Here is a 71,598-nt window from a genome sequence, read left to right as displayed (position 1 = left end):
TCCAGGATACTGATAATACTGTGAACCATATGGCCTTGAAGGAGAAAGAATAATATTTCAGGGAAAATCTAACCTGAACAGCCTCCAGGAAGCAATCCATTTATGCATGATGCATGAAAACATACTGAAAGTTTAAAGAGCTTTCTAAAACAGGAAACAGGAAAAATGCTATGTATCTACATGTTTCAGAGATTTTATTCTTTGCCAGGATAAAGGGAAGTCTTTAATTTCATTCTCTACAAGACAAACCACAACTGATAGCCTATACAAGTAATAAAATGGATGATTCAAATTTATTATAAAATTATGACCATTTAGTATTTTCAGATGATTCAGCATTGTCTGTAGATGAATGGAGGCCTGAGGGCTGTGGGCAAAAAGTAACCAAAATACAGGTGTTTTGGGGTGGCTTTTTTGTCTTTTCATCAGAGCAGCAGCTTCTCAAGCTGAAAGAATATGTGTATCTCAGAACTGAACACTGATAACAGGTGCATTTTTCTTAAGCAGGTTAAAAATACTGTTGTAAAATCTTCAAGAGGAAAAAAATGAAACAATATGAAATCATTAGGGGAGAAGTTAGAGGCAACCTTTGCAAATCTGAAGAGATTCTGACAGCTAGCACAAGTCAAGTGTAGCACTGTTCAAGTCTGCAGACATGGGAATGCAATCTAATTGTTAGAATGGTTAAATAAGAAATCATCATATGTTGAAATAAAAAAGTATGCTCACTCACTTCAAAAGAATTCACTTCGATATCCTCAAATTTTCCTGTAACTGATGTTCCTGCACAGTTTACAAGCATGTCAACTGGCCCCAACTTCTCCTGAGCCTGGAAGAGGGGACAGAGGTTAAGACATTCTTTATGAGGAAAAAAAACCTTCCTATATCACCGTACCAAATGAACTATTTCCAACAGAAATACAACACACAGAGATAAGCTTCTCAAGACATGCATGCGAATCAGTTATTCTCTCACCTGTTTTAGAACATTCTCCACCTGTTCATAGTCTTTAGATACATCAACGGAAATACAGAGTACAACCTAGAAAAGAAAAGTGAAAGCACATTTTCACAACACACTAAGTCTAGTAATTGCTGACTTAGAGCCTTTCAAAATGAAACAAGCCCAATGCCATATCTTTTCCACAAAAAAAGTAGTCCTTTTGACAAGATATTCTGCACTTCTTACACACTGGAGAAAGCAGTTTCTGCTACCTCCAAGCTCCTCCCCCTCACACACTGGTTCTAGTATAATAAAGATTACATTAAGAACAAATAAGCACTTCATGATCTTCAAAGCAGTGACTCATGTGCAAAGTACAATTTCTAATTTACTGTACTAAGAAACATACTGACAGTTATTTACATGAAGTTTAGTAAAAGCTATTTAAACTAAGACAATCAAAATTCCCCAGTGTTTTGTTTAACTTTCATCATCTAAACATAAGTCAAACCATTCGTATGGCTTAGGCTCATCTTTATAGAAAAAATTGGTTTTTTCCACCTCCTAGCAAGGCATTGTTGCAGTGTTACCCTGAAACAGCAGCACCAGCACTGCAAAAAAAATTCTCTTCCAAAATTTAGGAAGCAAGTGTTAAAACCCCTCTAATTTTAGTACTTGCAATGCACACTACCCTCCTTATTTCATGACTTTTTTTTTTTTAAGAATAGTAGTAAACCTAGTTGCATAATATTTAATTGGGACACCTCAAGGACAAAATGAAAATAAAAATTCTATGAGAAACTGACTCATTGCACAGTGTCATAAATATCTAAAAAAGCGAAGGCATGTGTACATATTTACATCTTGTCTGAAAATCAGACATTAAAGGGTTTAGTTTGAAAGATACAGAAAAATTAAAATAACCAGGGAAGAAAGAAGCAGAAGGGAGGGGTGGGCAGGCAGGATGAAGGAAAAGAAGTGATAGTGATATGTTTTTTTTGCAGCAAGTTAGGCCCTTTTTTCCTTGAAAGTCACTGACTACTTTCAGCAAGATGGTCTCAGAACTAGCTTTTCAAACACCTTCAAATGAACTTCTGGCCAAAGAAAGCACTGCTTCTTTTGGGTTGCCACTTCCAAACTGTGACTGCTGCAAACACCATGTGCTGACAAATAAGCTACTCTCTCTGCTAAGCCATCAACAGAGCTCTGGGGCAATTCCTCATCTTGAACAGAAAAGCCATCTCCTATTGCAATAATAGGAGGGACTCCTGTATTCTTGTTCCAGCTTCTATCCTTTCTGTTGCTGTGGTCAAATCAATTTAAAAGTCAGAGATAAAATAAACCCAAGTCATCAGTAGTTTGTAAAAAGTATGCTCATGACCAATTATCATGGAGCATGTGGGCAAACACACACACACACAAAAAAAGCTCACCACAGTGTAACTAACTGCTTTGGCAGCCAGTGATTCGTCAGTCCTGCCCCTGGTCAGACTGTGACACTTCTCAGCTGCATAAACAGAATCTGCCTGCCATTCCTGTACAGCAGGTTGGCTATTCCTGCCTCCCAGCACTGTGTGTAGCTGGACAGCAGAGTAAACTTGTGGCACAAGTTATTGGCAGGAATCCCCTTAAGGCATTTATTACATTTTGGAAACATTTATCTTTTTCGTAAGTTTAAGAACAAAACAGCAGCTGAATGCAAACAACACTGAATTATCATTTGGATGTCTTTGCCAGGATCAGTGAGGGGATGAAGTAAATCACAGTTCTCTATAGAAACTGGAGCAATTTGTTAATTTAACAGATTGCATAGATTAGTTACACTGTGAACAACACACTCGGGAACTACCACAGCTTTTACTGACTACTATCACGTTGTACAATTCACCTCTTTGCTTCTCTTATCATACATTCTTTCTGCTGCCCTATACTAATTACCTTTACTCCAAAATATGGAGCATAGATCCACATCTAGGACACCAGAAGTAGTCTTATGTCCAGCCCTGCTCATCACATTTTGTTCTAAATATTGCATGATGTTGGATCATTAATAATGCCTTCCCTAATAGAAGATCAACTCAATCCCCAGTAAAGTAACTGAGAATATTCTAGATTAGAAAAAGGATTTTAAAAAATACTGGAAAAAAACTCTAAGGGTAAAGATTTTGCTGCGGTGCACACCTACATCCAGAGAGGCTGCACCATCAGCACTCTAAATCACAGGCAAACGTGAAACATTAAAGGTACATACAGGCCAGACTCTGGTTGTCAATGCAGCTTGGTTTGAAGTATGTATCCAAGAGCTCAACAGTGACAGCACATGCCCAAAAAAACAGTAGTCTTTTCTGAGGATCTCTGCCTCTTGACATGGGACCACTCAGTGTCTTCAAGGACACAGACAATGAGATCTGCAGGAAGCTTGCAGGTGACACCAAGATTGGTGGTGCAACTGACACACACAAAGGACAGAATGCTATCCAGAGGAACCTGGACAAGCTTGAGAAGTGGGTTCTTGGGAATTTCATGGAGTTGAACAAGACCAGGTACAAGGTATTGCACCTGGACTGAGGCAATCTCCCCCCCTCCACTGATGAAGGCTGGGAGAGGAACTGATTGAGAGCAGCCCTGACGAGAAGGACTTGGGGGTGCAGGTGGATGAGGGGCTGGACATGACCCAGCCATGGGCACTCACAGCCCAGAAAGCCAAACGTGTCCTGGGCTGCATCCAAAGCAGCGTGGGCAGCAGGGCCAGGGAGGGGATTCTGTCCCTCTGCTCTGGTGAGACCCCACCTGGAACCCTGCATCCAGCTCTGAGGCCGCAGGAAGCACATGGACCTGCTGGAGGCCACAGAAATGACCAGAGGGCTGGAGCACCCCTCTTATGAAGACAGGCTGAGAGAGAAGTTGTGCAGCATGGAAAAGGCTTCAGGCAAACCTTACAGCTGCCTTTCAGTATCTAAAGGGGCCTACAAGAAAGCTGAAGAGGGGCATGTATTGATACGACAAAGGGAAATGGCTTTAAACTGAAAGGCAGTAGGTTTAGATTAGATACAAGGCAGAAATCCTTTACCGGGAGGCACTGCCACAGGTTGCCTAGAGGAAGCTGTGGATGCCACATCCCTGGAAGTGTTCAAGACCAGGTTGGATGGGGATCTGAGCAATTTGGTCTAATGGAAAGTGACCCTGCCAAGAGCAGGAGAACTGGAACTAGACAATCTTCAGGGTGCCTTCCAGCCCAAACCATTCCACGATTCTGTGATCTACTAAAGGTTACAGTCAGTGTATGTTACTTATACCAGGCATCACCTTTCTCCACAGCCTTTCAGTAATCCTTTTGTACAGCTTCTCTGTTCATCTACTGTCACTTTACAGCTTTTGATCTGTTGTTCCAATGCCAGCTCTGCCCCAGACTCCCTGCCTTCTCCAGTTCTGTTCATTCAGATCAGTCAGGCTTCCCTGAGACCACGTCCACAACCCAGCAGCTACAGAGGAGCCAGCCTGCCCACCACCTCTGCTGCCAGCTGCTTAACCTGGCTGCAACCCTGAAACTGCTTCTGCAAAAAAAGTCCTAGTCAGTCCACACTGGAGCTTGCTCAGCCTTGAAGGTGCTTTTGGAGATTTTCACTGAAACTCCTAGGTACATGCACCAAATAATAGTCTTTTTAGAAGTCAGCATCTATCAAGCTAGGACAGATTTTAACAAGAACATCCTGACACAGTGTTTGACAAGGGATTAAGTGTAATGCTAAGCTTGGGAAACTGCTAGAGCAGCTAAAAGAAAATGGTTATCAGGATTTTTTTTTAATGGGCAAAATGCAGCTTCTCCTCACCTCAAATAGCTTACATTTTCAAACAAAGTTGATCTGAGTAAGGCAGCATGCACAGAAAAAAAAAACAAACCAGCTTGAGCCATTTGATAAAAAGGAAGCATCTATCTTATAAATGGAGGTATTAAAAATTTTGTATAATTTTCAGCTACTATACTAACATTTGTGCCAGCAAATATACACTTTTTTCATTGCTTCTATTCAACAGAATATCTAGTTTATCAATTCAATTCTTTAAAGTAAGTTCTCAAGTATAAGTAAATTATCAAATCAGCTGGGACTGAGGGCCCATAAAAATTATGGACAACTGAATTGCATTTATTTGTGATCATGAAAGGAACATAGTTACTAAGTTACTTTTATGATAACAAAGTTCTGGAACACAAGAAATCAAAGATGTTAATAGTTTCAGTACTATTTCCCCTCTCCCCTTCATTCTTAGTAGTAAGAAAAAATTATTTTACTATTTCACCTCAAGTTTGCATGTTTCGAACACAGCAAGCTTAGCTATTCCAAGTTAGTACTTCTGCAAGCTCTAAACTATTGCCCTCATGCACAAGTGCATTATCTATGCAGCAAAGCAGCTTCTATGTTTAGAAGTCTCTGAACTTCACAAATTTAACTTGTGTAACTGGTACAGGAATCAGTCAGGAAAAGGAACAAAAGTACGACCTAGTGAAATAAACCTGGGAACAAGCAACTAAACTTCTTTCCCAAGACACATGCTGTATTTAGGAATTGCAAAAAACATGGTGTTTGAGGAAAAAAAAATGGTTCTTCCAGTTCATTTGAAAGAATAAAATGCTTATCAAGTGGCAGTAAATTGCAGCTCTCCAAAAAAGCATCCTACACCTACAGATGAAGACATCTTTTTCTAAGAAAAGCAGGCTAATGCACTAACTAGGCAACATCAAATATAGCAAGAGCTCAAAACATCTCATGTAAACAGACTGGTATTCCTGAATTCAAATACTGAGTCCTCACTCAGTTTTGTCAAACAACCTTGTTTTAAATACAGGACCAGTGAACTGTGTTGTAGTCACTGTCTTAAACAAAACACACAACAGCCCCTCTTGGCAGTGACCTTACCTGCTTGTCATTAACAGAATACTTTTCTATTTCCTTCTTCGTCTGCAACAGCTTGTTCTGAAATGGACACAGAGACAACTGAAACATAGTTCTGAGAGCAGTCCTCAGTACTTCAATATGGCTTAAGCCCTAAAGCCCCCCAAAGTTATCCTCAAATAGTTAAGAACATTTTACTGTCATTTTGAAGACTTACAAAGACATGAAAACATAAAATTTATCAAGAACTCACTTCTCTGTTTTTCACTTTGTGTTCTAAAGCCAGTAACGACTTCCACAGATCTAACGCTTTTGTTTCATGCTACAGAGAGCACCTGAAACTGTAGGTATTGATTCTTCTCCTTTATTTTGGCTCTATTTTTATTTATGTGATATTACATAAACCTTCCTGCAGAATAATCACTGGCATGAAATCATCAAATCCCAAAAATCTGGTAAATTCAAAGTGTAATAATCCTTTCAAGAAAAATTATCTTAATTCTGACTACATTCAAGGTTATGTAAAGTAAGTTCTCAAGTGTAAGTAAATTATCAAATCAGCTAGGACTGAGGGCCCCCCAAAAATTAAATGCTTTTATTTCCAGAATAATTAGGTTTTTTGCAACAAATAAAACAACAGCCTCTTATGGAAACAGAGTATTTCCAATTAAATTCTGAATACCTCTTAGTTAAAAAACAGCAACCAAAAAAACCAACAAAGCAATGCTTTTCCTTCCAAAGCTGTCTTGATGAAGAGTTTTTCACTATGATATAATGCTGATTAGACACCAGTACATTTTGTGAATTTTAGAGAAGATTAAACTCCCACATGTCACTTACTGTAGGGAAATTCCACAGTTTTAACCAATATAGGGGTTTTCCTGATTTTGTACTCTGGCACAAATCTAGACAATGATATAACAAATACCAATAACAAAAGCAACAGCACTGGTGAAGTTTTAAATCAAGCTAATCACAAATTCCATGTTGGGCTATGCTTCTTAAAAAGGCAGCCACCTCTGCTATTCAAATGCATTAATTTGGAATGCTTAGGGTCCCTTTAAAATACACACTGAAGTAGTATGAATAATCATCTATTCCAAAATTATTCCCCACCTATACAGATTTTGTGAACAGTTTAGCCAGTAAAATTACACATGCACTTACCTCATCCCTTGCAATCAGTGTTATGAAAGCACCTTGCTTATAGCATTCAATAGCAATGCATTTTCCAATTCCACTGGAGCCTCCAGTTACCTAAAAGTTGTTTGAAAATATCAGTGTTAGTCCACTATTCTCATCTCTTCTCACATATGTATGAGTCAAATCACATGAAAATTCCAAAAACATACTGAGGTTAAAATATCACCCAATGAGACACAAATACAGGAGACGCACTAAAGCTGGCTTACTTATGGAGTATGAATGAAACATAAGATCTGAATAGATCAATGAGCCTTTGTTTCTACCTTAAAACCAGTTTTACCTCAGTTTTTGGTCATTTCTGTTGTCAGGCACACTTAGACCACTCCCACGTGGGCGCTCTCACATGTTCCATAGGCTATTTCTAAAAGCATCTTGTTAGAAGTTTGAAATCACTATGAATGCCATGACACTGCCATTACATACTGTCCCCTCAGACCTGGCCACAGTAGAAATTACTTGTAAAATCAGCTATTGCAGATTGTTTTCTGAAGATGACATCATGCAAACATGAACAAAAAACACTTTCTTTCTTATTAAGGGAAAAATCCCATTAATTCAACAATTTGCCCTTTGTAGTGTATTTTTCAGTCCCCCAGTCAGAACCTTGAACTGTCCCCATCCTATCCTGCTATTTCAGTTTACTGGGGATGCCAACACCTAAATTTCGATAACTTTTTCTTCTTCCTCCATGCTGTACCATCTGGATAGTCTTATATGCAAACAGGGAGTTAATATTTCATTATTATTAGACAAACACAGGTTGATGGCTACAGTCCTGCATCATATGCTGCAGGAGTGTACCCTGACAAATCATACCAACACACAGCTGAAAGTCACCTTACCACCTCTCTCACTACCCTCAATAAACCTATTTATGAACTGCCTGTGGAACAAGATGTAGATGACAATCATGACCTCTCTTTTTGACTAAAATAAAAATGTCTGCCTGACATCTTTAGGTGACTTGGATCAGTGTCAGTCTGCATGTGCTGTTAGTTCTAGGACACTGGTATCTTCCTTATATAACCCAAGTTATTAGAATTTTTCTTAAACAGCATATTATAACTCATATTGAGAAAATATTGGAACAAAATACCTAGAAGCAGTTATTTTAAAGAAAAACACATTGATCAAATGAGTTCGGAAGAATTGGAAGAAGATGAAATTCAGATTTCTTTGGAAATCATGACCTTTTGCTCTTCATCAAAACCTTTCCAAAGACTCCAGTGAAAGGCTACCTCCCCCATTTTAAGAAAATGGAGGCATTGAGCTAATTAGTGTACCAGCAAAGATCCCAATCTCTAACTACACATCCTATCAAAAGCCTTGTGTTGTCTTCTCATTAGGTAATGTCTCAGTCTTGTTTTCAGAAATGCATTATCCTCAAAATTCTTTCCACTCCCGGAGGCAGTAAAGTCAGAAGAGTCAGAAGTACATTCCCATGAGTCACTAAACTCTTCTTTCATTTGAGTATTTTACCACTAGCCTTCAAAAACAGCTTAGTGCAAATAAAATAATCCCAGCAAAGATTTTCGACACAATCCACAGTTTCTGACTGGTTCATCTTGAGCCGAAAATGGGCCAAGAATGGGAGTAGCATTCACAAAGACTAATTTTGGCACTTTAGGCTTCCTCTGTTACTAGAGAGAACTGCTTCAGATTAACTTCTAACTGACTCTGCAAGATTAGCTTCTCAGTACCCAAACCTTTGAGGATAACTCCAAGAAATGCAAAACCCTGTCTGCAGTATTACAAAACAACGACGACAGCTTTCAGAGTAAATAAGTCCATAAGAGTGCGAGTGTCAATTATTGATTTGTCACTTCAGCAGAACCACAGAATTAATTTAATGATTCATTAGGGACAGAAGCAACAAATACACTGAAATTCTTAAAATAGATTGCAATATTTCAATACATAGCTGAAAAGGTTAAAATAGTTTGATACATTCAGGCAGACCTCAGATCCATAGTATGTGAGAGATGCTTCCACACATCAGCAGCAGGTACACCAGCACTAATCAATGGGCATGGAAGACTGCTCCAATTCCAATTGTTGGTGAGACAGCTGATTACTATCAGCACAAACTGGTGACTATTAGGAATGGGTCAACTACACCAGTGCTTGAGGAATTCTCTGCAGGTGAAGGTACTGGCACCAAGCCTCCAGCTTGTCAAACAGCGCTAACGTTCACTTCAGAAAGACAATGTCTGAAGTCATGCAAGGAACAGAAAAAGGAAGTTTTTATTTACAGTCACACCCAAGAACACTGGACAGAGCTCATATCAGATTGGTTGATGATAAAGTGCAATATCAATTAGCTGGGAACTTTAGCATTTAGGTGGGAGGCTGCTACAAGCACGTGGGAGGTTGTTACTAATACATCTTTAAAGGAGCATTCACCATGAGTGCTACTGTAATAGCAAAAAATAAAATCTCCAACACCAGTGAAAAGTTTGCTTTGCGCCATAATGAAGTTAGCCTAAGCAAATCTATGAGGTCTGTTAGGTATGTAAGTTCCTAACATGCTCAGAAGTAACAGAAGAGCACATACCTACTCTGCTAAAGCCAACATTATTACAATTACTTACCCTTGTGGCTAATGGTTCTACACTGCTACTGCATTTCATTAATTCCGGACATTTGAATTGCCACCGCTCCCATTTTTAAATTTTACTGTAACCCAGCCTCAGAGGAGTGACCAAAAATAAAAATCTGGCCACTGCAACTCAAATCACAGATTAGTACTTTGACAAGAAGGCAAAATTAAACCTTAGCATTAATTCAGATATTCAGAATGCAACACTTGAGCAGTGTTACTGAGCTGTTTCCATGCTTGAAAAGAAGAGGTACCAAACTACGTATGCCAAAAAGTACTTGGCTACAACTTGTTGAGCTACGATCCCTGATAACAGAGTTCAATTTTTAAGTGTCACAGGATTTATTTCCCCCTTATAAGTGGAAACAGTAGTGTGAGGTAAAGAGAATTGATCTCTGAGATCTTCAAATTTGAGATACTGGAAATTAATTTCATTTGATGAGACAGTCCAAATGCAAATTAACTGAACTGTAATCAGGAATGATCAAGACTTGATATGGCATCTCCAATAGAACTTAGTAACTTTCACTGAGAACTGGATGCAAGCTGGCTTCACGCTTTTAGACAGTGTTCTGATAGAAGGTTCTACTGAAATGGAACGTGCCTTTAATTGGCTCTAAGTGGTTAGCACGTCTGACTAGGCTCAAAATGACCTCTTGCCGAACCACTCGGATGCGTCCAAACCACAGATCTTATCACTCCCAGCACAGGAACGACAAAGGTGCTGAGACACCAAGATGGGCCTTCCTGACAGCTGACCACAGTCACCAGGCTGGGTTCTGCACAGAAGTGGGGAAATTACTGGACTAGAGATGACCCACGTGCAGGAGGGTTCGGCATGATCATCCTGAACTGCACCTACATTAAAAAGGGCCCTTGTCAAACTGAATGGGAGACAGTCCCAAGCAGGTCACGCCTTTCCATTTCCTGCCATTGCTATTCCGAACTTGGATAACTGCATTCATAGCATTGAATGCAAACTCAGGGGTTTGGGTTCTTCTCAGAAATTCAGCTTGGTTTTAGAAAGATTAAGGCTGAACCAAGGGGAGAAGATCAGCGTTCATATTTCAGCATTGAGTTTTTAAACATCACTCAAGAACTTTTGTAGAGAAACTAAAGAGAGAACATGTATAGAGAGCAGGTGTAACACCCCTGATAAAGGGCAATTAAATGTGGTGCGAGTGAGCTCAATGCAAATGCAGCAGTGGTGACTGCCTTAGCCTATTTTCATACTCCAGTCTACTGTTACAGCCAGCTACCAAAATACTATCTTATTCTCACAGAATCCGTGACATGTTTGTAGCCTGAGAACAAAGGAGACATAAAGCCAATGGCAAAATAAGAAATGTTCTAAACTGCCTTCTGAATCCCAAAGCACGAAGAAGTTCAGCACATGAAGCCGCATCTCTACAGCACAAAAATAACTTTTACACCCTTTCTTTGAGAATTGTTTTCCTAGTCATGCAAGAAGTTAAAAAATATTAAGCATCTAAGAAGCATTTTATTTAAAATAAGTTAAACCTAATGCCTGAGCCAATTTAAGAGCAGAGAAAGCCCTTATCATTTAGTGGTGCTAGTTGGGCTAAAGAAAATACACAGCAGATAAGGATGGGGGTGGGGGAACAGGGGGTGAGGAACCCACAAGATTAGACGATGAGTAATTTGGAGTTCTCTAGACTCTCACTCTGAATAGCACTCATTTTCTAAGAAAAAGGGGCTCTTATAATTCTATGATTTTTCCAGAAACCACATCTCGCCTAACACAGCAAGGGCTTCTGTCACGCAAACGCGCAAATGACTGTGGGAGAGGACAAAGGAAAAAAACCTCAAGTTTTCTGCTTCAAATTCCTATCCCAAATGGCAGCCAGAGTAAGTTATTCAGCCATAACTCAGACATCTCCTAACCATAACTGCTAGGAGTAAAGAGAAATAATTTTTCTGAAGGATTAAAAGTGAAAAGAATGCTGACTTAAGTTGAAAATTCAATAACTGGTATGTAATAGCCTCTGAAATTGCCTAATGACCTTCCTTCAGAAATGCAACAGATTTCATTATACTTTGAACAGATCCATAGAAAGAAATGTTTCTAGGGAAGACTGACTTTTTCTGCTTAAGTAAAGCAATTTATTCAGGTATATTTTGAAAAATTATAGTGTGCAATGACAATCACTCACCCTGTTGATATGGCTCAACCAGCTATATACACAATTTGCAGGTCATTCTTTTATTTTTTTCAACAGTGCGTTTAACTGAGGCCTGATACTTAAACAGATTTTGATCTTTTTCAGTGAGAAGACTTGAAAGCAAGACTAGAAAGCAAGCAGTTCTACAAGTGGTGACATCAATAAAACTGCCTGCAGATTTGTATTTGTATAATCAAGTTGGATATATCTTACAGCCTTTCTGTAAGATTTTTCATCATCAATATATTCATATAGTTAGTTTTCCAGCTGAACTCCTAATTCTACAGGACTTGCAGGAAAACTGTTTTTCAGACTTCTACTAGTACCAAATTGAGCATTAACTGCTAATTAGCAGCAATGGTTCCAGGAAGGCTTCTCCAACAAGAATAGTCTCATCATTTTTAATGTGAATTTGTTTTAATGAACCCTTCTGATTGGAAGAGCCAAGTAGCTTTTAAGGAGTTTAATCATGACACAGAACCAACAAAACTCCATGTAATCATTGCATATATAAATAAATAAAACCAACCAAGCAAAATCCATTTCACTTTTTATGTTTGCTATTCTATTTTGTCACAAAAGTCACAAAAGTCACAAAAGTCACAAAAGCCACAAAAGCCACAAAAGTCACAAAAGTCACAAAAGTGAGTAAGTCTCCTTCACCTTTGGCTTAATAATCATTACTCCTACAGGGAAAGAGCCATAACCCAAGAACCTTAATGCAACCTTGAACACACCTCACACAGAATATGATGCTGTAAAGCCAGTTACAGCACCCAAGTTAACACCTACTCCATAAAGCAAATGGGGAGCACTGTCGCAACTTGGAAACATCTTAATCATTCTGGGGACAGCTCCATCCTCCAAAGAGGAACTCCAAAAGATAATAATGAAAAAAAAAAAACAAAACAAAACTACTCACTTACAGTAAATTTAAACAAACAGTAAACTGCAGCTTCTCTGCACAAAACATACCCTGGAGATTTGGAGATAAACTAAGAAAGCTGATTCTAGGACCCTGAATCCTTTGAACCGCTTTACTCATTTGCAGTCATGTGCCCAAATTCACTATTTTGTGATGCCTCCAAAAGCAAACGGGTAGTATTCCCCTTTCTTCCGTCTCCCTCTTCCCAAGCCACATATTCATATAACTTCCAGCGATGTACTAGTCATGGTCTCTTTCAACAGTATGCTCTTCCAAAGACTTCTTCCTACCATCTTGTCAAAACATTGCTCAAAGACATCCATATCAATGCGCTTAAAGATGAAAGGGCACCCAAGTGTCATCTGACCACTTCCTTTGTATTGGTCGTTCCATTTCCTCATACCTGACTTGGTTTTTTAGACCAAGGAGATCATAGATTTGGCCTTTGGTCTATGCGTGTGTACACACACCACGTCATTACCCTGGGAGATGCTAAAAGAAAAGAAAACTCGAGGTAACCGGTGGCTTTGGAGAATACAAAAGGAATGTCTCAAAAAGCCAGAGCTGAGATTGGAAGATGGTGACTCAGACCATCGCCTTAAGCCAACCGGGACACGCAGCGGTTGTCAGAGCCATCGGGACAGGTCATTTCCTTATCTCCCGGGACTTGTGGCTCCCGGTATTTTGGTAGCTCGGGGTGCCACCGCCAGCTTTCCACACTTCCTCTCGGAGCCGCGGGCACCCCAAGGCTGGCGCTGCCCGGCCGCCAGCCCCGCTCCGGGTGTCCCCAAACCTCCCTTCCCCGCCGAGCGCCTTCCCCGCTCTCCCCGCTGCGGCCACGGGATTCCCGCGCCCAGAGCCCGGCTGCCAGCGGGGCATTGTCCCCATCCTGCGCCCCCACCTCGGAGACAGCGGCTTCCTTCCCTTTCCCGGCGCAGGACGGGCGGCTCGGGAGCCATCCCGCCGCCTCCCCCGGCGCCCAGGCCGAGCGGCAGCGCCCGCCCGCTGCCTCCTCCCGCGGCGGAGCGGGACGGCGACCAGGGACCCCCGCCCCGCGCCCTTCCCGAGGGGCGCCGCACTCACCACGACGTGCGCGCCGGGCAGCTTCAGCGACTTGGGGCTGATAAGCGGCGACACCATGTAGAGGAGGAGGACGAAGGCCACGATGAAGGCGGCGGCCAGGAGCAGCATGGCTTGGGCTGCGCCGGCGGAGGAGGGGCAGCGGGCGGGCGGGCGGAGGGCCGAGCCCCTCGGGCGGGCGCTGCGGCGCGAGGGTCGCGGGGCCGCCCGTCCGCTGCCCGTGCCGCGGCGGGACCGGCGGGGACGGCGCTGCCACGGCGGGAGCGGGAGCGAGCGCGGCGCGGAGGAGGTGGCCGCGGGAGGAGGGGCCGGGCCCGGCAGCCGCTCCGCCGCCCCATTGGCTGCCGGGGCGGGGCGCGGGCCCGCGCGCCGCCATTGGCCGGCGGGCGGGGGGCGGGCGCGCGCGGGTTGGCGGCGCGGCGGGGCCGGGCCCGCGGATTGGGGCCCGCGGCGCTGCCGGGGTCAGGGACGGAGCCAAAGGGCGGCGGGAAGCGGGAGCCGCTCCCGGCGCGGCGGAGCGCCCCCTACGGGACAGTGGCGGGGCTGCGCGGCCGCCCCCCCTCGGTCCCTGCCCGTGGCGGCCTCTCCGAGGGGCACCGAGGGGCGGCCCCGGTGAGGAGAACCCGGCCTTGGCGGCGGTACCAGCTGCAGGGCAGCGTGAGGGCGGGCCCGGCCCGTGGGCTCGCCGCTGCCGCCTGCCCCGAGATGGGCGGTGCGCGCCGGCTCGCCGCGGAGGCGTGGGCTCGGAGCTCGCCCTGGATGCCCTGTCCGTGAGGAGGGAACTGCCGGCCTCGGGACGGAAAGGGGAAAAACCCCCTGACGTTGGTTAACCATGAAATCGTAGAATGGTTTGGGTTCCAAGGGACCCTAAAGATCATCTCGATGCAGCCTCCTGCCGTGGGCAGGAACACCTCCCACTAGAACAGGTTGCTCAAAGCCCCGTCCAGCCTGAATGCTGCCAGTCATGGGCCATCCACAGCTGCTCTGGGCCACCTGCTCCAGTGCCTCGTCACCCCCACAGTAATGCAGTTCTTCTGTATATCCGACCTAAACTTGCCCTCTTTCAGTTTGTACCCATTCCCCTTTGTCCCGTCACTACAGCTCTTAAGAATCCCTCTCTGTCTTCCCTGCGGGTTCCCTTCAGATACTGGGAGGTTGCTCCGAGGTCTTTACACAGACTTCTCCTATAGAGAATAAAGCACCTGTTTGTACACCAACTTGTTAATACATTGCCTGAGGTTACCAATTGACATGACGAAAATTGTGGAGATGTGTCGGAACGTTCCTGCATCGTGCACTCGGAATGGGATGAGGGCAGAGAGCTCTCCCTTCTATGGGAAATACCTTGTCTCAGTGAGGTAGAAAACATAAACCCTTTATGCAAGATGATTGACTGACTTTATCACGGCATGTTTTAAAGCCTGTTTTACTTCATCGCTCCAGTAAAAACAGATGCAGGTTCTGTGGGACTTGGTTTGCACAGTGGTTGAGCTCCACTGGGTGCTGCTGGCTGCACTTGAAGCTCATGCTGCTCTCTTCTTCTAAATCCAAAATTTTTTTCAGCATGGCGTTCCCTGCTGAGTGAAACTACAGGTTTTTCATGTTATTCACATTAAAAGAAGATAAAAGCACAGTTTTCAGCTTTGAGGCAGAATATTGGAACAAATATTTAAACAAACAAACAAAAAACCCAGAGCAGTCTGAATAAAATAATTCCGTATGTTTGACTTAGACATTTAGATATTTATTTAGGATATCCCCATTTAAGTTATAATTATTTGTAACTTAAAAACTCAGATTACTTTTTCTTACTAGTTAATATGCAGTCATTACCTTGTACAAAATAGTTCCCCCTCCCTCCAGAAAAATCCCCAAAACCAAAATAAAACAAAGGAAAACCTAAAATCCCCTAGGCAAGAAGGTGTGCAGAAGGGCGTTGAAAGTAATATTGTAGAGGAGGAGATTAGAAGGAGTGAGTAGGTGGAAATGAAAACAGAGTTGTGGGCAGGGATTATGCAGTTTTTAGGGTGAGTACAAAGGACCTGAATTTGATGCAGTAAAAGGATGAGAAAACCAAGGATTAGTCTTGAAATGGGATTGATCTGGAATATGTCTTTGGTGGCATTTTGAATCCATTGCTTCAGAGGTGGAGGCACAAGGAAGTGAGAGAAAGATACTGTGCCTAATAAAAAAATGCTGGCTGCTAGGGTGACATCCATGGCAGCTGATTAGTGATCCATCTAAGAAAAGCATGTCAATTATGTTGTTAGCAGAAGTCAAAATAGGATGTGGACAGGAAAAAGCAACAACCAAATATGTTGATTTCCTCTTTTACATATGGGTCAGTCCATATGTGCTGTCTTTCCAACAACACCAAATTGACACAAAAGAGGAGATTAGTGGCATAATAATTATAGACTGTTTCTAGACTTCCACCACAAGAGACATTAAGGCTTTCAAAGCTCAAATGTCAGCAGTATAGAGATAGAGCAGAGCAGACAGAAATAAATCTGTATTTCACCATATAACTCTTGAGATCAAGGTGAGATGAGGACATGAGTGCAAAAAGCATCTGCACTAAGCTCACAGTAAAATGAAGGTTAAACATTGGTAGGGGACCTTTAGAATCCTTGAATTTGTGATATTGCCCTGGTCAGTCACAGTAAAATGTTCACAGCTTACTAATGGGGAATTTCTTTTGTAGATTTCTTAGAAGTAAATTTCCAAGTAGATTTCTTGGAAAATAACATACTGCTTTTTTCTTCTGGCTAAGAGGCCATTTTAGCAACCTTGGGATTGACAGCGCAGCTGTGATAATGTTTGCTCTTGTTTTGCTCTCTGCATTGTAAAGTGGCGTTGACTTCTGTGTGAGAAAGGCATTCAAAGGGGAAGACCTGATGAACTCCACACAAGTTACCAATGAATTCCCTAGCAAAGCTTTTTGATTCTTTTAAATAATGCCAATAGAAACTGAAGTCTGCCCTCCCCGAGTTACCTGGTTTGTATTCATCTCACATGACCTCATTCACGGAGGAAATGCATTCCTGGCATGGCACAAGGGAATTGTTTACAATAGAACTGTTTTCTCAATGACTGCGGAGCTGGAAATTGAATGCTAAAATAAACATCATAACACCACTCCAAACTGCAGTTATACATAAAGCAATACTTAATTAATCTGACCTTCATAAATAATGTCACAAAGTGTGTAATTTTCAAGAGTGAGCCGGCCAATGTCTGTATATACCCTGAGGATGGGGAGGGAGAAAGAATGGATAAAACATACTCATTACTTTGCTAATTAATCCGCAGAAGAAGCTTCAATACAACAGTGATGTGTTTAGAGAAGGACAGAGAATACAATACAAGTAGATGAAAGCAAAGTATAAGAGCTGTTGCAGCTGTGGTTTTCTGCTTCCTCAGATTTGTTAATTTAAATCTTTCAACAGAGTTTTGCAGTGACAAATTTTTGAGTTGAGATATTCAACGTGAACCAAAGTGTGGCAACTGTAGAATCAAAGTTATCATTTAAACGTGGAAACAAGTTTTTGAATTGATAATACTGCAGGACAAATGGCTGATATTAGAAATATCCTTTTGCTCTTAAATGATAAATGCTCCCAAAACACATCAACATGTAAAAGAAACATGTCATGCTTCCAGAGGCCTTTGGAAGGGATGAAGTTTTGGAAGAGCAGGTAGCATGGCTGCAGCCTCCAGCCTCTGGAATCACTTGTGCCTGACTATTCATCTGCTGAATTTTCTAGTTGTGTTTCCTGCCTATTGGGAAAGGCAGGGGATGATCAGCATCCCACAGGCTACACTGTGAAAAAGCTGGAGATGCCTTGGTGAGATTTCCATCCAAACTGTCCTACTGCATTTAGAAAAAGAAATAGCAGTGAGAGAGTAATTTCCATGGCCAAGCAAAATAACTTTTTTCTCTTTCCAAAATAACTTGCTTTCTTTTCTAGGCTCCCCCAACTTTTTTTTTTTCTTCTTTTTTCTTGTAGCAAGCATAGAAGTGGCATCTAAGAGCCCTCTTAAGAAATTGGCATTAATGTTACATGACATAAGAGCCATGTTAGTAATTCTGGGATTCCTGGGAAACTCAAGGTTTTAGAATAATGGGAGTGCAAATAGGTGGTTCCTGTCAACCAGCTTTTATGATCCCTTATCTCTTGAAGAAGAATAGTTAATAGGAACTCAAGAGCTGCTGTACTCCATCAGAAAAGGATCTAACATACTGTCTGTCCCTGTCCATTATCTATAGAGGACACTTGGGAAAGAGGAATGAAATGATGGCCAGTATATGGTGGTGACAAATGCAGGGTGACTGAAATATGCATCATACCCAGTTGTCTGCCTGCCTGCACTTTTCCAAAGAAAAAACCGGCCCTGCTGTAGCTGTACAACAACTCGCTGTGTTGTACGACAACCCGTCGTGCTGGCAGAGATCACAGAATTGTCTTTGTCTTGCAGGGCCACACAGCTTCCAGAGCAGTGCTCAGGCCACAGCACCCTATCCAGGTACCCTCTCTGCTGGAAAAATGTCAGCCTAATCCTGTGGGTCTCCCTGGAAGGAAATTTCCTGTGCCACTGCACTCTGTGTATCTCCCAGGACGTGCTTGTTTGCAGCAGGGCTGGATCCCAGTGCTCTCACAGCCATCAGTGAACACGGGCAGGGCTGATGGCCATGGGGCTGCTGCAGAATCACTCCCAGGGCTGTGTGCACACAGGCAGGTGGTGCTTGTAGGCAGCCGGGGCTCAGCTCGGAGAGGGGCTGCCTGCTGGGAGCAGAGGAGGTGTTGGTGCCTGATGGTGTGCTGCAAAAGCAGGTGACATGCACATATATAGCCCAGGCACCAGCCTGCTTCCCCAGGGCTGCTGCAGCTGCTTTGGGAGCAGTGCTCTGGAAACAAAAGTGCTCAAAGCACTGTTGGAGTCAGAACTTAGTCTTCACACTGTACTTCAAAACTTATTTAACTGCCTAACATGTTTGGCATAGGTGTTAGAAAGAAACAAAAAGGAAAACAATATTTTTGAATTAACTACTTGTATATGATGAACCATTACATGTTATAATTTTTATTTTATGCTGAAGAAGTAACTGTACTGATATTTGCATGCTGAGCACTAGATCTATTGAAATAAAATTAGTGACAACACAGTAGTAAAAGCAAGTAATTTGAAAAGATATAAATTAAACTTGGGACCAAGATGATCTTGAACTTCATTTAGTATGTGTTTCTTTTCGTTTGGTACACCTACTTATACCAGACCTCACATGGGAACAATTTGCTGTTCACACTTGGACATGAGACTCCTTTAGCTTGCTAAATATTCCTAGGGATGCTGTGGATTGTGGGTTGGAAGAGAAGGCTGAGCAGCCTACCTTCTCCTCAGGTGGCATGGAAAAGTACTGCTGAAAGCGAGCAGGCACAGGAGGGAAGAGGATGTGGCAGGTCCCTGCACTCAAAGATTCAGAGCTAAAACATACTTAAGTATGTGCAAGAAGTGAATGCAGGCCTTTCGCACAGGGACATCCACTTTGTCTTTTGACATGAGCACCCTCTCCCAACTGGTCTTATCACCTCAAAAATGATATTTAAGCAGATGATTACAATGCAAGTTCATGTTACAAGATAGCACAGCTGATATTACAGATAACAGATAACAGCAGCTCTCTGACTAGATGAAGCTCCAGAGACACCAACTGTGTGTTCACCTGACACTGTAACAATACCCCCAGTGCCTCACTGCCTCTCCCACCTTATTGCACTTGTCCCCTGGGGACACTCTACTGGGCCACAATCATTGAACATGTACAGGAAAATGCACTGTAGGATTAGAAGTGATTAGAAGTGAACACTGGGGAGTTTGAAAATGCAGTTCTACCAAAATCACCTGTCTTTCAGGTGTAGTATGATTTTTTCCACTACTTATTATACCCTGAGTGCTGGGTAACGGGGTTCTTTTATTCCTAATGAAAGGCAGTCCTTTTTCTAATATGCAGACATGCATATGTCTTTATTGGAGGAAGCTTAGTACTTGTGTTTTGAAGGTCTTCGTCATAAAATCAAATATAGAGCCATTCTTACAATCAGCAGTATTTCAAGATGTGACACATCAGCCTTTTCTGGAGTTGCTCTGGCTTTCCACACCTTCCCCCTGCAGCCTTCCACTTGTCAGCACTGCCATACAGCCTTTCCTCCTTTGCCAGCAAAATCAGTTGCAACTCCTATCCTGCCTCACAGTTCTCCAGCTGGTGGCAGCTGCCCCCTTTCCCCAGTGTCCTAAGGAAGAGCTGAACGGCTGAGTGCATAAACCAAGGATCAAAAATATGCATTGCATGGGAATCTGTGCTTCAGGGGGATGGAAGAGGAGAAGATGCCAATGTTGTGCTTACTGTGGGGTGACACACACCTCCTGCTGAAAACTGGATAATGAGACAAAAAGAAGAGGTTCACAGGCTTGAGAGCCTCCCTCCCCCTTTGTTTAATAAACTCAGAGTAATGTGAGGATTGCCGTGCCTTCATCTTCCCTTGGCCCCTGCTCGTCTAGAAAATCCACAGCTGCTGCTTTTATGATTTCTAAGCTCCTATTATGATACTGTGACAGGGAGAGCTTTAATACAGAATTTCATCTATGAGGAAATTAGTTCCTTGGCCACTATAGTTTTCTAGGTTTTCAGGTAGGAGCTCTAGGCGGACAGAGCCTTTTCTGGCTTTTTTTAAAAAACAGCCAGAAAAGGCTTAGGAATTACCATTGAAGCTACTGCATTGCTTGCTCAATGTTTATATCATGTTTTGCATTCCCTCAGACACAGTCTTTACCTATTACTGTCATCATTACCTTCCTGGATATGTATTTTCATGAATGCTATCACTTTTTAGCCAGATAGGGAACATTTTTGTAGTTAAACTTGCAGCAACTTCTGGCCTATGTCTACTCAGTAACTTGGTGATTAAGTTGCTCCACCCAAGCTGCTAATGTGTTTTTCAAAAATAGAAATAATTTTCTGCTTTGTATTGTGCTTTTGGAAACACCTCCATGTAATCTTTAAAGATTGACGTCCTACACATTTGTGAGGCTTCTCTGCTTCAAAACTAAGCTACCAGTTATACCACCCCAGTTAAGCCATGTCTATTATGCTCATGTTGATATGACTCGATCTTGTTACAAAAGGCCAAATTAATGATTTGTAGTCTTGGTAGGCCTCTGGTTTTCTCAAGAACTTGTCTTTTGTAGGTGATCTTAGGTAGTTGCTATGCTTGCAAACCACAACATTGCTCCCCAGGTGTTATTTGTGCCACTCTGACATCTCTTGTTTCTAGAGCTGCTTGCCCTACCCCACATTGCTGCGTGGGACAGCATCGTAGGCTCCCATTGCTCTTTGCTTTATAGCTGCACTCTTAAAAATACCGGAAGAACTGAAATTACCTCCTCCAGGTTCATGCCAGGTTCTCCTAAAGTCATTCATACAACTTTGTTTGCTCAATCTTTTAACATGAATTAAGTCTGTTTCCAGTTCCAGGTAACACACAGGATATTGACAGCACTGGCAAGAGGCTGATGTTTATTTCTTGAATGAAATTACACAACCTCTGCCCTTGCTATCAGTCCCTGCTAATTTATTTTTGGCACACACTGCAGAGAAGCTGCTGCTACGCAATAGAAATTTGGAAGATATCTTGTACATAGCTCTGTTTTCCCCCTCTAACCCAAGAAACAGGGACAAAACAGGTTGCTGAACACAAGCAATTCAACCATTGGTCCCCCTTGCACTGCTACCAAGTACATCAGAGTTGCTTGTGCTGCTCCAAGTCTGTCTCCATCCTGTAACAACAGCACAGCCCATTGCCTTCCTGCTGTCAGCCCGGGAAAGGACAGCGTGTACAGATGGGCCTGTCGCTTTGAAGGGAAAAACAGAAATCAGAGACACTCTGTCAGCTTCTGCTTTGTTGGATATAAACTTGCTTTGCTATAAACACTGGAGAAATATTGGGACATAAAGAGCTTTGAAATAGGATTTAAAAAGAAATCAGTGCTTTATCTTCTTTTTGAGAAAGGAAAAAAAATGGTGTGAACGACAGAGGGTAAAGCAAACAAAAAAAGAAAGAAACCGAAATTAAAAAAAAAGAAGAAAAAACCCAGAAAATTAGTCAAAAGCAACAGGAGAGGCAGGCAAAATTGCCAATTAACATTCACATCAAAGGAAAATTCTCATCAAAACCTTTTTCTTCTTGTAAGAAGCATAATGCATTTCCAGTATGTACTGCAGTGAAGCGAGCACACTTTACAGAAAAAAAGGCCCAAGAGAATAAGCCAAATAGCCTCAAAGCTTGTGGAAACCATTTTACACAGCTGACAACTAGGACAAAACCCCATAGGAGCCCTGAGTGTCAGCATTGCTGCCCTTGTTCACCAGTCAACTTCCAGCCTGTGCCAGCTCCAGGGGATCTGAGGCACAAACCCTACACGTTTTTGTGGATTCATTTATCCCATGTAAAGCCTCAGGCTGCTCAGGTTGAACATCAACACCATGTCCCACTGCCCCACAGAAACCCCATAAATGCTCCAGCACATTTGTTCCCAGCTGGACTGAGGCCACCTAAACCTGGAATGGGCAGGAACCTCACAGCACTCCAGGTGCAGGATGGAGGTAACTCTGCAGCCCCTCCCTGGTGTGCACTGGGTGGGTGCTCACACAGGACCCTGTGTGCTTGTGAAGTGTTTGTCACCAGCGTTCCCATGTATGGGTGTGCACCTGTGCCCTCTGTGTGAGTTTGGGCCATGGCAGTGTCTTTATAGGGGCACCCCTTCTGTCTTGAAGCTGTGAAGGGGCAGTGAAGACGAAGGGTGGACAAAAAGGTTTCGGCTCTGTCGGCAGGTCCCGTGGCTCCTGTGGGAACTTTGGCTGTGCTGCAGCTAAACCAGCTTTGCTGTCAGGCAGGCACTGTGCCCTGCTTGCTCCCACACTGAAAGGGGTCACGTGCATTGTGGGCATGAGCTTTTTGGGCAGGTAAGAAAAACAACAACAAAAAAGAAAACATTTTAAAATTATAGTGACAGGGCAAGGCAGGACACAAACATACCAGTCCACAGCAAAACAAGAGCAGATATAAAGATTAAAACAGTAGTAATTTCTTTGCTGTTCAGTTGTCTATGGAGCAACTAATAGCTGTGATTAATTAATTAAAACATGATTAAAACTTCAAGTGAGCTCATGCTCAAGTCAGTCAAGAGCAAGAGCGTTTCGACTGGCAACTTAAATAGGACATTTGAAAACAGTAATCAGCTAATTTTTCCAGATTTTCTAAAATCTTGCATAAAGCAAGTCTTGCTAGGTCAGAACCTTCCTGTTAGACCCTGTGCTCTAGCCTTCAAGGAGAAGAGGAAGAAGTGATAATTTGCATTCATATGGTTTTCACATTTTCCTAACTTTCTACTGGGCAAACAATTCACCTGGCTCTGGCAGACCCTAAGTCACAGCTGCAAATAACAGTCCCCACTTGCTGCTGCATTTCCTGAAGGAGATGGTGATATTTATAGCCACTTTGGTGATACTTATAGCCACTTTGCCAGCCCCTCACCCAGCAACTCGCTACTGCTGAGACATGGACAGAGAAGCTGCAGAAGGCAACTACTCCAGGTGAGATTTTTGTAACAAATTACCTGTGGATGGCCATCAGGCCAACAACAGAGTGAGTCAGAGGAAATTACTGTTTATAGTTGACAGAATGCATGTGACACTGAGCATGTTTGAAAGCAAAGTCCCTGCCTTGAATAGCTTGGATTTAATTTAAATGAGTTGAGGCAGCAGAGGAGGAGTGAGGGCAAGCAAAAGCAAGTCCTGCCAATTCATGTTACAGTGCCTGATAATAGGTCACCAAGCAGGAAAGAAAACTCTGGCTGCATTATCAACATCAGGCCTGTGTCATGTGTCAGTGACTTATTTCCTGGAGATGTCTCAAAACACAACCAAAGCCTATTTAGAATGGAACCTTGCTCCTGCTATGATGCAGATAGGACATTCTATTGTGTTTCCATGAGTAATGGTTGAGAAGTTCAGCTGAATGAGTTTAAAAATGTCAATTATTTCTGCAAAAGACTGGCAGATTGTACATGTGGCAGGTACCATGCACAGGTGGCATGGATGGATGGAGATCCAGTGTCCCTGAACTTGGGATATGACAAAGGAAAGAAGTATCCTTGAGTGTTTATTCAAGTTGGAGCCTCTCAGGTAGGAAGGCTGCAAAGGCAAGTAAACAGAAAATGTCACAAACCAGCGACCTAATAGAAAAGCTCCCATCAGAAGGGTGTGTGTGCATGTAGAAGTAGGGAGGGAGAGGAAGAATTCTAATTAGGTCACAGGGACCAAAAGATAAAAACAGGACAATCTTATCTAATACTTGGGCTGTAACTACACAAATGCCAGGACAGAGGATGAACGACCAATTAAAAAAGTTTTTACACAGCTAATTATGATGACAGGGGATTTGTGGAATAAAATCCCTAGATTAGTACATTAATAAAAACCTAAAGAAAAATGAAGGGGTAAGCACTGAAGCTATACCACAAGAGCTACAACAAAAGCTGACTGCTCAAGAATAAAAGAAACGATGTTTTGATAAGAATTAATTATCTGCTGGAATAGCAGCACAGTGTGAAACAAACAGTCCACTGAGTTCTTGCAATAGTTTACGTAAGTTACAGGAATGGCTTTAAGTCAACCATGATTACTAGGGTGAATCTGGTTAAGACCAAAAACATGTATGGAAGCCAATCCTGAAACCAGCTTGTCATTCTGGAGGAAGGAAAGAGTAAACAGCAAAATGAAGATGTTCCTGCATATTTCAACATATTCAGAACTATTAAATTGCTTCCTGTCAAGATAATCCCCTGAAGAACAACAACAAAAAAATGTGGAATATTCTTATTAAAACATTTAATAAACATCAAAAGTAGATCAAAACACCTGACCAGAGAATATTCAGCAGCCTCTTTGCTTCAGTTGACAAAAAGAGCAAATTCTGACAGGCAGGAAGGAACATGAAAAAAGCCAATTCCAGAGTATCTCCCTCAGCTACACTTGTTCTGCTCCACTAGTTAAAACAAAAGCATATGAGTATATTCAAAGACCAGCAGACTTGAAAAACCAAACCAAATGAAGAATTTAAGAGATTTATGGAAGACTGAGAAGATTTGTATGCTTTTGTTATGGTAGACAAGAACAAAAAGGCAACACGTAAATCAAATGACTCTGGAACTTGACGTCAGTCAGGGAATGCAGGAAAAAATATAAGTTGATTTACAGAGCTATTCTAACCCTGTAAGTACGTACATCAAGAGACAGACCACAAATGGTAGGAAATCCAAAACTTAATGTCACTGTGAAGAATCCATCTGTGAAGGACATAAGCACATACAGAAGTGATTTAATTGAAAAATTATTTTACACACACAGGAAGGAAAATGACATTTTTTCATATTGCAGTCAGAGTAAGCAGTAACAGCAGAAGGTATGAAAACAATTTGTAAGCTAACCAGCCAAAGATCAGACCTCGTTAAAAATGTACAACTAACTTGTCCAGTATTTACAGAGGTTTTGATTATTCAAAGCAAATACAGCCTTCCATGAATTCTTTGATTTAGAGTATTTTCAATTAACCCTGCAAACTATAAAGTGATTTTGCACGCTCCCTCATTAGGCTATCATCTGCTGTGGATAACTTGGCTAAGAAGCTCAATGATATATATATGTTAATTTAACATAATTTTACAAAGACAGCAAACCAAAAAGTTGCCCTTGTAGCTGCAATTCTAAGCAGCAAAGTTTATTTGGAATATATTTCTAAAAACAACTTTCAACATCAAATAGTAAAGGTTCTGTTACAGATGTCATCTGAGCAAGCAGCAAGATGTAAATTTAAAACATACAGTATATTTTTCTTTTGCATTAAAGATACGAGATTATACAGTTAAGCATATGGAAGCCCATAAGACAAATCAGCTTACCACAAAAAGGAAAAAATAAACCAAAAACCAAAATGTTCCTGAGAATTTTAAGATTGCAGGGTTGCAGTAAGGACTCTCATTTTTCAAAAGGTCAAGAGATAAATACTTCAGACAGTGGCTTCAAACCTCTGAAGGACAGCCATGCTAGTGTGTGGCTCACTTCTGAAGTGTTCACAAGAGAAAACTACAAACAAGATCTTGTTGCAATAAGAATTAAGTTTACTAACCATAGTTGCTGTACCTATGCTGGAATTCCTGCCCTCACCCACTCCTGCTCCTGCCATCCCCCCAAAAGCTGTCAGAAAGACTTGCAGCCCACTGATTCACATTTACACATTCTGATGTAAGACAAAGGTAAAGCTGTGTAACTGAAGGATTTTGGAAAAAACGCTTCATCGTGTTAGTAAAAAAAAGCTCAGCACCTTGCAGATCAAAGAATATTTAACTATTTTGTTTGGCTATTAAACACAGAAACAAAAGTCTAAGGAGACAATGAAGCAGTAAAAAACTTGAACATAACATTGAAAAAATACTCAAATAACATAGCTGATGTTGTACTACAACATTTTACTTCATTAAAGTACAGAAAATGTCACCCATCCTATGATTTATAAAGTAGACAAAATATGTACATAGAAGAAACCAAACCCCATCAAAAGATGATCATATTTGTGCATACGTATGTAGAACATACACACTTAAAATGTGCAAATTTCTTTTAATACAAGTTAAACAAAACATTTGCAGGATAGATTGGGACAATGATAATGGAAGATAGAATATTCTAGATATTCTAATGATGTTTCATATCTACAGCCAGTGCAAACTTACAAGGCACAAACTCAATGCTGATGCTGTAGTGTTTTAAGTTACATTCAGGCACATCTCCATTTGCAGTTCTGCAGAAAAAGAGCAATGGAAGTGCTACTTCTGTACTAAACTGCCAGCCTTCTCTCCCAGTTTAAGCACGAAATTGATGTAACCTATATGCTACAGTTACCAGTGGGGTTCTGGGTTAATTTATCACTGGAAAGGCTGTGGCTAAAACATCTGTTCTAATCTCCTTGCATGTGAAGTATGCTATTTCCCAAATACCTCCCAGACATTCTCCAAAGACTACATATACCTTGCCAGCCTCAACATGTGGGATCTTAGAGGACATTTCTAAAGCTTTTTTCTAACTTCAGTCAAAACTTCACCAGGAAGAGAATCTAGATTTTAAAAACCAAAAGAACAAATAAAATAAATCCAAACAAACCCCCCAAGAAGAGCTAGCAAAACACCTTCTGAGTTACTTGCATTTAACAAACTTGTGTTAAATTGCATAGTGACAGTGTGTACCAGCTAGTAAAGAGTTAAAAACAAAAGCCTGCTGTTTAAGGCAAAATTTTAACACAGCATAGCAGAAAAAAAAGCCAAATAACAGGTCCACCAATATTTAATCAAAGTACTGGCCCATGTAGTCTTATCCTCACAGTGTTTTCTTTCTTACTTTAACAGCAAACCCACACCTGCAGTATGCTTGATTAGAAAATTTTGTTGCCATTTTCCTAAATGAAATGAGAGCAATTAATACATATGCTGATTGACTGATATTGAAAACACCTGACAAATATGTTCTCTCCCAACCCTTAAAAAGGTTTTTGACCTTACTGGGAGGTAAGGTCAAAACCTAAAACTCACTGGTGTCCAGGTCTAATATACTACCTAATATGGAACTAGTAATTTAAAGCTTTCTAGTATTTATTAGACATTACCACATCACTTTGCTGTCTCACCCTAAAATTGCATTTTTGTATTATTTTTCAATAGAAGACATTTAATAGACATCTGAGGAAAACAATACAATACAAAAGCTTAAGGGTCTTTGCAAAGGTATCTTCTATTCCTTCTGCAAAGTAAGAAAGGGGTGATTTTATTGGCATTTATTTGAAGTGCCATCAATAAAGACACGAGAATACTTTAAAAAGAAAAAAAAAGGTTCTAATGCTTCACACATATCTTTGGTTTAGCCTTCCTGACCAAAGTCTTCTGTAAACTTCTTTAACTTCTCCAAGTCCTGTTCATTAACTGTTGGTTTTGTGCTAGCAAGCGACCTGAGCATATCGGCCTGTCAGAAAAAAAACAAACGTTTTTAGAGACAAGTATAGTACCACTGCTAGCAATTTTGCTGCCAGGACAAATATGCATTTAAAAAAAACATTAAAAAGTTCCCATTAACACAAAACTTTAAGTAAACCTGAACACTTCTGCACAGAGGCAGCCTTTTAACCCTTTGAATACAGACAACAGTCAAGGAGTTTTCCAGTAACAAAATCACAACCTAAGGTTTAGGTTTAAGCCACTCATCCATTCAAGTTTTATTAATCTATTTTTTTAAAAGAGCTGATTTTTTTTTTTTTTGGTCAGTTACTATTTTCAAACCATGATTAACTACAGCAGCTTAAGTAGAAAATACTGAGATGTTCCCATGTACTCTTCACAGTCCAGCAATGTAGAACAGCAGTTTGTGATTCATCTCTAGCAAAGTTTTACTGCTCCTGACTGGTAATTTCTGACTCTTCAACTCAGTAAATTTCCTAGATAAGTATTTAGATGCTAGGAAATGGAGTTTAGAAAAAAAAATCATAGGTCTTTGAGCAGCAGTTAAAATACCCTATGAATAAAAAAGGGTAAAGAAAACGAATCAATTCCCAACCAAGGGCAACTGAAAAAAGTAGATGCCCAACACCTCATATTGCTATAAATGATGGGTAAAATAAAAAAATTAGTATAATGGCTTTCCACACATGATATTTGTCTCATCAGACCAGAGGCCCCCTGCTCAAAAAGAATTAAAGCCTTATATTTTAAGGACAAGAATGGGTTTTGGACACTGTAACATCTGCCTGTAGTGCATCAGAGCCCAGGTACCATTAGGAGCACACAAGGAACTGCTGTCTTTAATTCCAAGAAGGACTGATTAAAAATCCAATTAGATCATGCAGAGAGAAGTTTTAGGGCAGGCCTGCACCTGCAAAAATCCTCTTCTGCTTCCTTAGTATGCAAATTCACACAGGAAATTATTTTCTGAAATACAGTGATGGTTCTATTTTCAAAGCATTGCCTGTGATTCCCCATGAAATGCACTGATTTCTTCCACTCCTTACAAGACTGTTTGTACACAGGAAACTACAGCAACACAGTTTTGTTATTAAGTGCTTCCCAGAAACTTTGTACTTAAATACAAAATTTTCTTCTGCTGCTCTTGGGGGAAAATACAGAATGAGTGTCCAGCAATTATTTTTTTTAAGCAGTGATCTAAAACTGAAAACTGTCTTACATGTTTTATTTCCTAGGCCAAAGCAAGTATTTTCATATGCACAAAGAAAACAGCAGAAAAAGCTGCTTTATTACCTAAAAAAATTTAAACCTAAACTACCATTATATCCAAAATCTTCTTACATTTTGGTTTTATACTTGTATCTATTTCATGGGCAATATTTACCTATAGAACATCACTTCCTAATTTACAGTGAATGTCATTTTCCATTTCCCAGTATTAATGCCACAATGATGAGAAGAAAGTGTATCATGGTGCAGGAACCCTAAAGGTTTTGAATGAATAAAAGCCAAGTGAAAGAACAGTGCAAGAGGCAGATACTGTCTATGGATGAAAGGATGGCAGCTGCATGCCAGCAGACAAGAATAAGAAATGCTTATCAGGGATAGACAGCTGTCTTTTTTATAGCATGCCATACTGTAGTGATTTTTGTTGAGAATTCAAATGTTATCTGGTATGCCCAGCATTTCTGAAAACAAACATCTCATCCAATTGTCCTGAAAAAGACTCTTTATCTTAAAGTCTTCTCAGAGTTCTGCAAAATAAGAAAGAAATGCTACAAGCAATACCTACCATGGAAACTCTAGGCTCCAGTAATTTATCACCTGGGACCTCCATCCATGTCATTTCTGTGGCTTCAGGATCACCTGGAGAGCAAGGGGTGAATAAATCTACCATCGTATTTGGATTAGACACTGATGGTCCTTTTACCTAAAAATAAGAAAACACTCAGTTTATGGGAGTTACTATTTTGAAGACAGAAACCAGAAGCTGAACAGCACCCCAAGCAAAAACCATTCCTTGATTTTATGCAGATGCCCTACCCATTGGGAACACATGTCCTGTGGAAGAGAAATTGTACAAGTGTACTGGTATTATTCACCCTGAAAACATGCAGCTGTAGCCAGATACTTAAATTCACATCAGGTCAAATCCCAGAAGCCACATCCTCTTAAGTCTGAGGATTTCTGCGGAAAACTGACATGCCAGGAAATCTGCTTGGTGAAGACCACCCTTCCTGGTCCCTGGTCACTTGAGGAGTTCATTCATGGCTGGTTAACAGCTCTCTAAAAGCTTCCCAGTGCTTTTCCCTCTGACATCCTGCCTTCCCAAGCTCCCAGCACCTTTCCCGGCACCACCTGGGCAGCGCTCCGTAGGAAACAGCGCCACCTAGCGGGAGAACAAAACAGCTTCCCCAGACAGACAGACGGATAGAGCAAAAAAAAGCTGCCCCGTGCATCTGTTCCCTTTGCATCTGCAGTACACTGTCCGGGACCAAGGATTTTGCCTTCCCTGGCTGTTACCTGCAGCACCACACACCCACGGGAACTCGGAGCATACACAGAGGTTCAAGGACAACACGCTAACTGACTATGGACGGAACTGGATCTGCTGTTCCAAGCTGAATTTAGAGCAAGATGCTGGGCAGCAGATTGTAATATTCAAAATGCACTCTGGCAAACCTGCATTATCACACATGGCAAGGAAAGGTTTACAGTTAATTACTGACAACTGAGGAAAGCTCTGTCTGTTACAACACAAATAATAATGCTATGATTTTGCTCATAAAAACACAAAATCACATCCAATTAAAGCATTAACAATACAAATGGAATCAACTTGGCTCATGTCAGAGTGTTCGAAGTGTTGCAGTTGTGGGGTTTTTCCTTCCTTTTTTTTATTTTCTTAAGCAAAAATAGTTAAGATGCAAGAAGCGCTTTTGAAGTTGTTCCACAAACTGTGACAACTGAGGTTATTTCATTGCTCCATGGCAAGCTGAAACATGCCTCAGATTGTTCCAAATTTGAACTAAACACTAAAAGCTAACAGCCCTTTAGCCAGAAATGCCATTGTCATGTAAAGTTAACAACAGATAAATACTTCAGACATGACTGCTTAAGGGAAGGAAGCATCTAGAAAATCCTTGATATATCAAAGTCACTGTTTATTTATCAACAAATACCACTTACATCACATTGTTACTGTGAGTTGTCCTCAGCAGTCAAATTTCCTGCCCTCTCATATTCTGGACCATACTGGATTTAAGTGTGTCTTTCACTTTGAATCTTAAGCTGAATGAGTTCATTGGAAGAAACCACATGGAAAAAAAGGAGCCTATCTTCAAAATGAGTGTAGCTGTTAGGTTCAGGGGCCTTAACCCTTTTATGTCAGGTTGAGTTACTGGTAAAAAAACTGTAATTGTAACTGAGATGACAAAGAACTGCTGCCAACACAACATACATGGTACTCAACACCTTAGGATCTCAAGTTTTTCCTACCACACCTGCTCTTTGAAGAAGCAACAAATTAAACCTTCCTTTTACAGCAATTAGCACCTCTGCAGAATATCCTGACCCACCTTCACCCAAAAAACATGAATTTCTGTCAAAATCAAACTTTGCACTAAAAATATTAACCAAAAGTACCTTTAGTCTGGGTCTACTTCAAAATATGGTATACAGCAAAATAAAATTTTATTCAACTGATACACATTGTATATATTTTAACCTCTGTTTATAACCATTGATATCACTCCTTCTTTTCTATTTAAGATTTTAATAGTTTTCAGGGAACAATAAATTTGACTGAACAAGGCCCATTCTTCAGGGAAAAGACATTCCCAGATGTAATGGATTTAGACTGGTGGTAAAGAATGCCAATTGGTTCCTGTACAGATAAAGTTTCTGAGATTCAAATATTGTGAAGAAATGTTACTTAAGTCAATACATAGCATATAGAGGTAACTGGAAGATAAGCCAAAAAATATAGTTTGAATAGGCTCTTGGTGTGTACCTATGTAAAAGTAAACTGGTTTTTACATTACAGCAGTGTAAATGAAACACAGACCTTGCTCAGTAGCATCTTTACTACTGTAATTGATTCAATGTTTCTACCAGAACTCTACAAAAACCTTAATTTTTCAGTTTGAAAAATATGCCAAGTAAACAGAATGTGCTTAAGTACAATCCATCTGTTCTCAAGTGGATGAGGGATACTTTTTTTTTTCCAGCATGTTAAGAACCACTTAACTTGAAATAGAAAAAAAGCACTTCTGTAACATTGCCATTTAAATGGCAAACTGCATGCTTTTAACACTCTCTAGAGACATTAAGAGTCAGAGCATGAATATTCAGAAATGAGCTCCACCAGACTTATGGCAGGACTAGGGGGGTATATGGAAAGGAAGAACAGTTCTCGCCAGTCAATAAAAGGGACATTCATAACCATGCAGTATTACCTAAAACCAAATTCAGTTTATTTGTAAGGAATTTTCAAATTAAGACTGCTCTCACAGATGAAATAACTTGAAAAATTTTGATTCCTACTTACTTTTTTAAAGTGAGTCGCTGATTGCACTTTTCTAACAGGCTGCATCAGTGCATCACGGACAATGATGCTTATATCTGCACCAGAATAGCCATCAGTTCTCTTCCCAAGCTCTCGATAATCTGAGTCTTTTAGGTCATTTGGAGTTGACCCAAGGTGAAGTTTGAACATTGCAGCCCTGGCATGGTCTTCAGGTAAAGGAATATAAATACGCTTCTCAAACCTGGTGTAAAAAAGACAAAACCAAAGTGTTCCCAAGATGCCAACTCATGCAGGTGCACAATGGAAAGAGCTCATGCAAATGAGCTTGCTTCTAGCAATATTAAAAAGTAGTTTCAGTACAACAGACCTTTAAAAAAAAAATCTGATGCAAATATTCAGCCACCTGTTCTCATAAATAATACTTTAGTTAGCATAAGCTAATATCCAGGATATAAAAATTGCTTCCTTTCCATTACAAAATCCTTCTCTCCAGACTTACATTTTTCCAGCAGAGTTTGAGTCTTAAAAGAAAAAGACTTCTTCCTCTCAGTTTTAAGTGTTCAAGCGTATTTGAACAGATTTCACACTAAGAGAAAGAACTGCCTGATAACAAGTTTATGCAACAACTTTCTACAATCTCCAACTAAATTAAGAAAACACCAGAGATGGAAGTAAATTTGAAGTAATTCTCAAGAAAATATTGGTAACAGCAGTTCCTTCTTTGAAGCAGCATCTGTTCTCAGAGTGGAGATTACCTTACCAACAAAGAGCAACTCCAAATCCTGCTGAACACAATAACCTGATATACATGACAAAGTGGCTCAAATCCATGAAAAATTAATTTTATTACAGCCATTGTTGTACAAGTTCTTTTAAGTCTTGTGGGCAAGAGCTAGGGAATTTCTCTTTCATGTTGCTGAGAATGAGAAAATGGTTTGGGTTGAGAAAGACCTTGAAGATTGTCTAGTTCCAACCCCCCTGCCACAGGCAGGGAGACCTTCCCTTAAACCAGCTTACTCAAAACCCCATCCCACCTGGCCTTGAACACTTCCCATGATCCACAGCTTTTCTTGGGCAACCCATGCCAGTGTTTCACCACCCTCATCATAAAAAACTTCCTTCTTATGCCCAATCTAAGCCCATCCTCTTTCAGTTTGAACAACTGCCCCTTGTCCTGGCATTACAAGCCTGGGAAAAAAACCAAGGAACATCTCTCCACCCTTCTAGTAAGTTCCCTTTATATACTGAAAGGCCACAATAATCCTTCTCTTCTCCAGGCTGAAAAGCCCCACTCTTGTAACCTGCCTTCAGAAGAAAGGTGTCCAGATCATTTTCATGGCCCCTTCTGAACACACTCTATCAGGTCCATGTGTGTCTTTTACTGTGGATCCCAACCAAAGCTGGAATCTCAAGAATGACTTGAAATTCTCAACAATACCTTCATTTCTAAATCTGACTCATACAACTCTAGAGTCATGCAGATGAGAAGTAACATCTGGAGGTGACCTGGTCCAACCCCAAATCAAACTGAAGTATAGCCAGCTTGAATTCGGTATATAAATAAAAGTCAGTGTCAGTCACCAAAAAAAAATACCAGTGATTCTTTAGTCAAGAAAAATGGCCATTATCCAAGCTGTGTCCTCATCAACATAATCCTATTTGTCACATAACTGTATCTGTCTTCTGCTTGCTCTGCAGCTCAGAGAAAGATCCAAATAATCAGGTACAGGCAGTCCTGTGTCTGCAAAAGTCCTTTATCTGCGAAACAGCAGTTAAAAATCACAAGTTATGCCTGACTAGTAGAAAAATATGGTATTTCTCCATAAGGTTACACTTCCATGAAAAAACGCAAGCTACTCACCAGTTTGTTAACAGCTGAAAAGGAAAGTTCCACCCTCTCTTGCTCTTCTGAGGTGTGTACTTTCTAACTTGTCCCCTAAGCCCCCCAGAAAACCAAAAAGCAAGCAGGAAACTCCTGTTTATTCAAGCATAATCATCTAACCAAGAAATGAGATAAACTACAGGACTGAACAACCTACCTTTCTCTAAAGGGGCAAGTGACTATCAATTTAGCTAAGTCTACCTCATAGAATTGAGTTGCAGAACATTAAGCATGTCTGCAAACATAAGATGAACACCTTAAGCACTCTCTGGCTGAAAGCTCACACCAGTTGTGAATTGCACACCATGAAAAAAAGTGCCATCATACCTTCTCCTGATAGCAGAATCCAAAACCCAGGGTATGTTTGTTGCTCCTAACACCAAGATTCCTTCATTGTCAACACCAACCCCTGTATCAAGGCAGAAATAATTTCACAGTTTAGATGATAAACAGAGATTGCTTTAAAAAGCCATCAAAATTTAATGGGGTGGAACTGCAGACATTTTTAATATTCTAATGAAAGTTACACTTAAAAATACATGTCTTCATTTCTCTGTCTGATTTTGAAGACCAAATAAACCTACCTTGCATCTGGACTAGAAATTCCGTTTTTATCCGTCTGGCAGCCTCGCTTTCATTTTCACTTCTTGACCCACAGAGGGAATCTATCTCATCAATGAAGATGATAGAAGGTTTGTTTTCTCTGGCAAGCTGGAACAAGTTTTTCACTAATCTTAAAGAAGGAAACAGCTTCAGCTATATTAATAATTACAACAGCAGAAACATAACATAACTTCAGAACATGATATAGTCATTTCCTTTAGAGAAAGCAAGGGGAAAAAAGCATTAACATAAAGCTACTCAAAGAAACAACATTCTTCCAGCTCCATGACTCAGAATTACACTAAATGAGAGAGTCCAGCATAATGAAAAAAAAAAAAAAAATTAGAGTGCTCCAGGCATGATTTTGCAAAATAAAGCCCTTTTCAGTTTACACTTCTACATGACAGCCTGGACTATAAAAAACCACCAATTTAGAAAGATTCAAAAGAAAAAAGCTTTCTCTAAACATTTCTAACTGAAAATAACTCTAGAGATTTTGTAAGAAATAGCATGTATCTTTACTTTCTACAACTTTACTTACTAAATCATTTTTGTATGACATGCAATATTGGTTTCAAATCAAATAAACAAAACAACCTAAAACAAACCCCATATACTCCTAGCCATCTCTCATGAACACACTTTACTAGTTTAAAAAAGAAAAATAAATAGGAACATGCTGGGAAATTCTTCATAATACAGCACTAAATCTCAGGCAATAGTCTCAAATGAAGTCAAGCATAAAATCTAATGCCAAGCTAGTCTCCAGTTCTGTATTCCTTCTGCAACAGAAGAAAAGCAGGAGAAAAGTTTCCAGCTTTCTGGGGAAAAAAATAACTCACTTCAAACACTTTATCTAATAGCCTTTCTTTCTCATTCTATCAACTTTAAACAGTGTTGCTCAGTTGCCCCACAATTCAAACCTTTAAATCATGGTTATGACAAGTATGCTTATCATTATATGAAAATCCTTTCCCTGTAAACCCAGAGCTTTTTATTAATTCAAGAAATCTCTTTTGGAAGACTAGATGGACAAATTCCTGGACTTCTAGACTGCAGCCATGTTACTCATGGTCCTTTGCCTTCCTGGTCTTCTTCATACATCACACAGTAACAAATGAAGAGTTAGCATAAGCTCTGTGGTGCTCCCAAAATCTTTCTGAGCACTGAAAAGAGTTTCTCAAAATGCAGCATATAATGGTATCTTTACATGACACTGCAGCATGAAGCATAGAAACACCTATAGATGGTTTTTAAAAAGACAAGACCATTCTCTTAAATTCTCTACGGCACCTTATCTCTATAATAATTTCCTCTCGATAATGTTTTCCTGGACCTCTGGCAACTCCAACTTACTTTTCACTTTCACCTAACCATTTTGAGACAAGGTCAGATGAAGATACTGAGAAGAAGGTAGAGTTGTTTGCTTCTGTTGCTACAGCTTTTGCTAAATAAGACTTTCCTGTTCCTGGTGGTCCAAACAGAAGAATCCCTCTCCAGGGCGTTCTCTTGCCTGCAAGAAAGAAAACAGCAGTTTTCAAAATGCTATTTTCTGATTATCCTCCTCTAGGCTGCTCTGAGGTTTTCTGCATCTACCCATGAAACTTCTGTCAGATGGATCAAAACCTCTTTGTTAAGAGATCCGCTTGAGTCTACGATACATTGGCACAACACACTTCACAGGCCCCAGCGCCAGTCCTGACTGGCCAATAGTAAATAAATGCTGGAATCCTGACCTGTAAACAGGTGTGGAAATTTAATGGGAAGGATGACTGCTTCTTTAAGTGCCTCTTTGGCACCTTCAAGGCCAGCAACATCACTCCATTTGACATTTGGTCGCTCCATAACAATTGCTCCTGTAAGAAAAGATGGTCTAAGTTAGAGACATATATATCTTTTCACAATTACAATAAATTCCAATTGGTGAAAAAAGAAATCTATGCCCATGTCTATACTGAATAAAAACAAGGCATTTCTAATATGATAGGAACACTGAATTCCATTACTCAAATGGATGTTATTTTTACAGAAATCTGTCACATTTTTTTATCAAAATAAACCATGGATAACCAGAACATTTGTGAGTTAGTAGAAGTCCTGGCACCAACTCATAACTAAACCACCACTGCACTTCCTAAAAAATTTGAAAATTCATTTTAAACAATGTGGCTGCACTAGTTCAAGATTTTTTAAGATTCTCCAGCAGATGAAGTAACTTGCTGGTATCTCCAGACATGCAGCAAACAGATGGATCATCTAATGGAAAAGAGGTTTGAGAGCTAGGGCTAAAAGCATCAGAAAGGTTATATGGATCCTGCTTAGCTGTAGAAGTATTTTCTTAGTCAAGGCACATTTAAAGTTTTGCACTAAGTCTCATCTTCCTCAGTCAATGAATTCAGCCAACTGAGCTGTAATTCAGCTTTCTCTTCAGATTGGTTAGTCTGGCATGCTAAAAATTTTGTCTCAAATACTTCTAGACGGGCAAACTTGGAACTCAGGTAGTAATAGGTTATTAGACCTATAATATTAGATCTTGTAATCCTAGCCACTACTTCTACTATCTGAGGTCAAACTCATGTGGGAAGAAACGAAGTCTGTATAGTGAGAGACAGGATAGGAGTTCAATGCTCATCAATTTTCTGTCACTTTTAAAAAAACAAGAAACTGTCTCTTATAACTGTGCATAGGATTAAATAATGTGCAGAGAAGTAGAAAAAGCACAGCACAGTTTCCAGTGGTGATACAACAGCTCCTGAAATTACACAGGCACAAGATCTGGTAAATGCATTTGATCTTTGTTACAGTCAAAAACAGGAGAACAATGAGGTTTCTTCAGATCCATAAGCACCTTCTGGTAGGAAAGTTCTGAACAGTTCTTCATTATTAAAGGGAAATAAATATCAAAAAGCCTCTTTTTTACTGCACACCAAACTGCTGGTAGCTGCTATACATTGCTTCACTGACTGTGTTCTGTATTTGAGTTCAAAAACCCAAACTATGCTACTGAACTGGGACAGCACCATCACTGCATATTATTATAAATGGGCAAGAATCCATGTTTCTTACTCCTAAACATGAATTCCGGTCTTTTTGTGAAAAAAGTTCTGCTTACACTATGTATTTGTATCATCATTTCCTTAGCCTCTAGGCAACATGCTAGTGCACTTCAGAGTAAAAAACCACTAAATCAGTTTAGCCACCAGCTAGCTGGGATTTTGCAACTTCTGTTGGAAAATGCTAGCTTGATAGGTGATACAATTTTAACATGAAGTACAGGGTGCAGGAGATACATTTCAATGTAGTCACTGTATAAATTCATGGCACACAAGTCCTTTTACTTCCATAAAGACTGTGCTTTTGCACGTGAAGATTATATACTAGCTGAGCTACTAACAGACATTAAGTTAATCCATAAAATTTAGATGGCAAAATACAGGAACTTGCTTAACTGAAGTAATCCCTATTTAAAGAAAAGGATGCTTCAAATTACCTTGAAGTTGATTCTGTAGCTTCTTTTTTTCAGGGTCCTCTGATTCCCCTTCCCCATCACTGTCATTCCTGATTTGGAAACAAAATGTTGAAATACAGTAAGAGAGACTTCTGTCTTAGGATAAAAATCAGAATGCAAAAACCAGAAAACCCATCAGGCTGAGGAATTAAAGAAACATGGAGATGCTTTCAGACCTCTAGAGGTTTACATGACTGCAGAAAAGCAGAAGTACACTTTTCTCTGATTTCTTTTCAATTCACCCTCCTTTGCCATTTCGACTTCCTCTTATGGGTCTGAGCCCTCTTAAGACACTTCTGTGTGTTTTGAGTCAGCTTTTAGGAACACACAGCCCTTATATCCAGCAACACAGAGGTGCTGGAATGGTTTGTTTGTAGACATTGGCACTTCTCCTCTATCTGGACATGCAACAGGACTTGGCCAATTCCATCTAGTACTATGAAACTCTCATCAGAGCAAAGGAGACTGGAAATTAAAGGAAAAGAGACCAGAGAGGGAACAATTGGAGTGGAAGTAATGAAAAAACACGTAGCCTTTGTGGTATTACCATTTCCTTCTATTATAAATTAAGCTAAAGATGATAGAGCTCAAAAAATAAGGCTGATGAAAAGAGCAGACATTTAAAAAGACTGAAAATCAGGTGAAGTTTTAAGAGACAACTGAGCAACTTCAGCTGTTCAGGACTCCTAGAAAGGGCAGTCCCACCAGAAGGTATAATCCTGAATCCTTCCTCTCTCCTACAAAGGGAGTAGCAAAGGCAAAAGAGGCTGGGCTTGTTTGGGAGGCTCTGCTTGTTCAACTCTCTGATATGCAAAGTGAGAAACAAATCTAAGAGAAGGGAAGCAGTGGAGAGAGCAGGCAGCAGCAACACATTGGAAGGATTCAGTCCACCTTACAGAACTTTACCCTACACAGGGCTTTTCATCTCAAGTAGGAGACAGATCCAACTCAGTAACTCCAGTAATCACCAGTCTGAAATTATTTTCTAGTTACTAAGTATTTAAATGCAGAAAGCCTTGAAAGGTCATCAAGCTTCTTGCCATTAAATCCAATAATTACTGGATTCAGCTGTTAGTCTGAAGCAGCTTTCATTCTTCAGTGAATTTCCGATGCAAATGTTCACATTTTAGTAAACAAGCACAGAAATGCTTGTGATTGTAATTCATTTTTATTAGCCCACTGTACTTCAGCATTAGTAGTCATCTGAAGCATTTCAGAAACACAAGTTAAAATGATCTTTGAATAGTTGAAGTTTAGAATAAGTTGAGTTCAGGAAGTATTTTGCTTTACCTTCTCCAAAAACATACCCTTTTCCTTCAGCAGGACCAGACTCTTTAACTGGTTTTGGTGCAGTTTTTCCTCTCTTTTTCAGATATTCTTTCAGCTTTTCTGCTCGATCCAAGTATTCTGTACATTTTGCTCTAATGCTTTGTTTTGCTTTATCACCCTGTGCTTCATCTGAGAGTTTGAAGATAAACAATTCTTTGTTAACAGCAAAACACATGTGCATCAATCAAAAAACAAGACTAAAGATCTGTCTTCTTTATCTCTTATCAATGTACCTCTCTGAGGGCTCATGACATAACCAAACATCTCAACTACTTATTTTTCCACTATACCTTGGAAAGAACTGACCAGAAGGATGTCATATCAAATATTCACCTCAACATTGCCTTGGCTTAAAATTTGACTCTAAAGGATTAAGGACATTAGCACTGGAAGCTTTTCTGTCAGCCTTTCAAGCTGCTAGACATTGCCTTAATAACTGCTTTTCTAAAATAGCTAATCAAGAACCTGCTTGTGCTAGGCAATTTTTATTTAGAACCATACTTGATTCTTCCATAGCCTGCTAATTTTAAAAGATAAAGAAACATTACATAAAGCATCTGAAAGAACTAAGTGCGTTTCAACAGCCACACTGTTCTCATAATCACTCTTACAGTATTTCAAACCAACGATCAAAATTTAACATGTCAGGTTTTTGAGCTAAGTTTCCAAAAGTACATCAATATTGTTAAAAGCACAGAAAGTGATATTTTGAGAAAGTCTGTAATATTTAAATGGACAGGACATGATAAACACAGATTATCCTAATAATAAAGGACTATAAAGAAAACTAATTTTTTCAAATCATGAAGATTTGTAAGTGTACTTTTGTCAGGCAAGCAACCCTAGCCCACTTAGATTAGGGCTGTACCCACATTAAGAAAGCCCATTTCTTGCATACAAACACTGAATGTGGCACAAAAGGTACACAGAAGTGTGAAAAGGTGTAAAGTAATGAGAACATGGAAACTAAAGAAAAATTGTTACATACAAGTCCATCTCATACATTTTCTCGGCCAAGATAAACAGCAAGACTATGACATTAAGGAGCAAAAAATGTCAGCAGAGAGGCTTTAGAAGGGCAAGCAGCATGAATTAAAGGTGCAAAAAGCACTCTGCAGATACAGCAGACTTCATGTGTAACATGGTTTTCAGCACAACAGAAATACAGGGATCCCTGTACTTATTGTCATATTTCCTCGTGCTGTGGCCAGCTTGAAACACTGCTACAAAAGTCCAGAGGAGAGACAGCAAACACCTGCCTCCTGTCTTAAAAAAACCTAAAATAAAACACAAGTAAAAAATAATCTAATTTCTTACAAGAATGGAGCAAGCACACAACACAGTAAAGGTAAAAGCTGCAAAATATATGACTTCAGTCAAACTACAACTAGCAAGTATCAACTGTTGATGAGAGCAAAAATTTAAATACTGATGTCAACATAAGAGATTACTCTTGTGCAATCTGATGACTAAACTCTACTGCATCATCCAACACATCACACTTACATTTAACAACATGGAGAAGATACTGCACGGCGTGTTGGTACAAGCGGAAGGCTTCCTCATAGTTTCCTGCTTTATCTTCTTGTGCTGCCTTGTTAGCAAGGTCTATTGCTTTCTGTAACACAAACAAATAATTAACTGCTGTACAAGAGCATTTTCCGTGATCAGAGACCATTTAAGCTGTTACTGTTCTTTGATGGACAGTTTTTCTGCTCCTTCACATTTACCCCCTCAAAGTTGTATTTCCATCCTTTCATGAACAGCAGGATTTACAAACTGCTGAAATTTGCTAGCACACAGAAAAGTGCAAGTGAGAAGGACAAGTTTCCCTGTACTAAGCTGGGACTACTATTTTGTCTATGTAGTCTGTCTTACCAATCTCTTACATTTCTTATGGAAAGATTTGGAAATCCATTATAAGGCTTGGGGTTTTTTTTATCACAGACATCTAAACTTTGAACTATGATATAGTTATGCTGTTTAAGGCATGGTTTAGGGGTGCACTTGACAGTGCTGGGTTAATGGTTGGACTCAATGTTTTCCAGCCTAAACAACTCTATGATTCTATGACTAATGACATCAGTAAACCCTGTAAACAGCAGAGTCAATATAGGAAGTACTTGATTACAATCACTGAAACTAGCACTATCACTCTTCAAACATTATGCTTGGAGACATCTTCAAAGACCAGTTGCTTAGTTTCTCTAGGAGGATTTAGATTCTTGATATCCTAGTGAGAAATTCCAATTATCACTCCAGTGGGAGAGGAGAAAAAAAAACAAACCCAAACAGACAGAAAACATACCCAAATCTTAAGCACCAAAGAGTTCTATGAGAAGTTAAGAATGGATTTTTACTTTATTTGTTCAGCTAGTTTCAAATAAATCTGACTGAGATCTAAGCCACTGTATTGCACACACTGCCCTGTGGATTTATTGTATCACCACTATTCCGTTGTTGCTTGTTAGTGCTTATTACTTTTTATTACACTTTCCTTCTTGGAGTGCCCATACCACTTCCAGACAATTAAAACTGTCATTTTAACCACTGGTAAGTTGAAAGTTGAAAATAAGCAGTCAGCCAGAATAGCCAGAATGAACCAACACCAACTAAATATTCTATAGTCTCTCATCTATTTTTTCCCATGTGGTTCCCTTTCCGAAGCATTGCTCAGGATGATTATGTAATGTCAGGGAGCAAGGTTGAGAGTTTGAACTGCAGCAAGGAGTTTCCATTAGACACTCCAGTACAGATACTCTTGCCACTACCTACACTCTGATGTGTTTCAGGCAGAAAAAAGCTAGTAAACAACAGCCATGAAAGAAACTGCAAAATATCGCATTCTATTGCTTTGTGTTGCTGTCTTGGAAGCAAAGATTATCTCAACAGATCTATTTGAAATCAAAGGTATTTAAAAACAATGAACCAATCAAACAGATCACGGCTCTGTTGTGGCAAGTGCTGGAGCAATGTAAACATCTGTTTCTTCGGAACAGAACCAAAGTCATTCCTTTTTGGAGAGGCTGGGAGCTCAGGAGCAGTTTCCCAGGTATAAATGGACAGCTGCCTCCTTGCTGCCCATTTTATGTTGACTCCCTTATGCACCTCTGTGCACCATTCAAATCTAGCAACAGAGCAAAAATTACCCCCCAAACAGTTATTTTCATATTAAAGTTCTTAAGTCCCGTCAGTGACTTTAATTACCCCACGACAGCCCAGTAATTGTATTATTGCCCAATATCCAGGGCAACCCCCTGCATCCAGTACAACAAAGACAGTGATACACGTGACATTAATTCCAAAGAATAAATGGCAAAGATCACCTGCTAAAACAGAACTGTGAGAAAACAGGGCATGTCGCAGACCTGCTCCTCTGAAATGGGCAAAAGTCTGCATCACGTATTGCCTGGTTGTGCTATACTCTCTTTTTGTAAACAGCAAAGACTATTACCTGGCTATTAGATTCTCAGCTCTAACACTTCATTACATCAGCTGCATCTTAGCCTGTTACTGTGAAGAACACCACTGCTATCAAACAGAAAACATTATTAGAAACTTGTATGAACTAGGGCATAGATGGCCAGTTCTGAGGCACAAACTATGTTTTATCAAGCCATGGGTTTATAGTTTGATGAACATCACCCAAGGAAAGAATGTCATCTTAAAGAGGTGTCATTCTTCTCCTGGTTATGATAAACCCTATAACATCTCCTCTAGCTTTGTCAATGCAAACATCACACTGCAGGTGTAAACACTGCATACAAAAATGATCCCGGTTCAAACAGCCGAAGAGAAAGAAGGGCTGTTGGACCGCACTTATTTCACTTCGGGGTCTGTTTTGGCGACCAGCCGCAGCACCGATTACACCGCCGGAGCCGAGGGTTAACACAAGCGGAACAGCAGAGCAGGCAAGGGCTCCCCACAGCCAGCAGGAGCCTTGCGGCAACACAACCCAAACCACGCGTCCGGAGCAGAAGCGGCAGCAGCGCTTCCCGGCCGGGCGCTAGGCCCCGCTGCCCGCGCCCCGCAGGGCTGGTGCCCCCGGGCCCGCCTTCCAGGGCCCCCTCCGCAGGGTCTCAGGCCCGGGGCGATGAGGGCTGACCCGTGGGCTCTGCCACCCCGGGCCCAAGCCGAGTCCCCCTCGGCTGCGGTGCCCCCGGCCCGCTGAGCAGGGGGCCTCCGCGCTCGCTGTGCCCCCGCTCCGCCCGCAGCCCCGGCCCCGGCCCGGGACGCTGCCGGCCCCGCTTCTTCCTGGCGCCGCCCCCCGCCCGCCGCCGCTTGCCGGGTCCGCCCCGCGCCGGGCAGGGCCGGCGTAGCTGTACCTGCAGGTTGCCGGTGTTGGCCGCCATGGCGGAGCGGCGAGGGGAGGGGAGGGAACGGGAGGAGAGTGGCGCGGGGAGCGGGCCCGGCCGCCGGTGGCGCAGCGCCCCTGCCCCGCCGCCCGCGGAACCCGAACCGCGGCCTCCGCCGCCGCTTCCGCACCGAGCGCCGAGCGCCGCTTCCGCACCGAGCGCCGAGAGCCGCTTCCGCCTCCGCTTCCGGGCACGCCCCGAGCGCCCGGCCCGCCCCGGCCCGGCCGCGGGTGCGCTCCGGGCCGCGCTCGCCCGCTGGGTGTTGGGGCTCGGGGGGGGACTCTGGGGAGTCCGACTCTCCAGACCGATTCCTCTGGCAAGGCAGAGCCACATGGAGCAGGTGACACAGGATCGCACCTAGGTGGGGTTTGGAATCTCTCCACAGGAGAGTCCACGGCCTCCCTGGGCAGCCGGTCCCAGTGCTCTGCCCTCCACGTAAAGAAGTTCTTCCTCATGTTGAGGTGGGAGTGCTTGTGCTTTAGTTTATGGCCGCTGCTCCCCGTCCTGTGGCTGGGCACCACCAAAAACTGTCTGGCACCGTCCTCTTGGCACCTGCCTTGGGGATATTGATATGCATTAAATAAGACCCCCTCTCAGTCCTCTTTTCTCCGGATTAAACAGGTCCAGTCCTGTTTAATCAATCATGACAGTCATGGGCAAATGTCACACACCCGTGGGTTAGTGACGAAGATCAGGTGACGGTGATGCTTACGGAGTGGGGAGGAGGAAGTGACTCAACGCACCAGCAATAACAAACCAGTTCTGGGAAGCCAACTTGCTGTATGGATATATGGACATCTGCTAAATAAGTATCTAAATATATGCTAAATATCTTCCCTTCGGGTTCATTAATTCCTTTAGGGCAAAAAATGTATCTTGTAAACTTGACTGTAATAAACCCCATTCTTCCAAGTACCGCCAAGTTACCACAGTGCAGCTTTGACTTAATAATTCCAGTGTAACTGTTTTGATTTTATTTTGTAATAAAAGTCCTCTGAACCTTTTTGAATCTGCGTACTCTGTGCACAAGGGAAAAAGGCACATCCACAGTTCTCCCTGTACCAGGGAAGGTCGTGGTGAATCTCTTAATTAAGTCATCTGGTTGGCAGTTTATTTTGGTAAGTGTCCTCATGAGTTGGGGATGCTTTGTTTGATTTTTAGACATGATCAATAACAGGTGTTCTCCTTGGATCAACTACAAATGTGTAAAGACATGATGTAGGAAAGACTAAGTTATGCAATCAGGCTTTGAGAAATGAGAGGGTAAAGAGAATCTGCCCCTAAAGACAACTGAAATTGGCCAAAGTGAAAGGAGAGATGATGATTTCTAAAGGAACCTTAAAGCAGTGTGGTCATCAGGATTCAAGCATAGCATCAGTGGTGGGAGGGGCTCAAGAAAATTGGGTTAAATATTGTATTTCCATTTCTTTCTTATTCCATCTTCAAAGGATGAGGCAAAACCATCCCTTTCACTCTTTCATGGTTGATTATGCCATCATAAAGCCTTTGGGCTACTTTTAACCTCCTTTTTATTTAAAACAGGCTACTTCCTTGGGGTATAATTTCCTTTTTGGCTTTACCTTTTCATTCTGGTTAGTGCAACAGAATGATCTCAGATTCATTCCTGTTGCTAGTAATTCTGTGTCATCTGTACCTATGATTTTTAATTCTTTAATGTTATATTTAGGTTTTAGACCGAGGTCTAAAACAATACATACCTCACAAGAGTGTAAGTATGCCTCTCCAGTCACACTGAACTGGCTTCCAGAAGAAACTCCAGAAAAAATGACTGGTTTCTGCAAATGTGATTAAAGAAAGTAAGTCAGAAAAGGCACCTCTGTCATTTACAGATAACAGGCTAAATCTTGCACTCCTTACTTAAGTCTTACTCATACAATATTCCTGCTATAATTTGACTTTTTTTGCCTGAGGAAAGACTAGATGAATGCTGAGTAATGACATCAAGATTATTTATTGAGAAGCTAATGAAGTGTCATGTTAGGGGCATTACTTCAATTGAGGGACAAGTAGAGTCACATTATCTAATGCTTCCCAGTGCTGAAGTTCCTGTGTTACCATGTTCTAAGAATGATTGTGTACAACCAAGTGTAATGAAAATAAAACATATTAAAGGTATTAATATGGGTACCTACTGGCCTCATATAAGTCCATCCCATAACTGCCTGGGGCGTTATTGCTCACATTGCTATGGCATTACGTGGCACAGGCACTGATGATCTGTGTTTCCTAAGGCTGAGTCAGCTGTTGTGGAGAGTGCTTCCTGCTGCCATGCCCTGGTTTGGAGGGAAGGGACCCACACTGCTTGTTGCCTGGACACCTTGGGCCAAGAGCAGATGGATACATCAATAAAACAAGTCATGCCTGCAGCACAGCCCGGTGTCGTGTCTATGATTCTCCTCTGCTCTGGCAGCTGAGGGGTGGCTGGAGATGACTAATGTTACCTTCAGAGTGAGACTGGCATCAGCTAAATGACGTGAGAGCCATGCAGGTAAGGGAAGTCACTGCCTTTGCAGTGCAGACAGACAAGGCAGAGAAGGCAGGAGAATATAGCCTTATTTTCCTGTATTTCTCTAGCTGATGAAATGATGCTGAGTCTGGTCAGATCAATCTGACCTGAATAACAAAGGCTGTCAGTAGCAACACTAGCAAGTAAAATTCAGGTTGTCCAAATTCCACTGCAGCACCTCGATCCAGTTTGCTGTACACATAATGAGCTCCTGCACTTGGGACAGGACCTGCAATGCATTTGTGGTGCAGCTGGGTCCCTCCTTTGAACCATGCTGAGCTGAAAAGCAGGAGCACTTCAAGCCACCAGCTGCCTTTGGGAGCCTTTCTACCTGTTACATAGTGCCTGGCCTGTGGGAGTCCTGCTGCTGTGGTATTCCCAGGTGGATGGCTGCCATACATAACCCCTTTAATAGCACTGAAACCACAGCAGCCTTGTGGGCAAGAGCTGTGTCCTAAGAGCTCTTATTCCTGAAGCACTCAGGAAAGAATTAAAGCTGTATTCAGGACCAGAAGGACTGACAACAAAATAAAGCTGTGTTACATTTATGGCATTAGAGACAAGAATGAGCTTTGAGGCAAGACTTGAAGCACTGGGTTTTGAGGATTTTGTGGTCCTCCAACTCTACCCAGTCTGAGATGGATGGTGACAATATTTCCTGCCATAGTAGAGTAATGGGTGTGGTTGTGTCTACCTGGAAAAGAAAACTTGAATTTGTCACTTTTGAGCTAAACACTTCATATTTCTTAGTTATGTTAATTTTCGGTCTACTTCTGGTTCAGTTTTTAAACTTGGAAATTCAAAATATGTAAATACTTGAAGGCACACTGATTTCAAAACAGGTGTGCATATATACAAAATGTTTTGTTTTCTGGACTAAGCTAGTTTATTCCAGGCAATGGAATGACAATATATTCCTGTAGTTTATATTGAGATTAATCCAGCACAACATGAAAATAGTCTATGACAATGATTGCAGGTATAACTCAGGGCACATTTTGAAGCTGTTCATTTGATCTTTTGACAGAGCATAGAAATAAAAATGTTGCTTATTTTTTTAAGTTGTGAAATATAGTTGTGAAATATACAGTCCACTGCTACTACTGTGTTTTTCGAATGACATTTAGCATAGTGAATTTCAGGACTTTTTTTCCTACAGTTACATGAGTACCAGCAGAAATTGTCATGAATAAAAATGAAATCTGAAACAATATTTTTCTCAACTTTGTTTGTGTTATCTTCAAGGGCAATATTTGCCCTCTACGAGCATAAACCTGGAGATTTCTGAGGTTTTTCTCATCTTTAACTCAGCAGACAGGGACTCTTATGGGCATTCTATATAGAGACCAAGGGCAAACATTTCACCTAGGTCTTTTCTGCATACCATTCCATTTGTTAGGTTTTGATAATTTGTTGAGATTGAATGGAATGAAATCTCTTCGATGATAGCTTTTTGTACAGTTGAGCAGATGTGGCCTCAGGGCTGAATTGGCTGACTCATTTTCATTTAAAACACACAATTTTGCCAGCTGGAAACTGCCAGCTCTTTTACACATATATGAGTTCAGGGATTTTGTGCTATGTATTGTTGAGTTTGGTGCAGCAGCATTTCTTTTTGAAACGTTTTCATAGTCACAGAACTTAACAACCCTATATAGCCCTATTCACCTCAGAGATTTGATTGTTAAAAGTTTAAAAAGCGCTCCCCAGCCAATGTTTCTTTGAGTTTAGAAATGTTCAAGTTTGGACTGTGCACTTTCGATTGCTTCATACTGCCTTCATTTAAAATTTTGATGACCTGTAGAATAATTGGAACAACTCCTAAGGATTTTCTACATGCTCTCATCAGCTGGGGGTCTGTTTTCATCACTGCCAGATTTTTCAAAAATATATGCTGTAACCCAAAAAGAAATCATCGGTCTCATAAAATTGGTGGATCAGGCTCTACAACCTGTGTTATGAAAGGGTTTGAGCCAGCTGGTTGTCACAGCATGTGTCTTACTGTCTTAAAAAAGACACAAATCTGTGAGTTGACCCAGATTTTCTTTCCCTGAATCTCCTATGCAATAGAAAATCTGTAGTGTTTACTGTTGCCAGAGTACCAGAAATCTGAATTTTGTTAGGCAGGGAGAAGCATAAAAGCAGTTTTGCTCCAGTAGGTCCTTTTTAAAGTATTACCAGACTCCTCTAAACAGATGACAGGGGAATAACTTTTGCCATTCCAATATACAGCAGAATAACTGAACTTGGCTGTTGCAAAACAGAGATTCTGCATGAGTAAGTTTTAAGACTCACGGGCTGCCTCTGATGCTTCCAGACTTAATTTTCATGCTAAATTCAAAGTGGCTTTTGCCTGTGTGACTGTAGGGAGCAGTGTTTCCAACATAACTGAATGGCTTGTGGCCTGAATGATTAAGGTGATAAAGGGAGAGGGAGCTGGTCTGGGACAAGACTAGCTGTGAGCTACTGCAGTGTAGTCTGCACTAGATACCTGGGCTAGAATTTCCCTACTGGATCCCTGTTTATTAATCCCTAAGCCTTTTAATTAGGTATGGAAAGGAGCAAAAAACTGGATAGAGAGGTCATTTAACTTTCTCTTGATCCAAGCCACTCTTAGCAGAATAATTTTCATTTTAAGCAGGAAGCTCTTGGAACTGGGCTATTATTCTACCATAACTTGTCTACAGTGCTTCCACACGTACAGTGCTTCCACACCTTTCAATACAATTGTCTCTAGGAAGTGTGTTGCCCTTTTTTTACCCAAAACCCACTGAAGTCAGTAGCCACATTTGCAGTGGACTTTGAATGTTGGCCTCAGACAAGTAGGGAAGTATTTGCATTACCACAAGTAATTACATCTTTCCTTATTACATTTTTGTTTTATTAAATTTAATGCCCTACTCCTGTTATATAAATGTTCATGTTATTGTGCTAGTAAGTTTATTAGCTTGTAATATACATGCAGTATCCTCTGAAGTTTTTCCATAGAGCTTAATGGGACCATTAGATCTCAGAAGGACTGAGGAAAACTAGTTTTCAGTGGACTGCCTATTGCCTGGGTAAATGTAAGTGGGAAAGTAAGAAGGAAGAATTCTGTTATTAAGTCCTAGAACTTTCTTTTGTAAAATATATAACCGAGTCTCTCAATTTACAGCATTTTTATACTTTCCCTATCATGGGCTAATAAAATATTATTTTCTGCATGTTTTGTCGTGCAAGTCTTGCAGTCCTGGGTCAGTGCTCATAGGAGCTGAATCAACTGACTGTGGGAATAGCTGCCTCACTTTCATGGGCACCAGGTTTGCATTAGCTGGAGTCTTGGACTATTATTTGTAAATTTCAAAACCGGGAGCCAAGATAGGTTTGCAGTTCTAACTTCTGTAATTTACTGATCGCAAAGACAACATGCAGGGTGTGTTTCTCCAAGTTGTGCATAAGAATCCACACAGTGTTTTGGTTGCCTTTCACCTGAAGAAGCAAGAATTAACATGTTCACCCCTTGTCTTAGCTGCATGCAGGGAAAAACAAATATCTTCATCCTACCCTGAAAACACACATGAGGAGTAAATTCAGCCTGTGAAGTCACGCCCATTTCCAGTGAAATATTCAGCAAATATTTATTCTAAGCTTTTATTTTCCTTTAATGTGCATAAATTCAGACTGTGAACCTGCACTAAGCAAGCCTGGGAAAATATGTGCCTTCACCAAGATTACACATCCAGAGATAACTGCTTGGATTACAGAAGAAAGTGACTCATCTACAGATGACAATGGATAATAAAAACAGGGGGGAAAATTCCCTAAGTCTCATTCCCTCTTCCTCTATACTGATAAGGAGGCACCTAAGGGACTAGTACAAAAAAGACAGAGCTGGAAGAGAAGCTGTGAGTCAGAGTCCAGGTCTGCTACGGTGAGCAATGAAGGTCATGTAATTCCTTCCAGAATCTGCTGAATCTTGAGTTAAAACTGGTTTGGTGTCTGAGAGAGGGAGCTGCTTGGTCCTTTATTTCTTTTGGGAAAGATACTTCAGGTAATTTACCTTATGTCAATGTGATCTCCTCCCTCTCTAGAGTTTCCACATTGACAAGAACAATCTTATCCACACACAGGTTTTATTTTGCTATTTGAAGGCAGATAATTCTAAAATTGCTCATATGCTCCATTTGGAATTTACTAATGGATTATTATGCTGCCAATAATTCACTAGTGAGGTCTTCCACAAATCTATAATCAAGCACAAAAAATTGTGGATATGTAAGGAAAGCATTCCCAATAGCAGTACTCTTGTGGTTAAGTGATTTCAACTAAACAGTACTAGAGAGTGACACTTCAAATATTGACAATATCACGAAATTGAAAAAAAAAAAAACTGGAAAAAACATAACAATGTGAGTGTGTTTGCATTTTTTCTGGGACAAAAATAGGGCAGGTGATTTTGAATCACAGATTCAGCCTGGCGAAGGAAGGTGATGCAGTAACAATGGGCACTGGTGACAAAACTATTATGTTTGTCCCCATGAGATGGCACCCTGAACCAGCAGTGCACACAGGGATGGGTTCAAAGTTGGGGTTTTTTAATGTAAGGAATGGATCACAGGTGTTTTGGTGAGAATTAATATTAATCCAAAACATTGTCTCTGTTTTTATTTCATGGAAGTTGATCTTTCTACAGTTCCAGAGTAATGTGTCACAGTTTTTAGTCTGGTTTACATGTATTAATTTCCCCTTGTGTATCAAATTCTTAGTTATATTGCAAGGCTATTCCAAGTAGTCAGTCAAATCTGTGTCTTTATTAAGTTGATTTACACTAAGCATAATGCCTGGTGCTAAGTGTTGGGAGCAACACCTTTAGGGAAAGTAGTCAAATCTTCAACAACCTTATCTCAGCACACAGAATAATTAATTTCCTACTGAGCACATTAAAGGCCTTGTTCTCACTGAAATCTATGAGCTGCTTGGTTGCCTATTTCATTTTTTTTTCCTGATGAAACATTTTTTTCCAATGAAACTTGTTCAGAAGAGTTCAGAAGAGCCTCACCAAAAAAAAAAAAAAAAAAAACCAACAAAAAAACCCAATACAAAAGTGAAAGCATTGAAGTATAAGAAATTAATTTCCTGTCTGTTATTAGAAGTAACCACTGGTGAGTAATACTTCTACATCAGCAGAGATGTCTGAAGAAAACTATTTTGCTACCATACGTGTTGGTTCAGTGTGTGGCTATGTGACACCATCCTTTACACATATTGGTGAAAATGCCTTGGGAGGGAAAAAAAAATAGTTTGTTGCTGTTCAGTTTATGTCTCTCTCAGTGGAAGCATGAGTAATGCTTTGTTATTGTAGTGTTATTTTAATTTCAAATTAACTTGTCGTTGATGTGATCTTTTACTCGCATTTCTTATGAAATGAAAAATACTTTGGCTATGGCTTATTCATGTTATTAAATAGTAATGTAGACCCATGCTATGTGAAAATATGAAAAGCTCTGCTGTGTACACTTGTTTACAGACACTGCAGTCTTTCTTACCCTTTGAATATTTCTAATTGTATTAAAGCTGTGGGCCGCTAAATCAAAACAAAAGTGTACAAATAACCTCCTACCACTGGTTTCCTTGCAAGATCCAAAGCTTATTATGAAAGCTGTAACTCGATTAGAAGATCATTCATGACTGAAAGCAGAGAAAAAGTGCACCAGTTTTAGTCTATTCATTATTCAGTCCCACTTATAGATGATTCCCCATGTGGTCTTCTAAATATGTGGGCATTAATTGCAATCAGACATGCACTAAGAGTTAGTGATTAGGGGGAAGGAAAAATAAGGACTACAGTGGATGCTTTGAGCCTCTGAAATAATTGAAATAGCTCTTCATTCTGTATTGAGCAGCAAGAGTATTCCCTCCCTGCAGCAGGAGTGGGGAGAAGGCAGCTGGTGTTTTTTCCTTTCCAGCAGCATGTAGGAACAGTGTTCCTAGGAGGGAGTGGCAGGGAGAGCCAGGGGAGAGAGGAAGGACTGAGAGCAGGCTGAGTAACAGGAGAGTCACCTGGTGGGTTGCATCCCTTCTGCAATGGAGTGTGTCTGGCATGCCAGTTCAGAGATGCAGGCACACAAATGTAACTGCTGGATCCTAGCATCCAGCAACATCTTTGGATTTTTCCTTGAGACCTGGAAGAGTGAGGACAGTAGCTCATTTATTACTTTGCCAGTAGACTGTAACTTGGCTATGTTAAAGGCTTCACACTAAGATTCAAAGTGTTCCATGTCACATCCCCATTGTTTCTACCTTATTCTTTTAACCTATTTTTTGATAGGAGATGCCCAATTCACAGGGGGCTTTAAAATAATTTTTATTTTTTCATAAGGAAACATCCGGTTATTGGTTCTATTTTTTTTAAATTGTGGTGGTAGAAAAATAGCTCATAATAGGTGTGAGTTGAAAATACTTTGAGATTAAACTGAACACAACTAATTCAGTGAAAGGTAAATGAAGGACATGGGGATGCTGATACAAGTAGTTGTTATTCAGTCAGACTGAGGAAGAGTGTTCGTGGACACACAAAGCTTTGCTTCTTGTGCTGTGCAAACTTCGACTACCTGAGTTTCAGCATCTTCTTACTCTTCAAGTAAGCATCTTCTGCTTTCACACATCTTCCTTGTTGGTCTGTAAGTAACAACCAGTTATATACCAGCAATTCCCATAAATCTGAATAAGTAGCTAGCAGGAAGTCACTGTAGTAATTTTAACACTGCTTTCAAGAGCAAGTGAGCCCAAAATGTCCATTCTTAGGGGAAGCAAAACTGCCCTGTGAGTCACTCAGTTACCAGAGCCAGTGTACTTCTTCACTTGAAGCATAACAATTGCAGCAGTAATTACTAGTTTCATGGCACCATGATCAGAATTAATTAATTTCTCAGCACTAACTAGGTCAGACTGAAGGATTCTGTACTGCTACATGGTGCCAGATCTCAGCCATTGCAGAGCAGTTACCCAGTGAAGTGTACCCAGTGATGTTTACACACCTCCATCTTGGCAATGCAGAGCCCTTTCCCTTCTCCACTGTCCAGCTCTTTGAGGCACATACTTATATCTGTATTTCCTGCCTATCAGTAAGAAGGAAATGGATCTGGTGAGTTGTGCTGTCTCTATGAGGGCAGTCTGCCTGATGTCCACTTCCCCACAGCTTATCCAGAAGCTCCTGAGCCACTTCACGGTGACTATACTTGTTAGACCTGGGTCTGAAAAAAGGTTTGCTTCTGCAGAGACGGCAACACTTGGCTTTAGATTACCTGCAGACATCTGAGAAGAGTCTGGCAGCCAAAATTATTGTGTATTTTCATAAACATTTCCCTTACAGAAAGCTTAATTAGATACATAACAATGATGTCCCAGATGGCACAGTTTAGCTAACTGGCCTGTATCTTATTTTAATTGCCTAAACATATCCACACCCTGTCTTTGTTATGAATTCAGTTATGGAAAAGGATATGAATTTTAAATTTGCTCTCTGGCAGTAATGGAAGGTGAACTCCATCTGCATCACAGCAAAAAAAAATTTAAAAAAAATCATTTGGGTAATAAGAGATTAGAAGTCTCTTGGAAGGAAACATGGGTAGGACCCAATCAGGATGCTGTGGTGTCATCTGATTTATGCTCAAAGCAACACAGAAACATGTTATTCCAGAAGGAGATACCATCTCCCCAATTCCCACTGTCACCAAGGGAGTACCATGCTGGTGAAAATGCATCCTTTGGTATCCTACCCCTTTCATTTGGGCACCTGGGCACACCAGCACTTCAAACCTGAAAGCAGATTCAATTATCTTGCTTGTCCTTTTTGAAGTCTAAAAATATGCAGGGCCACCTGGGGTTACTGAGGTGTGAACTCGAGCTGTGCCTGTGGTGTGGGGCCATTTCCTCATGGGGACTGAGGGGCAGCCATGGCCTCCCGGGGGTACTTGCTGGTGCTTTCCACTGCAGACAGCTCAGCTGCCCAGCCAGGGAAGTGTGTGGAGCAGGGGCAGGCCTTGGTAAGGGCAGCATATGTCTTTCAAATGATAGAAAATAGACCTGGTGGGCTGCACTGGCGCCTCTCTCTGTCCCTTTCTTTTCCCACCCTGTCATGTTCTTCAGCACTAAGGTGGGCTGTATTTACATGAACCCAGTGGTGCCCGTTCTGGAAGTGAAGGGGTGGGATTTTCTGTTCCCTACCACTTCTGGGGACAGCTGGCAGCAGGGAAGGCTGCTCCCCTGCAGAAGACCTGGCTGCTTATGGGAGGGAGCTTTGCTTTGCAGCAACAAGATGTTTTCCTTTGAGCATTAACTCCAGTTTGACCTTGGGCTTTTTAGGCAGCCAAACACACACATATGCCTCTTGGGCAGAGTTAAGATACTGCCTTAATGAATATACAGATGTAAAGTGCCCAGCCACACACTTCTATGTGTTTTGGTTTTCTTCTGGGTCACTTTTTCACTATTACAATTTTTCGGCAAATAGCAGTAATCCCAGTTGGAGTTTCTTGGAGTGCTGGTTTTGCTGAGAAGATCTTTAGGTTGCTCATCAACTCCTGCTTTCGCTCCTTCGTTCGTTCTTGTCTGCTGCCTTTTGTACTGCGCTTGCTGAACGCAACACACAGGGCTGCTCTTTCCTGCCAGAGCTTGTTGTTGTCTTCAGTGGCCGGGCAGGCAAAGACAACTCTGGTGTGAATCATTTTGCTCCTCCAATGTAGGAGTTGCCACGAAGAATGATTAAGGGAGGGGAAAAAAAAGCGAGAGTTGAGAGGGAGTGTGTGTGTGCACAAATTAGGCTGGGAAAGTGGGAGTGGTGTCAATGAGTAGGCAAGTAACAGAGTCTTCTGCTCAGCAAGGTTTCTGCACGGGCAGCTGGTTCTTTGTGCTGTGCTCACTTCATTGATTCGTTTTCCAGGATTATAGCCTTGCAAAGTAAGTACGGCTTTTTTCTTTCTCTGATACTTTAATTTATGCTGAGCTAAAAGTTTACAAATCTTGGCTGTGAAACATAATTGCATGGAGGGAGTGGGATAAGGAAATTTGTGCCAGAAATGTACACGTGGAATCCAAGAAGCTTTTTTGCCTTCCCAATCGACACTGTTTTGGTTTCATTTCAAAACTGCTGCAATTGCTATGCTAGGATTCTTTCTTTTTGGAAAGATTCGTTGGAAGCAGTGAATAAAATTTGGCAGGTGAGACAGCAAGGGCATTAGGAATTATTAAAATGTGGTGGTTTATTGCAAATGGCTATTCCCATATTCGAAAAAGCAGGTTGTGTATGATGCCATGAAAATCCTCCATATGCCAAAGTAGGATTTAGGTTGGTTTGTAAGCCCCTGCTAGAAAGGAATATTCCTCTCGTTTTCTGAAGAGGTGTGCACGCTCTGCTCTGTTTGCTCCGAGTTATTAACCAAGTGACTAATCTGCACTTGTTTAAAGTGAAGGACAGGAGCTTAGGCCTAGTAATTACATATTTATTTTCAGTGTGACCATTTAGTTTGAACAGTTCACTGGCTATTGAAGTACAACAAAGCATGTTGCAGTGGCTTGTTTCTCTTTCTTTCCTGGAGTGACTTTCTCCACTCTGTTGCTGACAATGCTTTTTCCTCAACCATATGAGATGCTCTGGTCCCACATCAGTCTGATGTCTTGCACTCCTCGATGTCTGTTCAGCCAAAATTTTGTCCTTGGTTTTTTATCCAGGTAATTTTCCAGGTGGAGAGTTGTCATTTCTGTAGAAGAAGAAAAGGCTCAGATAAATCTTTTCATTCCTTTGTATCATGTATGCTGAGTAAGAGCTGAAGCAGGGTCATGTTAAACTCTTGATCTAGTTTCAATATTAATGCCTCACTTGTGAAATTTGCATGTGGGTTGTTTTATATAATTCATCCTCTTGGAATTTTGTTTCGACTGGAGAGACTACAGCACTGGCACTCACAGCTCCTGAGATATAAACCAAATATATCCCCCAGGACTGGATGGCCAGCATTGTCTAAGCTTTATCTGCCACAGGTGTCTTCTCTTGGAAAGACTGCTTAACCAAGAGAAGAATAAAATAAATACTTGGTTCTGCTTTATCGGATTATTCCTGCCATACAACTAAGTTGACTTGTCAGACATTTGCACATAGATGTTGCTATTCTTGTGATTATATTTTTGAATATAAGTTATATTTTGATTTTCCCTTAGTAAGCAGATAGTAATAAAAGCCTCCCTGTTGTTTTTTTTTTTTTTTTTGGGAGGGGGTTTGTTGTAGTTGTCATTGAATCCAAGAGTGACTAAGCAAAAACGGTGTCTTATACCAATAAACAAGTTTAAGTCAGGTTTTTCTGAACTGGTTCTGTAGCCTTTCAGCTCTCTTCTGTATCTGAAAATGTTTCTTTCACACTGTGACAGTCACAGTTTTAAATAAAGTTGGGTGGATCGCAAACTCCAAGTGCTTAGAAGATGCCCCAGTGCTGCAGGCCTTTCTGGAAATGCTGATTGTCTGCTTTCCTGGGAAAGGAGGCACCCAATGAGAATCCTTGCAGCAGGCCTTTTTAAAATTTCATTTTCAGTGTTTTGACTCCTCCCTGTTTGAGGGTTCCCTGTGATTACTGGCTCAGGAGCTATGTCTGATTTCTGAGACTGCTAATGGGCAGCTAATGGGCTTTCCTCTCACCGGGAGCCTCAGCCCTTCTCACCTTGCATGAACTGGCTTTACTGGACTTGCAAGGCTTGGGGTGCTCAAGGCTTTAAAGAGATTTAAGATTTTTTTAATATTTAATACTGTAAATTCTTTTCAGTAATATGAATGTTGTAAGCTCTTAAACATAATATAATAAATATAACATAATATAATAGTCATTAATAAATGGAGAATAAAAAACAGACTGACCAGTTGAAAAAGATGGTGGAATAGAGATTATTCTTTGCTGCCCAGGCAATAATTCAAGGTCAAGGCTGCAACTGAGCTTTTTTCCCCAACAAAATGCCCTGAATGGTCCTTATTTCAATGATAGCATTGAAAGGAAAAAATTAGAATAGAGAGCTTTGCCACTACCAGAAACAATTTCAGTCTCCTCCAAAGAAGCCTTGAGAGAATCAACAGTTACTGGATGAACAAAGGTACATAAAAGGTTCACCATGAAATACCTCCTGTTTTTCTCACTGAAAAGAAACATCGAAACTTTATAAAAAATCATCCAATGAATAGTATGAGAGTTACTCATGAGGCCAGAGGAGTTTTTAAGCCATGGTGCAGCTTTTAACTGGCATAAGGAAGAAGAATTTAATTCAATTATGTAAAATTTCCTATTTTATTTTCTTACTCTGGATGTCTTGCAACCCAAGGAAGTGAAACACAGGTAGTGCATCTACATCTCAAAGTCAACATTAAGCCAGAAAGGAACAAGGGATACCTTTAATTAGGTATGATTTCATACTGATTTTTACCCTGTAAGGAATGTCCAGAGGCCTGAATAGAATAATATCATGCCAGCTAATACTAAATAATATAATCCATTAAAATTAAATTAAACTCCAAATTAAATGTTTTTTGGGTGTACTGCATGACTCATGAGATTTTTTGTATTATTTGTCTTTTTGAGGGTGGTTGATATTTACTGAATGACGCATTCTTGGTTCCCTGGGTAATTTTCCAGTTAGAAATACCTGTGAAGTTAGTACTTGCCCCAAATCTTCAATTTTGGGGGGTGGAGTGGGGTGGGGCAGAGAGAGAGAGATTGAGAATCAGACACAGTATAGGAGTGTATTGTCTGTTAGTGTGAGAATGGCTGAGCTAATGGCAAAGATAAGGTAGGTAGCCTATGCAGGGGAATTTATTTAAGACATGCATGGGCACAAAAGAGCACATTTGTGATGAGCAATTGCAAGGAGGCATTTAAAGGAATGATTTTATGTTTGCTTCTTTGCCCCGTTGTTCCAAGTTACTGCCTCATCAGCATTCTCAGTCCTTCAGACTTGTTCTGTCTTTTGCCACTGTCCTGCCTAAAGCTCTCCTCCCTTAAGGTGTGTGCTGAGCCCATGGTTGCTGGCAAGCTCGACTTTTCTGCTAATTAGTTGCTCTCCTGGCTGAGAAATGGTGTCTGCGTAAGCGAGGCGGGTGGTTGTGGTGCTGGGCTGGCACTTGGTCCTTTCTTACACCCGTAAGATCTCTGAGATGTTTCCTGAACCTCATTGTGACATCAGCTCGGTGCCTGCTGATGCTGTGAAATGGAAACTCCCATGGAAAATTCCTCTTTACCAAGCAGCTGCCAGAGACTGCCAGAGCACTGGAAGGGAGACAAGTCCAGCCAGACCCGTTCTGAATTCCGAGTCTGACAAAACCTCAGGATTTTGCAAAGCACACTCCTCTGGATTTTCATGTGGGGATAAGTTTCTCCAGTGAAATACGGTCAATGTTTGCCATCTTCAAGACAGATTCTTTTTCTTGTTTGATTTTTTTTCTTCCCCCCAGTGGGAGTGGATTTGTTAGCAAACAGTTTGTTGCTAATACCAACAGTCAGAACATTTTGCAGGAGTGCAGGGCTGGTTAGGTGTGCTTTTCAAACTCTGACTTAAAAAGCCTTGGTTTAATGACACTGTATCTTTTATTAAACTTGATTAAATGCAGAGCATTTCACTAACCTTTTATGCTGCATGTTTTAGCCCAAAACAAACTAGTTGTCAAGTAAAACAATTGCCCTACCTAACAGATCCAAGAACATGTATAAGTTAATTAAAATAAAAATAAAGACATTTATTTTGTAAAAGGCCTTCTGTAGTCAAACAGGTCTTACGAGTAAATCAAAGTTCTTTCTCTGCTGTGTTGCAGGCAAATTACGTGCCCATTCTGTTACTCCCACAAAAAAAATAGTTATAAAAATTTATAACTACCACAATTTATTTGGAAGTCATTACTACTGTCAAGTACCACAGCTGCTCTGAAGTGTCTCTATACAATGGTGTCAGATGTTCAGCTACATTTGGGCAGCATAACGCATGCAAAAATTTCCATTTCCTTTCTGTCTCTGTCAATAGCTTTGATGGAGCCATTTAGCACCAGTTTTAAGAGTCTCCTTTTTTTTAGGGATTCATGGTATTGGGAGCATGGTACTGCCAAATTCACTATACTAAAGGGGTCATCTTCTATGTGATTTCTGGTCTAAAGCCAGACTTGTGCTATTGACTGAAATTCTGGGGTTCACCCTTCTTGGCTTGAATCTACACAAATGTGCTCATACAAAAGTACAACTTTGGGTATGTGAAAGAAGCCTGGAAGATGGGAATAGTCTCTGGCTTTCCCAGAGCATGGGCAGCAGCAACTCTGCCTTGCCTTTCCTGACTGCACAGGTCATGTAACACCCCTGTGGTAACTGCAGTTACTGAGAGTGGTTAGGAAAATCTTTGAGTTAAAACAGTGCCAGTCATGGGTGGGCACACAGCAGTACTTTTTAAAAGGCCTCCTTTAAGTTTCTAAAATAATCTCAACGTACATGACCAGACAGCTTTCTGGAGACTTCTGGCAAGGCCAGGGATAATCAACCCCGAGAGGAGGGACGTGTACCAAAGCTAAAGGTTTAATGGACAATTAGCCATGAAGCAAGATGGAGAAGTTATGAGACCATTAAAGACCTGTCTGAGAGCCAGGAGATCGCAGAGCATAGGTGAATTACCTTCTGAGTCGGCACATTTTAAGAGTATCAATTAAAAACAAATTAAATTCATATATGATCCAGTTTGACTCAGTGTGTGTGGGTCACCCTGACCCACACAGATTTTCTCAAGGGCTTCTGATAATACTGGCTCTAGATAACTCGTGGCATTGCCTGCTGTCACTTGAAGATGATGGCTATTACTGAACCTCTCCTCTCCTCTCCTCTCCTCTCCTCTCCTCTCCTCTCCTCTCCTCTCCTCTCCTCTCCTCTCCTCTCCTCTCCTCTCCCATCCTGAAAGTCCAAGATACCCAGTCCAGATCCTGGTGCCAGCCTCTTTCAATGCTCTGACCCAGCCCCACCACAGCAGGAACTAGAATTACAGACTAAGTGAGTCATCTCTCTTTTCTCTTTTCCATTTCAGGATGACAATGGATGCTCTGCAGCTAGCAAACACTGCCTTTGCAGTTGATATGTTCAAAAAGCTATGTGAGAAGGACAAAACAGCCAACATTATTTTTTCCCCATTGTGCACCTCAACGTCTCTGGCTCTGGCATACAAAGCTGCAAAAGGTGATACTGCAGAGCAGATGAAACAGGTAAGCTGTCAGCAACCTGTTCTGAGGCTGCAAAGTTATATGGCTGTTGTAGGGGTCTTATTAGCTCTCATTAACTTTCTCCTGGATGTCTGGTTGCCTTGTAAGACAGACGTCAAATCATCCATCCAAACTTCTTGAATAGTTCCACACTCCATGGCCCTGTACAACAAAAGGGTGAAACTCTGTCTTAGATCACTGCGTTTTCTAGATAGCTGTTTTTTCATTATTCAAAAACGCTTAAGCTTTATAGAATTGAAAATGATTTTGCCACTGCTGTCAGCAGCAAGTGTGTGTAGCAGCCCTGTCACTGACTTTCCCCCTTTCTCCCACAATACTGTAAAGAGGAGATGGATAAAGTAGAAGGGGCACAATTTAGTCCATGTTTCTCCTTTCAAGCAGCTCATGATGTTCAAGGCGTTTCCAGCATCATGATCCAGCATGGCAGTCATGATTCAATCAGTTTATGTGGTGCAGGGATTCAGCCCTCCAGCCTTGTCTGCTGCCTCTGTGTAAACAGAGATTGAGCTGGATCCTTTTAATCCCAGTGAGGGTCCCCACAGTTTCTGCAGTTACCTAAAGGTGCATGAAATGCAATTTAAATATACATTTATATGCTGATTATCACCTGGCTCTGAAAGACTCTCTATATATTTGAATGTATTTTCCCTCCTTTGGAAATTCCTCCATGTAGTTTCTCATTCACTGAAAGTACCCCTCAGCACAGCCTTCTGTGCTCCTACTTATGCCACAGATTACAGGAGTCTTGTGCTGTTCACAGAGCTGCACAGCAATATGTCCATGAAAGTCATAGAATCATGGAATGATTTCTGTGGGAAGGGATCTTAAATCGCCATGCCACAGGCAGGAACATCTTCCACTAGACCAGGTTGCTCCAGACCCTACCCAACCTGGCATTGAAGACTTTCGGGGATGGATCCTGTAAGCTCTGCACATTTTTCCAAACAGTTTTTAAAAAAAAAAAGAATTTAAATTTAAATTTAAATGGTACCCTGAAGCTCCCTTACCATTTCAAAATTCAAATGTTGTCTTTCTGGTGGGAAAGTTAAAAATATTACCCTGCCCTTATTTTGCTTTCACTTGTGTCTGCAATTTGCTTTGAACCATTCCATAATAACAAGTTAACCTGCACCTCCTCAAGTGGAGCTCTGTTACACAAGTGCACTTGTGTTTCATATTTCTCTAGTGGTATTTAAAAAGTGCTGACTACAGATGCTAAGGAGAGCTTGGTATGCTTTTAAGTGTAATATCTCCTATTTTCCATGTCTATTCTAGCTTCTGCTTTCCCCTGAGTTTGTGCTTGGGTTTTAAATACTAGATACAAAAGGAGCCAGATTGGCAGCTGTACTCTGGAACATCGGTCAACAAACTTGTGCCAAAAATTCTTTCAGGTAGAGAAGCTGCAGTAGCTTTTTCCCCCAACCTGGTTCCCAGGCACAGAAACTTCCTGCACTTAACATGCAAAGAAATAAAACTGTTGGAGGAAAAGGAAATAAGTTGAGAAAGTTGTTTCTAAGGAGATGGAGTTGGCTACGACAGCTGTGCTGCTGCTGTAATGGGAGTTTATTTCCTTCTACTCCCACTGAGCAAGGAGAGGGGAGGTTATGGAAGGGTGACTGTGGCAGAGCAGCAATTTTGTCTGTGAAGATGTGATGTGTTCTGGGAGAAAGAGCAGTAGTGATGTACAAAAGGAAAAGAAGGTCACAAGTGCCTGCTGTGCTTCATAAGGCAATTTGAGGCAGTGAGGAGGGTGGACAGGCTTCCTTTAATGAAACAGCCACCATCAAAGAGCCTGTAATAAGTGGGCATTAAAAGTTGAATTCATATTTATAGGGTTATTTTCAAACAAAGGCATCATTATCCCAGCATTTCGTAGAACTGGACTTGTCGTTCCCAGGAGTTGGGAGGTAGCCATGTGTGGGTCAGCAGCCCTGCCCATGCTTATACCCTCTCTACAAAACCAAACACAGTTATCTTTATCTGATCAGTTCTTGCTGAAATGTCATGTGATGGCATGTATTAGTCACAGCAGTCAGAAAACTTGATGATCTGTCAAGCATTTTTAAGGGTATAGCCCAGTTCTGGAAAGGAGATTATCTGGGACCCTCACGCATCTGTCTTAAAAGCTTCAGGATTTTGGGTGGGAATGTAAGTTTGACAAAAGCATTATGACTCCATACTATGGAGTTTTAGTTGACTAAGTCACATCAGCAGCATGAACAGCTCTATTGGTTTCTTTGGATTGCTCATAGGAAAGAAATGCATTTGGTGAAAGTTCTGGTAGGATCAGGTTTTTAGATTTGTGTGAACATGCCAAATACATAAATGATTTTTGAGTGACAACAGTGAGAGGCCCTGTCATTAGCTTAAAAACAAAAAGCAACAGCTCTGGTCACAAACTAACAATTTTTGCTTAGCTGTTAGGAATGTTTAGACAATAATAATAATAAAAAAATGCTGAGTGTTTTATCATTTTCATTTAACAGGTGCTCCATTTACAAGATGTCAAAGATGTTTCTTTTGGGTTTCAAACAATAACTTCAGATGTTTCCAAACTCAGCTCCTTCTTTGCACTGAAAATGGTTAAACGGCTTTTTGTAGACAAGTCTCTCAATCCTACCACAGTAAGTACTGCAGGAAAACCCTGGTGTTATGAATTATTTGGCCATCACGTGGATGGATTATGGTGTCAGATTGCAATGTTATTTAAAATTAATTCTTGTACTTTTCGTTGTTGGTTGACTGGACTCAAATGATGAACAGCATAATGTTGCCTGCTGCCATTAAGGTTTGTAGGAGGATAGATGAGTCTGCTGCTTGACCCCAAGCTGTGCAACTCTTACAACACTTTTAATTCTTTCATTAATATGCTTTAGGTCAGTAGCAAGTTTGGTTTTGAATGCAACATAACTTCTATGCCACATCAAAGTCTTTGTATTGCAAGTATGAGTGAAAATGAGTATAAAAAAAAAAAGGTGGTGCAAGTGTATGTCCAGTGCACACACCCAAGTAATTATTGCAAAAGCTTCAGTGAAGCTTTGAGAAGGCAGAAGCCTGACTATTGAAGCAGCACAAGTGAAGAAGGTGGTGTTTGGCCTTTTAACTTATGAACTTTGCAAAAAACTGGCAAGAATGCTCTGTGTTGGGTTTTTTCCCCCCCAAAATTGTCTCTGAGTAGAGTCCCAAGCAAGGACAACATCAGCCTAAGAGAGGTGTTTCAGAAAACTCAACATGCTGCAGTGATGCTGTGGTCAGATCACCTGCTGTTCAGCCTGTGTTACAGCAAGCAGGACCCAGAGCAATGAGTGTCTTCCCTGGTGAGGACAGACGTGATGGGAGCAGACTGTGGCCTCTATCTCAGTCTTGCTTAGGCCTGGACTGAGGGTTGTTCTATCCTGTAAACTCTGGCAACATGGTCCCTCCTGCAATATCAGTAACTCTACTGCTGATGTAGCACCACTGGTCTGAAAAACCTTGGGAGGGATGCACTGGATGCAACACTGTCTGTCCTTGATGTCTCCTGCAGTTATTTAATACCTTTTCTCAAACAAAAATGAACTCCTCAACTACCCAATGGCACTTAACTAAGGTAACTGGTTACTTGTGTCTTTCAGGACTTTGTCAACTCTACAAAGAGACCTTTTCCTTCTGAACTGGAATTAGTGGAGTTCAAAGAAAAAACTGAGGAAACCCGAGAAAAGATCAACAAATCCCTTTCAGAGCTGACTGATGGTGGGTACAGCTTAACCTTGGGAACATTGTTTGCCTCTTTGGAGAAAGATCTTTATCCTTGTGATACCTCTTTAGGAGTAAATACATAGTGAAAGAAGACTAGGCCTACTATTTGGATGCATGAGGATTAGCAGCACTGACTTCACTGCTGCAGCACTTCTGAAGGTGGAAATGTGAGATTGACCTTGAATTAGCCTTGGGGAAAGCTGCTCACATTTGACTGCAGCAGGATAGGCTGGGAGAATGACAGGTCCTGGCTGTGTAGCAGCACAACATGTAAAACCAAAACATCCAAACCTCTAATTCCTTTAAAAGCTTCATTGTAATGGGAAGTACTCATTGGACTCTGAGTTTCAGGCTGTTAATTTATATGCCAGCAAGGGTGCCACAAGCAGGTGTGGGTCTCTCATTTGCCACCCTGTGAAAGCCCTGGCAGAGGTGGCCCTAGGGTTGGTTGCCACCTGTTGCTCTCATGTGGTGCAAATTTGGAAACACCACACATGAGTCTGGTCCTTCCCAGGCTGGCACAGGTGCCCACCTGGCCCTGTCTGGGCACCTCCAAGACAGGATTTGCCTTCCCAGTACTCTGAATTCAGGATCATTTATGGCAGTGCTTGAACCAGTCAAAAACAGAGAGAGTGGGTCATGACATTTACATCCTATTTTGAAGTCTGTAGTGGTACTTTGGATATTAACTGTAATCAAAGCAGCATTTTTGTTTTATCCTGGTTATCTTATTCTTGTGTATCAGTCTAGAAATGAGTGGCTGCTAATTTGAAGCTTCCCTTCAAGTCTTGCTCTCCAAATGACAAAGTGTTTTTTCACTTAAACCTGTTGAATTTCACTGAAAACTCAGCACCTTCTTTAGGGTACTGAACAAAAGCAGGAGATGTGGTTTTGATTACATGCAATATAAACCAACAAAACATGTCATTTAGAAGATCTGCCTTGATCTCAAACCCCACATCAAAAATTAGGCTGCAATTTTAAGTAAGTGATCCTTTTTGTAATTTTCCATTAGAAAAAAAATCTTTTATCTGTGAGATGCAGGACACAAATGTGTTTAGTTCAGTGAAATGTTACCATATTCACTTAAAGCAATTGATATATTGCTAATGTATTGTATTAACAACCATCTTAAATCTGTTCACAGGAAAAATGGAGAATGTTTTGAATGAGGATAGTGTAAGCGACCAGACTCAGATTCTTCTAGTTAATGCAGCTTATTTTGTTACAAACTGGATGAAGAAGTTCCCAGAGGCAGAGATCAAAGAATGTCCTTTTAAAGTCAACAAGGTATGTTCTGGGGAAAAAAAAAAGTACTTTTTCTCTCATGAAAATGCAAACTTTGAGCTAAGGAAATCCCAATAAGAGGAAATGAAAAATATGTATTACTGTGACATTCTTAGACTCTACCTAATCTTACCCAGTGTTTCAAGGGTCCCAGACTGTCCTGGGAGTATGTTAAGACAACATCAGCTAAGTACAAGTGGTCAGAAGCAGCCATTGTCTGCAAGGAGATGCAAATTCTCATGGGTAGCTTTTTCCAAGAGATTGGAAGGTTGCAGGTACCAGAGGCTGCATCCAAAAACCAGCAGAGGTGAAGCACATTGCATTTCTTGAGCTGGTGAAATGTGTACAGTTGTGTCACCTCTTTGACTACATCCCTTAGGTGCCTGGCCCTGTGTTTTCCTCTTCAGAGATGCCATCCCATCAGTCTCCCTCTTTCCAGTCAGGCTCAGGGCTGCAGCTCCCTGCATGTCAGTCCTGCTGAGCCATGAGGTCCATGTGGGAGCAGCACCTGTGGCTGGTGCATTCAGGAGTCTGTGACCAGTGGTGAATATTGTAATCAGAAAACTTACAGCCAAGATATAAAACAGCACAACATTTGTGGGATAAAGAGATTATATTCCAAATAGACACACATATAGAGAGATGCATAAGCAAAGTCAGACTTTCAAGTTCTCTGAAATATTAATAAATTACTTCATCAGCCAATAGTTCCAGCTAAAAAAGTTATTAAAATCACACAATCCACACTAAATTTTTTAAGTGAAACATCTCCAGATTTTTTCCCCCTAAAGTAACATTTTTCTACTGAATTTGTATTTTGAACACTTTCATGTGGACAGAACAGTTTTAAAGTCTTCCCTATGAAATAAAGTGTTTTGTTTTGTTCTGTTTAATTTCATTCAAAAGCAAAGACTTAGAGATTTAGGTAAGCCTGAAATTTCTTCTGATTCTGTTTCAACTCCTGAACCAAAATATCAATTATTGGAATGAACAGCTTGACCTTCACTGTTGAGCTGTTCTCAGTGCTTGACACTTGCTAGCATTACAACACCCTGTATAGAGTGTAGTTGGTTGTACTGAGTGAAAAGGCCTGAAGGGCCACCAATATTAGATAAATTGCACTTTTAAGGCACATTCCCCCATATGCTATTGTATTAAGTAGAATTCTGTTCCACTTTTCTATGGAAAGCTGCCTACTGTAAAAAGCCAACTCTTGCTGCTGTTTTCATGACCTGTGAAAACCAACAAATTCCCTGGTGGTTACTCAATGTATCCCTTCCATGCAAGCTTACAAACTTTCCTCTGTCACCATCTTATCTGTGAATTAAAATGAATTATTGTTTCCTCTGTGTTTTGCAGACTGAAACTAAGCCAGTGCAGATGATGAATCTGGAAGCTACTTTTTGCCTGGGCTATGTAAAAGATTTAAATGTTGCCATCCTTGAGCTCCCATGCCTTAACAAACATATAAGCATGCTCATTCTCCTGCCCAAAGAGATTGAAGATGAGACCACTGGCTTGGAGAAGGTGAGAGAAAAAAATAGAATTGCTATGATACTTCCCTTGGAAACAGCCCATATAATGCCATATATTTATGGAATGTTTTTGTTATTTAGAAGCAATGCATAAGGAAACACAAAGTAACTTTCCTGTGAATTTACCATCTCATTCTGTTTCTCTGTTCCTCCTCTCATATTTGTGGCATCATCATTTTCACTGTGTCCAGTGGGAGGTTGTACATGAAGCTTTGATCTAGATAGGGAATGCACAGAAAACAGTGTAAAGTGCAGAAGGTGCCCTTATTTCTGGTATCCTTATTTTTTTTCAATTGACACGTGTCCATGATTTATTTTACTAAGGTCTTACCCTTCTCCAAGTTTTTGAGCAGAGATGCCTCCAGATGAGCCATTTTTAATTACCAATTGCACATAAATGTGAAAATTAATACAACATTTCTTAAAGATCAACAATTTCTTATGTAATTTCTCTATGAAAATTTTACGACATATTTTCAACCCATTCAAAGTTTATTAAGGACTAAGTAATTAATAATATTAATTAATAGTAAAGTTATTTAAGGATTAAAAGACTGATGATCACTTAAGTCTCCTTTGTAATTTGTACAACTGGCCACAAATTTTAGAGGCTGGAAGGATCTGTCTTTGCAGCTGTAAGATGCTTTTATATGTTGGAGTAAATTACAGAACACACCTATCATAAAATGCAAGTGAAGCCTTTCATGATACCAATTTGTTGTGGCCCCACATTCTCCCTCCTCCCTTTCCAGTTAAAAAAAAAAATTGCTTGATTGCTGCATGTTTGATTGAGATCAGGCTCTGGGTTTGGATTTTGTGTCCCAAATACCAGCAATTTCATTACTCTTTAGAGTCAGGAATAAAGACTTTTGGATCTCTGCCAGTTGGCCAGGTGTAACCTGGGTAGGGACTGTCTTCCTCAGGTTCCTTCATATGGTTGTTGTGGTGATTGCTTATCAAAAGCTTGCCAGAGCATGCACATGCAGAAGAGTTGCTCCAGAGGCCTGTCCTATGGATTAAATCATACTTGAATCAATATAACTGGGAGTATGTTAAGCCTGAATGCTATGGTTGTGAATTCAAAACCAAAAATTGCCTGTGGACTTTATTTTTTGGAGGTTTGATAGGAGTGAGAAGTTCAGGAATGGTCATTTCTCCTTTTGCTTTCCTCAGACTGCTCACTAATTTCCTTTGTTCGTTTATGTTTTCAGCTGGAAAAGGCACTGACCCCTGAGACATTATTACAGTGGACGAATCCCAGCATGATGGCCAACACCAAAGTGAATGTATTTCTTCCAAAGTTTAGTGTGGAAGGTGACTATGACCTGAAGCCCCTTCTGGAAAGCCTGGGAATGACAAATATCTTCAATGAAAGCGCATCAGATTTCTCTGAGATGTGTGAGACAAAAGGTGTGGTTGTGTCAAAGATCATCCATAAAGTCTCCTTGGAAGTCAATGAACAAGGTGGTGACTCCCGAGAGGTACCTGGATATCGGATTCTGCAGCACAAAGATGAATTTAAAGCTGACCATCCATTTATCTTTTTGTTTAGACACAACAAAACTCGCAACGTGATTCTTTCAGGCCGATTCTGTTCTCCTTAAGCGGGGTGTGTTCATTACAAAAAAAGCACAATTACATTTGTGGTGGTGCACACTCCTGTAAAGCTTTTCTTCCCGACTATCACCTTTGAAAAGAAATCTAAGGGTTCATATATATTGGCTGAGTAATACAATGTACTCTACATATGCAGCAGAAGTAGTTTCTCTCCTTTTGTTTCCTCCCCTTTAGCGGAATAATTTCCACTGTGAAGAACACACCATATTTTATTGAGAAGTATCCCAGCTTCAGCAACAAGAACATTTTGTTCCTCTGTGACACTTTTTTCCCCAAATGAAGTGAGAGTCTGATTTAAGATAGCTCAGGAGCTGGAAAGGGCTCTAGGAGGAAAAGCTGCATTCCTACTCCCTGGTGAAACCTCTCTCATGACTCACACTCTCTGGATTCCTAATGCCTAAAAGGGGAAATGTGGACATGTGATATGATCTCCCTCTGTACCTGGCCATACTCTGGTGGTCCAGGGTGCCCTACCAGACCCTGCCAGCACCCACTGAAGAAGTTCTGCAGCATAGCTACAACAGTTCAGGCTGGCATCAGGATTTGCATCTGTGAAACAGCAGCCACACCAAGGCCTATGGACACCAGAGGCAAAAGTCATGGGGACATTATGTGTCCCCAGAAGACTCTTCAGCATGAAGCTCCCAGACTGGGGAGGTTGAACTCTGCTGTGTGGCCTTCTTTGACTCATTCCCTTCAGACATGGAAGTTGGGACAAGAGGAATCTTGTTGTATATATCCTAAGGAAAAGAACATTATGCAAATCAAGGCTAGAACACCCTTGGATTAATACTGGAAGTGCCACACTTCTCATGCACAGATTATCTGCCATTTCTAGCTCTGGATTCAGCATTAAGGAAACTCCTTACAGTTACTCAATGTCTAAGGCATGAGAAAGAAATAAGGACTTCAACTTGACTGAAATTACCATTGTAATTACTAGTCTTCAAATTCCACAAGAGATTATGGTAATCAGATTTCATTTCTATCTAAAGACTGCCTGCTGCATATGTTCAGTACTCGTTTGCCTAAATACTGTTCAGAATAAAGCACTATAAAACCTGTGTCAAATGTACAATACCTCTAGTGTCAGTCTGTGTGTTCATTGACAGTATCAGTGTTCATGCCTGTCTTCCAATAAATTACAGGAATGGAAATAAGCAGAATCACTTAGGCCTCAAAGTCAAAATAACAAAAAAAGCAACTAAGTGAACATCTCGATTGCCCTTCTGAGCCACACAATGATAGTTCCCAGTCAGGACTACGTTACTAGGTGGTAAGGACACATGTAGAATTTAATTATGTATCCTCAAAAGATGGAAGCATTGTACTTGAGAAATCCTCTTGGTGCCTCAGGTCTGACAGAAACTGGAAAGAGATCTCTAAATGAGAACACGCAACAACCCCTTAGATGCATACTTTCAACACCAGAGCACTGCTTTTTGTGAATTTAGGCACAGGTGTTCTCTTTTGATTCTTGAACTTAACAACCCACGAGAAGCCTTTAGTCACAATAATTCAGTAGTCTTCTCAGAGGACCTTTAATGGTTTCTAATGCCTTTTAGTGTCAGACTGGGGTCTTTGGCCCATATCTTTGAGGGTACAGAGGAGACTAACTTGGATGAAAAACGATGGGAGGTGAGACCCTGGGGATCTCTGGGGGTCTTTGCTGATATGCATCAGATGTTTTGACACAAGGATAGTGGTCAGACAAATGAAAAATACAACAATTTAGTTGAGCACATCCTGTCTGAGAAGGACTTAGCTGCAAAGATCTTGACTGGCTCAATTTCAGTGATACCTGAAAGACCGGTAATGATTGATACACCCCATCATTGCCTGATCTGCTCTGGAGGCTGGGATTAGGTGTATCCAGGGCTGTTGTCACTGTGGCTTCTACTGGTTCTCCTGTCGGAGGTGGGTCAGGACATTGTGCACGGGGTTGGTGACTAAGCAGCTGCACAGGCACTCCATGCATAGAGAAGAGGGACTGTACACTTTGTTCTTGGGCACTGACTCTTTGTCTGGTGGTTCCAGTGCCCAGCAGGCCATTTCACACTTACTGCTACAGCTCTGCTGGTCTGCTAGACTGATGAAAACCTCTGCCAGATTGTCCCAACCCTCTTTTCCTTCCTGGATGAGATTTCCTAAAGGAGAAAAGCTCAGACATTGCTTTCTCATTTTTTTTTCAGGTTCTGAAAACATTCCAGTTCAGGAGCAAGTCTTAATTTAATGGAAGATGTAGTCTGTTTAAATGCTGATCTGAGGATTTTGCATATCCCCACAAATTTATGACAGCATTCTTCTCCTTGTGATAGCTTGGCCAGGAAGGGTTATCCCATGAAAGCAGAGATAAACACTGCTTCAGGGTGGGGCCTGTCTTTCTCCACTTGCTGACTGATTCCAAGGTATCCCAGCCTGTGCAAGGCAAGCAGATGTTAGAGATACAAAGCTGTCTTGGCCCACATAAAGCAAACTCACTT

General features: G+C 41.0%; 3 protein-coding genes and 1 long non-coding RNA gene across 4 annotated transcripts in view; 2 read left to right on the top strand and 2 right to left on the bottom strand.

The window, feature by feature from the left end:
- Nucleotides 1-14,148, bottom strand: part of KDSR (3-ketodihydrosphingosine reductase) — a 24,547-nt gene extending 10,399 nt beyond the window's left edge. Inside the window, exons 1-5 of the mRNA XM_054631252.2 lie at nt 13,832-14,148; nt 7,003-7,092; nt 5,860-5,916; nt 977-1,042; nt 734-829 (exon numbers count right to left, since the gene is read on the bottom strand). Coding sequence (XP_054487227.1) covers nt 734-829; nt 977-1,042; nt 5,860-5,916; nt 7,003-7,092; nt 13,832-13,939 — 417 coding nt within the window. The 5' untranslated portion in view covers nt 13,940-14,148. The remainder of the gene's footprint in view (nt 1-733; nt 830-976; nt 1,043-5,859; nt 5,917-7,002; nt 7,093-13,831) is intronic.
- An 11,483-nt stretch (nt 14,149-25,631) lies between these two features.
- VPS4B (vacuolar protein sorting 4 homolog B) lies at nt 25,632-44,487 on the bottom strand. The gene is made up of 11 exons (XM_054629455.2): nt 44,125-44,487; nt 41,306-41,417; nt 39,778-39,928; nt 38,453-38,520; nt 36,699-36,818; nt 36,319-36,475; nt 34,944-35,092; nt 34,687-34,768; nt 32,499-32,718; nt 29,742-29,879; nt 25,632-27,956 (listed from the first exon to the last, which is right to left on the bottom strand). Exons 1-11 carry the CDS (start codon nt 44,485-44,487, stop codon nt 27,855-27,857), a joined length of 1,662 nt encoding a protein of 553 aa, XP_054485430.2. The 3' UTR covers nt 25,632-27,854.
- Nucleotides 44,479-45,157, top strand: LOC129126535 (uncharacterized). Its single transcript, XR_008535090.2, has 2 exons — nt 44,479-44,615; nt 44,776-45,157. It is a non-coding gene; the product is annotated as an uncharacterized LOC129126535 (long non-coding RNA).
- Nucleotides 45,158-55,293: 10,136 nt separating this feature from the next.
- On the top strand, nt 55,294-70,195 carry SERPINB5 (serpin family B member 5). The gene is made up of 7 exons (XM_077181699.1): nt 55,294-55,618; nt 60,746-60,920; nt 63,425-63,562; nt 64,553-64,670; nt 65,824-65,966; nt 67,323-67,490; nt 68,710-70,195. Exons 2-7 carry the CDS (start codon nt 60,747-60,749, stop codon nt 69,100-69,102), a joined length of 1,134 nt encoding a protein of 377 aa, XP_077037814.1. The 5' UTR covers nt 55,294-55,618; nt 60,746; the 3' UTR covers nt 69,103-70,195.
- Nucleotides 70,196-71,598: the final 1,403 nt, after the last annotated feature.

Source organism: Agelaius phoeniceus, chromosome 1, assembly GCF_051311805.1.
Source record: "Agelaius phoeniceus isolate bAgePho1 chromosome 1, bAgePho1.hap1, whole genome shotgun sequence".
Lineage (NCBI taxonomy): Eukaryota > Metazoa > Chordata > Aves > Passeriformes > Icteridae > Agelaius > Agelaius phoeniceus.
Note: the sequence above shows the minus strand (reverse complement) of the source record. Positions and strands in the feature narration are given on the sequence as shown.

What these genes read in the sequence shown, in the direction of transcription:
- VPS4B (XM_054629455.2), bottom strand. Translation starts at nt 44,487, where the DNA reads ATGTGGCTCTGCCTTGCCAGAGGAATCGGTCTGGAGAGTCGGACTCCC. An exon ending in TCTTCTCCATGTTGTTAAAT is followed by an intron (nt 39,929 to 41,305) that starts GTAAGTGTGATG and finishes TCAAACTCTCAG; the next exon opens with ATGAAGCACAGGGTGATAAA. An exon ending in CAGCGACTCACTTTAAAAAA is followed by an intron (nt 29,880 to 32,498) that starts GTAAGTAGGAAT and finishes TCTTATTTTTAG; the next exon opens with GTAAAAGGACCATCAGTGTC.
- SERPINB5 (XM_077181699.1), top strand. Translation starts at nt 60,747, where the DNA reads ATGACAATGGATGCTCTGCAGCTAGCAAACACTGCCTTTGCAGTTGAT. An exon ending in CCTTTCAGAGCTGACTGATG is followed by an intron (nt 64,671 to 65,823) that starts GTGGGTACAGCT and finishes ATCTGTTCACAG; the next exon opens with GAAAAATGGAGAATGTTTTG. An exon ending in GTCCTTTTAAAGTCAACAAG is followed by an intron (nt 65,967 to 67,322) that starts GTATGTTCTGGG and finishes TGTGTTTTGCAG; the next exon opens with ACTGAAACTAAGCCAGTGCA.